This window comes from Anneissia japonica, unplaced genomic scaffold (assembly GCF_011630105.1).
Source record: "Anneissia japonica isolate Jap-2015-1 unplaced genomic scaffold, ASM1163010v1 scaffold287714_len2871179_cov188, whole genome shotgun sequence".
NCBI classification, from domain to species: domain Eukaryota; kingdom Metazoa; phylum Echinodermata; class Crinoidea; order Comatulida; family Comatulidae; genus Anneissia; species Anneissia japonica.
The window spans coordinates 2,453,950-2,520,331 of NW_022755542.1; the positions used below are offsets into that span (position 1 = coordinate 2,453,950).

The following is a 66,382-nucleotide window of genomic DNA, read 5'->3' on the forward strand; positions in this document are numbered from 1 at the left end:
AAATGTAAACAATTAAGTTTTTGCTGCGTTATAGACTTTCTACTGTATTCCAATATATTGTAATAAAATATTTATTCTTAAATTTGTTATCGTTGTTAAGAAAACATTTTTTAAGAATAAAGAATTGATTGATTGATTGATGTATTATTTTTCAACACAAAAAGGAAACTACACTGTAACTATTCATATTTGTTAATGAGTTCTTGTAATTTTTAATTTAAAAAAAAAATAAAAAAAAATTCAGATATTTGATTTTTTTGAAAATATTAGCTCATCTTGTCCATACATGATAGAAGATCAAAATAGTGTTATGTTAAAAAGCTAATCAAATTAAAATGACAAATGTCTACACATTTTTAAAATATCATGAGTTAACTATCTGAAGTAGACAAGATTCTTGCCATGGTTCATTAGGAGACCAATTAAAAAATACAGTAGTTACTGCTTCGAAGAAAGAAAACGCGGGATGCGAGATGCGAAATGCGAGAGTGAGCTAAATGAATCAGCCAGATGGTTTTCACATACAGGTAATACAATTTAAATTGTAATCTGTAAATATAAGGTTGCCCATTAAAATGAACACCCGATTATATTAATATTCAGAAATGTTGCATGTACAAGTGTAGACAATGTCATTCATGATTTTGGATGTCCCTATCTAATGATTGAATCCAACTTTTGTTTTTATAAATGTATGAGAGTTAAGAAAAATAAAATAAATAATGCACAATGGATATTAATGCCAGTATCTGGCAAGCCTCATGCTATGGGCACTTAAAACGAGGATGAGCATTTTCTTCAATAACTGACACTTCAAAGCCCAGTTTGGAACAGCATTGTCCATTTTGGTTCTGAACTTTTTTGAACCACACGTTGACCATTCTCAGCCAGCCGTGCTCTGACACCCCGGCCTACACTGTTGGCAGGAACACCGGTAGCTAAACACTAGGTGCGACATGGCTTAATTTTAATTTTAAAATTTTAAAATTCTATACATTAAAAAATGCTAACATCAGGTCAACTACTAAAAAGGATTTATTTAAGATTTAAGCCCCCTATTAAATTATGCCACAGGAAATACTTCTTTGAAAGTACCACTCCTACAGTAGAAACCAATTTTCTTTACAAGCAAAATACATCCTTTTCCTGCCCAGTAATTTTGAATATTCAAACTGAATCCTACAGTAAGCAGGGAGATTTTTTACATCTCCCTGTTCTAAGCAAATTATGTTTTTAAGGACTGCTCCTCTATCTGAGTCATACAATCACTTACTCTCCATAATACATGCAGATTTTGGTGTTTAGTTTGTTTTATGTTGTTTCCTTTACTTTTCTTCTTTCTTGTCTGCCTATTTCTCTACTTGTTCAAGCAACTGAAACTAGTGTGTGAGGTGCTTGCTAACCACAAGGAAAACACGCTATATAAATGACCATCGTTAATATTAAGTTTTGGTAGGAAGCAAATGCTAAATAATTGAACTACTGTAATTAATAATAAAAATAAATAATAATAGATAATAATATTAAATAAAAAGTTAAGGAAAAAATAAAATTAAAAATATTAAATTAAAATAAACAAATGAAAATATTTATTAAAAAATAAATTTCATTGCTTTAATGAACCCAAAACTTGTTGAACTGCCATTGGATAGGAATTGCAAACCATCAAGAAAGCTAAATGTTGTTCTAAAATGTTTATGCCGAAGGATATAGAATACTGTACTGAAATATTTCCCTCTGAGATCAAATGGAAACAGAATTTAGTGTAAACCAATTACTATACTAATATTGAATACAATTTTCAACTGATTCTCACTTGCCATTCATAATGGCTGTGTCTTAATTAGTCAAACTTTTTTATCATGATAATTACTATATTGTTTCAATTAGTGAGCATCTGTTCAATCAAAACACTTAAATTTGAATGATTTTATCAGTAACGATATATTATGTATATAACAGTATATTTTCTTACTAAATGTACAGTATTGAAAATTACAGTAAAAGGGAGAAAAGAAGGAAAGAAACAATTTGCCTATTGACATTTTCATTTAAGATCCCGCTAAAATTAAGGTAAAATCATAATTAATATCTTTGAACAAATTCATATGGAATTATGATAAAACTATGAAAATTTAATAGAATTTATTAAAATTATTAATATTAAGAGAATTCAAATCAAAAGTAAAATCATATTATTTAAAATGTATTCATGTGAATATATGGCAATAATATTCACTGAGTGCAGATTTATATAGATGGCTATTCACTATTTTTTACAGCTCGCTGAGAACCAATGTTTTCAGCTTCTCTGTGATTCACATGTACCATTTTGTAGTATTTTAAATTATTTTGTATATTTGATGAATCAAATTAAAACATTTTAATATAAAAAGAAGTTAAAAAAATAATTAATAAAATATTAATACACACGTCATCATCTCTATGTAAAGCACAAATACCAATGAATTACAATATTAAATGGGGAAAATTGGGTTTAAACTACAAAATCTTCTGGAAAACAAAACCAACATACTGAATGAGAATTCTCATGATAAAGTCATCATAAAGTCCAGCACTTTCCAGGGCAACCGGAAAAAACCCCCAAAGATTATTGTCTAGTAGAATATGGTTAAAGTCATCATTGGTTGCTAACACTCATTCCTACAAAAAAGGATATTGATAAAATCCATATAGCCACGAATGTTTCCCCTGTAAAAACCATTTCAATCAACTGTATTATTACAAATTACAATGATACATTCAAACAAGGTCATAATGTAGGCGATGTATTTGGCTAATACTGTATTCAAATCTAAGGATCTGACTCAGGAGAACAGAATGCCAGTAGGTGCTTAGCCTACTTTTACTATATTGGTAGCATGTCACCAAGTTCAACAGTGACAATAATGAAAGAAGGATAATTGCAGGGAAACATACAGTATGTAATGATTGAACAATAATTGTAGGTGAAACATTGAATGATGGAACAAAGAGGGTTTGTTAGGCCCTATAAAAAATAATCATAGCTTATCACAATATTCATTTTTCATCACCCTATCTGGAATGGAAATGTGATAAGGGAGGGAGGATTTTTATTTTAACTTTTACTGCTAAAGTCAAATATCATCCTTGGGTTGTTTGCTGGTGCATTGATATTAGAAGTAAAACATGACTAAGAAAGGACAAATAATATCAACTTCCTAGTAATACAAAAAAAAATCAAGGGAAAAATACATCTTTTTCTGTTTGAAATGACAAAAAATATGTTGCTAATATATAGGATGCAATAATACAAAGGATATGAAGTATTTTTCACATCATGTCTATGCCTAGGGCATATACTACTGTATATAACTATGCAGAAGTCTAATTTGTTTGACATATATCTACTACCATTTCCGGCAACAGAATTAGTTCCTAGACCTAACTATGAGCCTATTACTTACTAACTATGAGCTTATTACATCTGCCCAAAGCCACCATAACTATAGCCCTCTTAAATGATCGTTCCATTTGCGGCTATTATTTTAAGTCGGCTCAGGGTCACACTGCTAACGTTCACACTTCCTCCTTTAAGCCGGGTTTTTGTGTGAAATGTAATGATATAAGATGTCAAAATAGACCAAAGCGACCTTGGCAACTCAGGTTTGGTCTACATTCAGATGAAGATGAGTCGGCCCAGGGCCCAAATGGAGCGGACTAAATTTAGGTCAGCTGTGGGCTGGCTTAAAATTTATTGATTGTTCACACTTGAAAAAAGGTGGTCATGAGGCGGCTCTGAGCCAACGTAACTACTAAGTGTGAATGGGCTCTACAGTATGTTTCTACAACTGTGAAACCCCATATTGTTCCTCTAACATTAAAACTTACAGGTAGTCAAATATATTTGTGATGAAAAAACAGATTTTTATGAACACATTAATATAGGAACGGTTAACTGTTTCCCTCTCCAACCCCATGTTGCATCACTTCTCTGCTAGCCTGTGCAACTTCTGATGTAATCAGTGAAGTTGCACCGTGGGCGATTGTGGGTTTCCTAAAAAATTTGTCTACACCAGGTACAGAAGACTGAAATTGAATTTGCATACATTATAAATGGAATGAGCTCTTAAAGATTGTGGTATTAAGTCTGGAAATCCCCTCAAAAATACAAAGCATTGAAATGATAATGTAATAAAATTGTTTAAGTTGTTAAGAATTCTCAAACGAACAAAGCGAATGTCCCCCATAAGTACAAGCTTAACCATACAACTACTATAGCAATTAAAACTTAAATGAAATCAATGACATTAAAGTCATGAAATTGTAGAATTAGCTGGCATGTCGTGGATGAGAAGTATGGTTTAAGCATGCAAGGCCTTTGCCCTATAATGGGCCAACAACAGCTGATATGATGATCATGATGATGATTATTTATTTATTCTTTCTTTATACTGAATATACACTTTCAATACATAGTACTGATTTCCAAAGTGGTTCAGTTCTTATCTACAAAAACATTTTAAAAGCAGAAAATAACAAAGAGAGCAAAAACTTAACTACAAATTCATGTGTTTACATTGGTTATTTGCAAGGAAAATATTTTAATTTCAATTGAATTTTATTAACTTCCTTTAAATAACCTCTATACAAACAAGAGGCTAGCAGACCGATATTCTAGGGAAGCAATTATATATTGGGTAGTTAAGCAATCACTCTTGCTATATATTCATTCCCTACTGATGTTATTCAAAATGATGTCATATCCTTGTTCAATAACCGCAAGTATCATAATAATCACATCAACAAGTTCTACTTATCAAATCTTTTTTCCTAGCAGGTAACAAACCTGTCTAAAGAGAGAAATATATTGAGGAGAAATATATTGAGGAGAAATGTAATAATAAAAGCAAAAATTCTGACTGTTTGCAGTAAAAGAAGAAAGTAGCATGCTATATCGAGGGAATTGTGAGTTGATTTATTGCGGGATTCAATGTCACGTCACATGTTGTAACAAATTCTGAATTTGATTAGTTTCCTTTCGCGTATCCTTTCGATGATACAAGTCCTGTATTATGTAACAAAATTACCGTAACAAGGTATACTGTATTTACTAAATCTTTTCACACATACAGTAGTCATCCAGAGATTTAGATTGCAAAATATTCTACAAATCGAAAGTAAACGGTAGCGCATTACTACATAGAAAATCACAAACGCTGCTTTTTCCCATTAAAACATTTCTTTGGTGTTTTTAGAGGGGACACCATGAACAATGGCTATTGGAATAACCATGGTATAAAATAATTTTAATCAATAAAATAATTTATATTTTTACCACCATGGATTGACTCATACTAAACATAAACAGTTTATTGTTAATTTATTGATTAAATAACAGAAACAATAACAAAATACTAGGCCCATTATACGATAATCCCCTAATTGCGTTTGATGCCAAGTTAGAGCCAGATAAACAGCCAGCCAGTTTCAGGCCGTCGACGTCACACGGTGGAAAAGCTTGTTTAATAAAACATCTACTGTATTTTACGAACCTCTAGTAACAAGGGGTATTCGTTAAAAAAACTGCCAAATTCATAAACTACTGTATGTAGATCAGGTGTCAGTTTCCACTACCTAGCCTAGTCGACCAGAACCAACCAACTGACAGTGCAGCAACGTGTTCTATCGCAATCTAAGCCCTAGCTAATTTTGCCTTCGATAAAAAACGAATTATTTTAATCGCTAGCATTCTTCCATTTAACAAAATATTGTTTTAATTCTCCTTAAAACATCTGTATACTTTATGGACCTTTCTGTCCTGTTTTGTAGTTTTTAGATCGCTCAATTTTTTTTTTTACATGCACTTCGCGAAAATCTAGCTTCGCGTGTCAATAAGTTGCTGACTTCAACACACTTTTTTATTTCGTCATCGTAAACATGTGCGCTCACGACTGGTGTTGGTGGTAGTTCGTTGAAACTGAATTAATAGTGACTATTATAGTGGAAATGGAAATTATTGAATTGTCAATAAATAAATAAATACAACAAATCTGATTTTATTATTAAGAATAATATACATTATTACTTTGGAAAACGTATGCAATCGGACTTTTTCACGTTACTACATGATCGATGATGCAAAGGGCAAAGGTCATTTATAATACGACTATTTGTAAAAAGGACATTTGCTGGGTTTTTACCCATAATATTACAAATAATTTCTGAAAACCACACTAATGAGACTACTATGCTGCTGTTGTTAGCATTGTTGGAGTACGTTGTTGCCAGCCAGAAAATGATAATGGTGGTACAGCACAACAACGCTGGCTGATGCCTACGTTATGTAATCGTGTCCTTGTAATCTGAGCCGACTTTACCGTTAAGCAAGTTAATTTACCGTTATTCTAGTGAAGTTAAGTCACTTAACTTTAAGTGACTTAAGCCTTTATCTAGCTATAATTGAGTGGTTCGTCGAACTTTTAACTAGTTAAGTGGATCTATATCTAGATAAAAGTTTGACGTGAACCAGGCTAATAGCTACTGAAATTTTATCAAACTATATTTTATAAATCATTAAATACAAATATCTAAACAATTTATTGCATCAAATCCTGAAATTTAAACTCATCTGTTAGTTCTGTTAAGTATCAATACCACAATCATAATTTAGTATTAAATGTTGTCTTAACTCTTCTTTAGTCTCAAGTATCTCACTGGTGGTAATAGGAAACAATACAAATCACTCTATTCAGTGTACATTCTGCTCTTTATACCCAGTAGTTGCACTAGTAGAATGGTAGTTTATGTAACTTAAGGTACCATGCCACAAAAAAAAAAAAAACGTTTGTTGAAATGTGAAAATTCCAACTAAAACCTTTATGATCAAAAGCATCTTTCTTCATACCAGCTATACTGCACATAATCTAACAGACTGTGCATTATCGCATAGAGGAATCCACAGTCTACATTGGTGTACATAGTTCCTTATTAACCCAGTCACTGGATCAAACATCTACTCGGCTCCCAGTGGGGGCTGTCTCTTATACACATCTAGGAGGGGGATCCCGAACATATATTGCATCATTAGTAATCAGCACATACTGTACACTCTAGGTGTTAGAACCTACAAGATGTAAACATCAATATACAGTATAATACCTGGACGAAATAAGCCAAGCTTTAGTTCCTTGTCTAGTACACACTAGCGAAATGCCAGCTTAAACATTGGCCCCAAGATTGAGATCCTGAAACACAATCGCTGTACCAACCACTTTTCACAAAACGTCTTTGGGGCACTATTCGTAAAGCTTATCAGAAAATTACCATGCTAAATATAGTCTAATAAAAAATCAATCAAATACAAACTCAAATTAATGAAATTATGATGGTGCTAGAGGTTTAAGTAGGAGTGGTGGGGGGGAGCTATGCTGTCTGACAGGGGGACTTGAGCTAATAGGCTTGAGCTGGAGCAAGGGGTTGAGAGGGAGTTCCCCCTCCCAAATGAGATTCAAAAAAAAAATATCAACCTCTGGATGGCCAAAAATGGCACTCTCAGGCTGTGACAGACGTGATGGCTTGGTGTAGGCTTATTTTTTATATGTTTTATGGTCTGACTGCCCGGCGAGCTCTGTCCGGCCGGGGGCTTGACCTGTCCGGTGGGGAGCTTAAGTCCCCCTGCACCCCACTGGCACCGCCACTGGTCCCCACCACTACCAGGGGCTCTTCCTCTGACTCTTACTCAGTTTGCACATTCAAAACCCCACTCTTATTACCAGGCTGGATCTGCCCCTGCTATATAGCCGCCCTATAGCTAAAAAACATTGGGCCCAGATGGATTTGTACAATAAATAATTAGTTGTGTACTCTTTATAGTTAGTTTAAACACATGGAGTTAGAGAATTATGTTTACACTAAATGTCAAAGCAATAAAATGGTAATAATAATAGTACAGGTATAATTTACATGCATGTAGGTTAACAAATTTTCATAGCCAGGTTTAAAAACATTTATCTAAAAATGTACTTTCCTCATGGAATAATCATTATGGAAATAATCATTATGGAAATAAACATGGTTTTAAAATGTTTAATTTATTCAACTAGGCAATTCTTCTTGACATTTCACTTGTTTTCAAAAGTACATGTGGATGCAACTGTGAAATTACCATGGGAAGGAAACATTGTGAAATGAACTCGGTTTAGAAAAACAACATGTGAATATGGGACTGGAAAAAACAATTACAGAAAAACTTTCACTGCTGAAGAGCTCTTATCATCAAATTGGGTAAATTTTTAAGAATATGACGTATTAAATAGAGGCAAATGAAATTGTACTTCAAACATTGTCAGAGAAAATAAACTATTATGATAAACATCATTTAAGATAAAATGAAAGTTAATGTATGAAAAAATGGTATCTAAAATAAAAAGAAATATGAAAAGGCAGAATATACAGTATATCAACTTGATAACTAAAAATAAAAACCTGATCCTTAGTGGCAAAACAACATACACTACTGTGCAGTGCTGTATCGTCACAGTGCCTGAATATTAAACAATACACAGACCATGTATGGGCGATTTTTATTATTTTATTTTATGCTTAAGGGTAAAAAAAATAAATTTCTGTGACCTTTCCTTTGAAATTTTTTTATTCCTAAAATTTAATCATCCCTTTCCTATGTTATCATGTGCAATTTCACTGAATTTTATGATAATTCATAATTCCTTATTCTTGCATAATCTTGCTGAGACACAGACAGCAGTGAATACAATACTTCCTTGGCAGAAGAAAAGGATACAATTAGGAACAGACAATAGAATGGTAGAAAGAAATCTGTGGGAGAGAACCTACTGTACATTAACATTTAATAATTCAGTACACTAGAAATTGCAAATTGCAAGTGAAGTGCTGCAAAGTACAACTTCATATAAATGTTCTTTGAACAAAATTATTTATGCGAGTCAAGTGAAAATAATGAATAATAAAAATATAACAAATAATATGAGACACGACCCATTGTCTATATTAGAACACTTCTCATTGGGTATACAGAGTCGTAATTTTTCATTTTTGTCAAAAAGTGTCTATAGTGGTGAATTATGGTTTAGGTTTTTTTAAATAAAGTTTCAAAAATTTCTATGTATGTGGAAAATGTAGTTGATTACCAAAGGTTACAATTTTTATTTTGAAGATTGCATGGTCTAGGAAGTGTACATTTTTTCTAGGGGCGAGTTGACTGCCAAAGGGTGTTGCCAAAGTGCAAGCCAGCGTGTTATTTGAACACAAGTGCGAGACATCGCAAGTGTGAGCCAGCGAGCCATGACGTCACGACAATAGATACAAGACGTTACTCGAGTTGTGCGAGGTATCGGCTGAGATTTGTGGAGTACAATTCAAAGAACAACTATAGGTCTAATAATGAATTATTGTGATGTTAAATAAACAATGTTAGCTATCAAGGAGCGATGTTGTTTTTCATTGGGACCTTCGTCCTTTCAAGGCTTATACCATCCTAGCTAGTCTAGGCCTAGAGTAGGATAAGGCTAGCGCGACATGCGAACGTTGGTACGTGTTGGTAGTCTACAAACGTCGCCTAAAGCAATTGACTTTACCCGGCAGAACGAAAGAAGGAAACTCCGCTTTTCAGTCGTCTTAGGCCCTTATTTTTTGACAAACAATGACCTTTCAGAGGTCAAATTGCTGTCAAGAATATGAATTGGCTGCTTCGCAGCAAAAACTAAGAAACGCTAACAAACTAATTTAATTTTTCCAAAATGAATGTGTCTATTTTGGAATATTGCTATACCTTGCAATTGTTAATAAACATTGCCCTACAGTACTCTAGGTTTTGATGTATGAATCTCATTTGTGATTACTGATTACATAGAAACCAGTCTGATCATAATAGCATTCAGGATTATGGTACAGTACAGTATTTTTCAAGATAACATTTCAATAAAATAATTACAATGATGTTAACAATAATGATATGAAATTCAATTGATAATGATGATGCGGAAGATGACGACAAACACACATCAATCTGAAGACATGAACAATTGACATATTATTTGACTATAAAAATACTATTTTTTAAATATCTTATAGCAAAAGATTGTGTCAATGGTGAGAATTAGTATCGTATTGTATGTACTGTAACTTACATGCATAGCATTTTAATGATGATTATGATGATGACGATGATAATGATGACGATGATAATGATGATGGTCATGAAACAATGGGATGTTGATGATAACGACATGACATAAAATATTAAAATGGAAATGAATGTAAATAATTTTGAATGCCACATAAAATGGAAACCAGTCACACTTCTAAGCGATTAGGATCTCTTTGAAGCTAGATACACAGAGATAATCATGTGACCTCTTTAAGATTACAATAATAATACAAGACACACATCTGCCATTCTTTCTTAACAGATTATTCTTGGCTCCATATCAAGGCAAACACTCTGCTACGGATATTAAAAAGACATTGCAGATCCAAACAATGCAAGAATAGTCCTCCCACGAGTTTTGCACAGCCATGTACAGTATACAATCCATATAGACAACGAGTGCATAGGGAAAAAGTCTATATTAGCCACTAGTTCACAGCCAATCACAGCATTGGAAAATTAAGGATGTTTGCATTTTCAACAGGCATGAAAATGTTTCAATGTGAAAACACTGAACTTTCACTTTAACAGTACATCTTATACACCTGTAACACATTCAGAGATTTGTTTTCATCCAACTTTCTGAAAAAAACTCCCAGCCCAACATTCACTCTGCATTTTAAATAAAGAATGAAATTGAATAAAAAAAAATGAAATAGAAATTTTACGAGACTGAATCACTTAATAAGGCACAAAATTTCTGTTAACTATTCTGTCTTGCATTATAATGATACTATAGTTCAAATGTTAAACAAGAGTATGCACAAACATTGTAAAGTGATAGCAATTCATTTTAGTAGGGACTCTGCCACCACCCTCATGTTGTAGTAGTCATTTTCATAAATACTGCAACAGCGTAATTATTCATTATTATTATCATTTAAAAAAAAATTAATTACATTAGAACAGGTGGATAGAATGAATTTCAAGTACATGTATATTACATTAAAAAGTATGATTCACTTAATGTACTTTTATTTATTTTTTTTTATATTTAATTTTTCTTTAACATCAAATAACTCGCATTTAAATATAACTTCATTTGTTTCTAATTCTGTGTAGTTCAAATAGTTTATTAATTAAAAAGATTTAGATTTAAAAAAAACATAAAATTACTATTAATTATTAATTTGTTGGTCAAGTGACAATACCTATAAATTATTCAGAAATTTAACTTGCAGTACACTAGTTAAAATAATCTAGGTTGTATTTTACTGTATATTATTGAAAATATACACTTGAAATTCTCATTAATTCATTATTTATTAGTCAGAATGTGTATTTAATTATTGTGCAGTAAACAACAGTGTTGTACATGATGATACAATCTTTATTGTTCAATTGTACTGAATTTTAAAATATATAAAGTTAACATAGTATAATACACACTCCAAGTATCGAAATGCACGCCATCGTGTCCGGATTCAATATTTCGACATTAATTATGTCATCATCAGGAATCTAATTCAACTTTTATTAAGATTTTTATAAAGATTTAATATGCTGCAATTAGCCTATAATTTGCTAATAATTAATATCCACATAAAATTACAATATAAATATGCATATATACTGTAGGACAAATTATTACTGACACACAACAATGTTAAATGTATGTTGCAGAATAAGGAATATTTCGGTTATAGAACATAGAGGGCATATTTAATATTTTAATGAATACTAAATGGCAAGTGAAAAAGTAATATCTTTCTAAATTTTCAAAGGTATACTTCATCAACCTTTTTATTAGCTAATTTAATTTAACTTGAGGCTACCTTAACTTTACAAATTTAATTCTTATTATTATGGAACCAAGGGTGCTTATATCTCTTTTTCCTCCATTTTTTAAATATTCAAAAATCTGTATCTCAAAACCATTCCCAAGTTGTTTTTTTTTTTATCAAAAACCCTTTTTGAGTCTTATAAAAATCAGTTTTACAACACATCAATTTCTTTTCTTTCCGTAGCCTGGCATTAAAGTTCTAAACATAAAAATATTTTAGAAGAAAAAAATATTTTCTAGTTCAATACTTACCATAAATGTACAAAATAAGCAGTTTTTAAACTTTATTATTCAATTCAATTCATTAACTCAATGTGGTGATTAAAGAGCTTTAAATTTTCTCTCTGAAAATTTCATACTCAGCCACAAAGGACTCAAGAAATCAGCCTTCCTGTGAGTATTGTCCAGGCATTCAATAATCTTCAGCTTTAGGTATTCTTAGTATTACAGAGACACGAAAGGAGACTTCTGAGAGGGATAAATCTTACGTGATTCTGATCAGTCTCACATCCCTTAGGAGATGACGAAACTACTTAAGTTCTCCCGCAGATATTTTTTACGCATTTTCATCTGTTGGGAATTTTATCCTCATTCATTTCAAGTACACAGCATCCAAGGTAACTATTATGTTCGAATGTCAGTTGACAAGATGATTATGAATTTTTAAACAAAATACTGATAGCTAATAAGAAAGTATAGATGTTTTAACAAAACAACAGTAATCTGAGATAATATTTTTATTTACACTAAAGTAAATTCACTTAATGTTTACTCTGAATTTTTTTTTCATTTCCTTTTATTAATTTTCAAATGTTACAATATTGTACCCTTATTAATACGCAATATTAGTCTATAGATTTATCTTCAAATATTGTCTTGCATATATTAAAGGGACCCAACTGATCAGCTCTGTCTTGATCGGCAACTTTATATATGATGAAATTAATAAATAAATATAAACTGACTAGTATTGTAATGGAACATTAGTGGAAGAGAGAAGAAGAAAGAAGTATCCCCTAGTCCCCGTAACACTGCCACTGGCCTAAACCTCAAAAAATCTACAGTACTGTGATATATTAAATGAGCCCATGTGACTTGACCTTTATCAGAACACATCAGTGGCGGATTATCCTCAAAGAAGGAGATGGATGGGTTTTGAATTGATGAGAGAAATAAAATGACTACGGTGACAAAATGCTACTTAAGTATAAATAAGAAAAGGCTAATAGTGGGTGGTTTCCTTTCAATTCCATGTTCTTGGTTTCGTATCTTCTAAAAGACCAGGATATTTCCCTTAATTAACAATTTCAACGGCCATTCCACCGTTCTTCACAGATATTACAGCATAACCAACAACATCGACCTCCCTACTTTCAAACAGTATACTTTTTCCAGAGTTGAGTTCGTTGACCTCGATGGTGCGCCACCAGTGGCAAACGTACTTCTTGAATTGTGAATTAAAAACATGAATTTTGCGTTTCTTCGCTGGAGCCATAATTTTACTTATTATTTTCGACTATTAATTAATAATTGTGTGATTATTTTCATGACAGCTCGATAAAATTAACTTTATGCAAAAAGTTAGCTGTAGGCCTGTTCTATGGGTCAAAGGGCATGTTGTTTACAGGGTTGTTTTTAGATATCAAATCACACTGCAGGCATGGTTATTTTTTAATAAACAAAGTGTATTGTGATTTGTGTTTTCAGCAGCTACCATAATTAATTGCAAATGCATTATAAACAGTGATGGTTGGGAGTGGAATAAACTTATTTGTGATTGTTTACAATTGGTTTTTAACAAGTTATGTTTTTATCTAGGCCTAGGCTAAGCTGATATTCAAAATTAAATAGCCTACTCAAATTTTCAAAAATTTACGGGAGAATTTTTTTCATGCGGTAGAAAAATGTAAGCTTACGGTAGCGCGGTAGATCGTCGCTAAAAGCGGTAGACTACCGCAAGTAGCGGTAGACTTGGGCCGCTGCGTTCTATATAAGTTACTAATATGTTATTTATACGTCCAATACGCTATGAATGCGCACAAAGTTTAACAAAAAAGAAACGATAGTTCAGCGTATGCCAGCGTTTTAGAGAAATGTTTATACGTTTGGCATACACTGACTAAATCGTCAAGGTGTGACAGGGCCATCAGGGACACCAGGCTATCCCACTCTACCTTTGTGCCTCCACCATCAGCCTTCCCCCTCCCCACTTCAATACTCTTTGACATGCCATTGCTTACCTTCCACCACCAGTGATGTTTGGTCATCACAAACTTGACCTCACGATAATGGCCATATTTATCAGGATGGTCGGCATTATTGCACTTCAACTGTTTAGCTCTGGAATAAAAAAAGCAATTATTATATTTTATGATGAATAAATTTTATATAACTTATTGATAACACAGATAAGAAAATCTCATGAATATGCATGATTAAATTATTATTGATTTGGAAAACATTTAGCATTATTTTAGAATATTTTCTTGGTATAGCCTGAATTAATACAGCATGTGAACACATGATATATAGGAGTTGACTGGAAGATACAGTAGAAAAAAAAAAAAAAAAAAAAAAAATTTGAGTAGCAGGTGAATCTAAATTTGAAAAAATTTGAGTAGCAGGTGAATCTAAATTTGAATTTGCAGAGATTGGTTGTGGTGTGAGACAAAGGTGCTTATTACGTGAAGACGATGAAAACAATGAAGATGACAAGAGGAGGAGGATCGGTAGTAAATATTGCTATAGAAGGAAAGAATGTTGAACAAGTTGGTTATCAGATATTTAGGTTCACTGATAACAAAAGAAGGTACTGTAGATGTGATGTGGAGATAAGAAGTAGAATTGGAATAGCGAAAGATGCTTTTGTTTTAGGCGAGACTTTCGTTATACCTTGTTTCGCGAACTTAATATTTTGTTGAAGAAGAGAAGGGCGGTAAAAAAAAAAATATTGTTTTCTTATTCATCAAATGATTTTGCCAAAAACATCCAGACAGAGTAGAAAATGAAAATAAACTTTTTTTGGTAAATGTAAACAATGTAGTAATGGGATGGTTAAATGCTTTAAATATATATAATTAGGAAGAAATACATCTTGTTTTTGGAAATTTCAAGGCAGCTGTGGGCTTAATAAAATTAAAGAAAAACTTTTATTTTTTTCTAAAATTTCCATTTTTTGTGGCGGCTGATGACGATAATTGTCAAAAAATAAAATGTTACATTTATTTGAAATCATCATTACTGGCGGGCAGCGGGTTCGATAAACATGGCATAAAAAAGTCTTGCCTTCTTAACAAGAGAAGAGAATTACTGAATAGAATGGACAGGAAATTGAAAAAAAAAGATTATTATTAAAGCACAAGTATGGAGTACAGTATAGCTCTCTATATGGGTCTGAAACCTAGGCTGCTGTGAAAAAACCTAGGCAGAAAAAAGGTGATGATGATGATATTTGCACATTGTATTGACTGTCTCTCTTCTTGTTGTTTTATGTATATTTCATGGAAATATGCAACTTTATAGGTAGTGCGTCCTCATGAATATTAGTAATAATAATACAGGTAAAGCATGCCTATTTAATATGCGAACATAACATTTGTAATTTACTATTCCTGTGGATGTTTCCAATATCCAAATATTTCCTACATTTTCCTCCCTTCAATTTTTTGTTTGTTGTCCAGAACACTATAACGCTTAAATTAAGATTTATTCAGCATAGTTTACAAATTTACTTTTTTTTAAAAAGTCCAATTGCGAAGTTAAACTGCAGATTAATACTTCATGATTTCACTTAACTAATCTAACCATACACAAGTGCAATGTCCGCTTTATACTGTAGGGAGAATTCCCTGTTCTGCCCGACAATCAGCATAGAATTATTAACATAGAACATTTGCATCATTTCAGATAGCCACTTAAAAAATAGAGAAACAAACATTAAGTGCCATGCCCAAGGACACATAAGCAAATGGCCAGCATGTTGAGAACCTGAATGCTACCTCTGCATCAACCAATTCAAAAAGGCCTAATGAGACAATGGCACTCACTCTTTGAAGACATGGAAACACGTTTGAACTACACAAACAATGTATGATACAATGGTAGTAACACTTTGAAGACACGGAAACACGTTTCAACTACACTTCAATGTAATGTAATACTCCTTTATTAATTCAATGAGTCTTAAATGTAAATCGAATGAGTTTTAAAATTTAAATTTTTAATCAATAATCATTTACGGTATATTCTCGCTTATAAGACGTTCCCCATATAAGACAACCCCAGAGTTTGAAAAACCCCTCCCCACCCCATTTCATTGTCATAATTCTGAAGATTTGCTGCTAATTTATGGTCTTGAAACTGCAACTACCTGGCTCTAAAAGGAGGAAATGCAGTGCTATTCTTCCAAATAATACCATGAAAAAATGCATTCATTCATACTGTATACACACAGTTAGTAGCTTCATTTAAGTAGCAAATTTGTGTTTTGGAGGATCTGTACAAAGAAACATGATTTAAAAATCAAAATGTGTGTGTTGCACATTATATGATGACCAACCACCCCCCACCCCCCTTGTTTTTAATTGTAATTTGCTATTTTAAGCCTCGACTTGTACAATAAGTGGGAATATACACTACTGTAGGTAAATATTGATACATGTGTGACTATGCAAAGTAAATTTATTATAAAGCTTTGCCTACAGTATTCTCCCAGCTGTGGCAGATGCTGATTTTGTATTACTATATTGGTATTTGAAAAATCACTTAAATGTATTGTTATTGTGTCGTTGCCCAAACTATTACAAAAAATAACCAAACCCTGATGGGGACCATGGTTCCTATTAATGTTACCTTTAATATTTGTATTATTTTAATAGATTATAATTTTTATAATTCTTCAAGCTGGAGGAGATCCAGCTACAATGGCACCTATTACCACACCTCCTGAGGGTTCTGCACCCCAAACAGTGGTGGTGCCATGTCACCCACCACGTCGTACAATGCCAATCCCTGATTGCTCTCATTTGGGCCATAGTGTACAAAGCCATAAAAACACTCCTAGTAAAGTTTTATTCCGAGACGCAGACAGAGACTATAGTCGGCCCCTTGGCTCCGACCATTCTTTCAAATGTCTTACCATTATTGGCATTGAGTTCCTATTTATGCCTATTAAAACATCATAAAAAAATAATTTTACAAAACCACGCTCGAGTCTAGAAAATATTGGACGAGGACTTGTCACGCTACAAAAGCAATATATGTGCAAATTCATTATTCAAATTATGTTAGGACAGTAAAGTGAAAGAAGCACCAAAAGCATATATTAACGTACCACTTCAGTGATTGCAGCTGATCGTGTATAATGTTCACTAAATAATGGAATAAAAATATTATAAACTGACCATGTTAATTACTAAAATAATTCAATATGTGACGAATAAGGAATGTCTGTACTATACATCCATCACATTTTAGCATGTATTGTATTATCAATGTTTTACCATATTCTTTACCAGTATGCCTATCTTACCTGCTTTAATATTATAAAAAACAATTATTATTGGTTCATGTTCTTTATTTACAAGGTAATTTGACTTTCATTTGCAAAGGTCTTTCTAAAATTATAGTTAAATAAGTAGCAGTATTCAATATCATGCTTTAGAATATTCTGTTACATGGCAATACTTGCAGCATTGAGTCGACTGGGCTTCACAGAATGATTATTTAAATGATGCACCTGGGCACATCCATGGGAACCATTACGTTAGAGTGCTTTTAAATTTTAGCTGGCAAAAAAATGTACAGATGTTTAAGCAAATAGCCGCTTTTTTTCTTTAGGGATGGGGGTCATTTATGAAAATAATTTTCAGGCTAATATTATTGTTGGCTTTATTACAGTAAGTCTCTCGAAAGATGGAGGGTGACAAGACAGAAGACGGTTCCCAAGGTTAATTAAACTATGTTAATTACTATACAGGATTTCCCTTCTTATCTGCATCTCTTCCTGCAAATATCTGGACTAACCCTAATGGGTCCAGATTTTGCTAGTGTTGTTAATTATAGAAACAGCGGATGATGCATGAATAGTAAATTATGTTTCATGTGTCATTAGAAGTTTACTGTAAAACAGTAATACTGTGTTCTAAAATAAACAATTAAGAGAAACAATGTCACCTATACTATGTTTCACCATAAACAATAAAGAGAAACAATGTCACTATTGAATATACAGTAGATGATTCTTCTACCTAATTACTCCATAGCTTGGGAATTCTGAGAGGAAATTAGCAATTATGAAGCAAATTATGTGAAGGTCCAGTGTAATTCAACCACTGTACTGTAGTTCTCTCCAAACCCCCTTGGAACAACAAATTGGGCCGATTTTGGAGGGTGGACTTTAAGTACCTGGAGAATCCCCCTTACAATCATAATGCAAATTTTCATTAGTACATTAGTACATTCCTAATTTAAAGCCAATACAGTATTTGATATTATTTTAGAGTATTTGTAAAAGTAAGCTAAGACCCTCATTCAAATTATATTCTGGGCTTTTGAACAGCTGGTAAACTGGGCATAAAGTAAGGTGGTGAACTTTAACCCAAGGTAGGCTTATACCTGAGGAACTATGGTACTAAAAAACTAAAAAAAAAACAATACACATTTTGGTCACTATTGATACATCCTTGTCCAGACTATAAAATTTTGACAAAAAACAATGTAGCAAAGACAAGCCAAACCAGTCACTCGTCGCAAAAATCAATTTTGAGTTATTAATACATGGTTAAATATTTGAGAAGTTTTCAAAGTTTACGATTTTGGGAATTTCTCAGGCAGAAACCATCACAAAATTAATAAAATTGTTGTCTTTATTGAAAATTGGGAAAATAACAGCACAGCATATGATATATAAAATTTACTGTAGTATAATAAAATAGACGAAAAATTTTGACATTCTTAGCTAGTCTTTGCCACAAATATGGTCATGAACATCACATCATGAACATATATAGGCACATCATGACTATATATGGGCATACAACAATTTTATGTCAAAAAAATTATAATCTGAACAGAGCTTTATACACACACAAAAATTGCATTATGAAGCTTGTAAGCATAAATCGTAAATTACATTTCACATTTTCATTACAGTGTACAGTATTGTATATACATAAACAAATATAGGAGAAACAGTTTCTCCTTTATTCCACAGAAGATCATTCTTCTTCCTAATTACTCGATAGCTTCAAAATTCTTCTGGGATGAAATTAGCAATTAAGAAGCAATAAAATCCTGAGAATGTATTTACAATTAATAATGAATTGTGTAAATCATTTTAGCTGTCAGTTTTAAGATCATGATTCAGAATATGTCAAGTTTAAAGTATATAGCAGTAATTAAAGGGATGTTACTAGACAGCATTGCCAGGGGGAGGAAGCTGGGATAAGTGCACAATAGGGGTCCAGGACACGAAAGTGAAAAAAAGAAAGTCAAATACACTAGTATGAAAAAAATACACAAAATACAAATATTTCAAAGGAGAGAGACCGCAATGTTTTATATTCTCACCTATTTTATACATACAAAATACTTAATGTATTCATTTTAAATGTTGATTTTGTATTGAAGAGCCCTAGTACAGCAGTAGTAGTAGTATTATGATATAAAAACAACTTAATTTAACTAACAATAATTGATGAGTACTTTATTGTAGTGTGAATTAAACTGAATTTATTATCTGTAGGTGGTTTTAGATGTCTAGCCAGTTTAATTTTCTGGTAACTGCTGAGCTATATATAAGTGCCACGGTACATGAAAATTGTAGGCCTGCTGTTTAGTAGAGAGCCTAAATACGTAGCTCTTGAGCATAAAAGCATTGTGCAACACAAAAGCTCCTACAGAGCTGTAGGAAATGATGTGGTTATAGGTATTGATAGGAAGCCCTTTGTATGGCAAAAGCAATGATACACAATGGGAAACACTGGGACGAAATGGGAAGCAGTGGGATACTCCCAGGTATTCACTGGAATACACTGATGGAATGAAACAGGATCAACCAAGGAAGTTTTTGAATATGTACTGATAAGAAACCAGAGTGAGATTTCTGTTATTGATGGAACAGCTTATAATAAAGTACATTTCTTTAGATATCTTTACAGATATTATTCAAGATTTAATATTAAATAGAAGTAACTGTAATATTATCCAAGAACGTTAGAAAAAAAAAAAAATTATTTACAATATTTAGGAGCGCTATATAAAAAAAAAAAAATATCTGAAAACATTTGATAAAAAATAAATTTCACTAGACCAGTGCCAGGGCTGTACATTATATTGTTAATTAAATGTTTAAAATTAAACCTGCTTTTCTCGATGTGGACTGTGATGTACTATGTAGATTTTTTTTGTACATCTATTTTGTGAAGTTTTTTTTACAGTAAGTACACATAGGAATAGGACATCAGCTTTTAAATGGTACTCATTTTACACTTTCTCAACATATTAAAAATAATTAGGAGCTTAAAATGTAATTCAATAAATGATCACAAGTACAATATGGATCATTATGTAATGTCCCAATAAGCTTTTTTTTTTTTAAATTAATATTTTAAATGGTTTTATTTGTTATTTATATTATAATTTGTAAATAATAAGAACTTTGGGATTTGGTATTTGGATATAATAATGGTATGAGATCAAATGACAAACATGCTAAACACTAAAAAAAAAAAAAAAAACACCTACACACAAAAGCAGATGAATTATTTTAATTAAAGGCCAGAAAGGTATTCTAACATACTGTGTCATTTAATTTTGTCCTGAAATGCAAAAAATTGGGATTATCTTGTAGCCATTCACTGTACATGGCCACACTTTGATAAGCCAAGTTTGCCTTTAAGCAACTGCTGCAATAAATATACTTTAATGCACTTTGCTACTTAAAATGGATCAATTCAATTGAACTTATTACTAAAATTTGATTACTAAAGTAACTCACGCATGCATACAAATTAAATTCAGAAAACTACTGTCTGATTAGTATCATACTAACAATTAAATGACTGGCACTGCTAAATGCAATTTGGTTGCTGTTTTACGAAACAAAAAAATTATTAAATCAATCAATGAAGAATTTAGAATGTCGGCTTCAATATGCCGCATCCTACGTACAAGCATGCTTAGCACTCAAGTTGTATTGTTATGTAGAACACAGTATTTTGTTAGATGTCTATATGTTTGTATAACCTGTTCAACATACAGTAGGCTAAAATTCATCCACGTCATGAGTATAGCTTTCATTGTGGACATAAAACCCATCACTGTGTTACATTTAGTAAACTAGAAGAATTCTCTATCCCAGGATAAGAAAAAAAATTTGTTCCTTCCTTCCACTACCATATGCAACAGTACAACGACAGCTGGACTAGGTAAAGTGAAGCTGCAGCTCCCAAGAACACTTTTTTTTAAATTCCCTTTTCAACCAGTTAGGCTTTGTGCATTTTTTTTTACCATTATACTTACAATTTTAGAACACAGTTTAATATGAGTTCTACAATAAAGATACAAAAATCCAATTTTCGCTTTTAAAAAAAGTAGCCACCCATGCTATTTTAAATGACTTCTAATGATTAAAATAATGTAACCTGTGTCTATATGTATTAAAAGCTACTGTACAATATTAGTTTAATTTTTAAACAAGCTACAGCACTGAAACATACAACATTTTAATGCACTTCATTTGATTATTATCTTTGCTAAGGTGGTTGCATTACCCATGTCTGTCTGTCTGTCTGTCGGTCTGTCTGTCTGTTAGCAAGACTATGGAAAAACTAATCAATGGATCATCACAAAATTTAGTGGACTGGTACATATTATATTCGAAGAAAGAGATGAATAAACTTTGGGAAAAAAGGTGAAAGGACAAGGTCCGGATATTCAATTTTTTACCCTGATCATAAAAGAAAATAATGGAATCACCCATCATACTGTACACAGCCTGCGTATTGCACGGTATTCAGGCACAGAGCAGGAAATAACGGAATCGCCCATCAAACACGGCCTGCTTATTGTTTGGCCTGTATTCAGGCGCAGGGTGGAGGTATGCACTATATGGAGTGACTGCTTTATTTAATTTATAACTGTTAATAGTAAAAAAAGGTTCATACTGTAGTTTCCAATGCATCTGATTACCGTAGATGGCAAATTGCCAATATGGTGGTCTTTCATGTGATTTTTTTTAGGTACCCCTGAACACAAAGAGTGCATGCAGGAATATAAATAAACAGGTTCCTTAAAAGAACATACAGACAGCAGTCTAAATGTACCCTTTCATCAAAACCTGATTGACATTATTATTGGTACAATTAAAATTCATGGTAGACATTTCATAACATGGTAATAAATCATGTAAATGTCACATTAGAATTGCACCTAAGACATCGCAAGTTACTAGCCATGGTATCTTACGTTCAACTAAGTCACATACTTAAAAACAAATGCAGCGACCTGACCACCAAACTCAACACAATCGTTGGAAGCATCTTTCTCTACAACTCAGCGTTGTGGACACTGAAAGCAGAACCGACTCCTTAAAGACGTCTGCTACGAGGGGTACTAAATATTAGGTGGCCCCAGAGAATGCCCAACGAAAAGGTTTACCAAAAATCACATGCAACACCATGGAATCTTGCCATCAAACAAAGACGGGTGAGGTGGCTCTGTCATTTGTTGCAATTGCCAACCAAAGTTCCAATCCAGAAAGCCCTTTCAAAAGCCATAAAGAGGACAAAAATATACATGAATCCCAACAATCAATAAGCAAATTAGGCCCATAAACAAACAGGTGAACCCAGAAAGTATTGAAGATCTGCTATCCCTGGCAAATAATTGATCTACTTGAAATAGTATTTGCAGAAACGCTATGCTGTAAAGGCGAAAGCGGATTGATAAATAATTGATGAAGATTGATGAAGACTTAAAGAGTTCAAACAGTTCATTGTTACTTTCTTATATTCTGAACAAACCTCCCAAGTACATATATTGTTTGGCCAAACAAATTGATATGGACACAGAAATTCTTTCATAGTCAATACAATCTATGAATTCAGTGATAGGTTTTTTCACATAATAACTACTGTAAGTTGTACCGGTACATTAATAACATAATATTACTGTATCCATTTGATGGTTTTTGATGTTTTAAATGTTTAATACTAATAGGCCCCACTTTTGGCCCACCTCACGGGGCCCCCCCCCCCTTTTTGGACATCTCTGTGTCCAAAAGGGGGGGCCGAAAGGGGGGGGCCGAAATTTGGGCCGATCGAGACAACAATGTCGTAGGGGGTCCGGGTCCGCGAAATTTTTGTGTTCTAGACGCCCGAAAATAACATTTGAGGCGTTGTGGGCTATCATTTTTTTCTTTTTCTTTCTTTTTTCCCTTTTTCCCCTTTTTTTTTACCTTCCAAAAGGGGGGCCGGGGCCGGGCCGGCCCCCCCTAAATCCGCCCCTGGAGTATGTGTTCCATATGTGTTTGATCCAATGACCGGGGTTGTAATGTGAAGCGCATAGAGGCATTGTGCATGAAGCGCTATATAAGAGCGACATATTATTAATTAAATACCGTAAAAATAAAAAGTTACACTAAGTTCAGGAAGAAGCTCATGATGATGATGTAACCTAAAATCACAAGATTACGAAATACAGTATTATTAGTTATTATGAAATAACAGTACGAGTTAAATGGCCAATCGCAACCAGATCCATAATATTTGCACTGGTTTGAATGGCACAGTTCTAGAATTTCTATTTCTCGGATAATGACTAACCATAGGCCCAGAGTACATAATTGGCTCAAGTGCACTATAATATAAATAACCCAGTACATCTTTTGAGACAAGAAGGGAGTTACCCTGGTGTACTGGTCCATACAGCCCTTGTTGTGGACAGATGAAAGTAGCTGCACAGTCCTTAAGCTGGATTTCCACTAGGCGAATTTATTTACGCGAATCAAAGCCTCGGTCGCTTCCTGAGCTCTGATTGGTTGCACATTTTTTCGCTACGCAAAAAATCCGATAGAAATGTGAATGCACATGCGCATGTACTGACGCTTTTGATTGGAAAGCACCCTTTAAGGGGAGAAGAAAGTTACTGTATGAACTAGTCCACTCTTCAAGTGCTTTGAGATGTGAAAAATATTAAAAGAGACACGTAAAGAGAATCATTGGCCATTGATGGAGACATTCAAATCGAAAATGGCTGCTTGTTTATTGCATCATGAAGCGAGTAGGTGACAAATACATTGATAAAATCAATCAAACTTGTGCATAAATTGGAATATTTTTTTGCTGGGGGGGGGGGGAGCCTGTAAAATCAGTGAAATCTGGTAAAAATTACATTTGATCGGGACAACTAGAGATTTGTTTAAATATCGGGTGACACCCGACAGGATCGGGTGAGTTGGCAGGTCTTCTATGAAGTAAAAAGCAAATGGTACATATTGTGATCGCAAAGAACACTGGATGTGAATTTCGCATAATTTTAGTGCTGCCAAAATTAAAGTGTTATAGTACAAAAACTCAGCTCCTAAAAACCTGTTAGCACACTGTAAAATTGACAGCTGTTCAGTAACTGACAACAATACAACAATTTATATATATTATGAATTACAGTAGGACTATTAAAAATATTCAGGCAAAATGGTAGCAGACACAGTAGTAGCATACTGTAACATTGCATAAAATCAGTTTTCATATTTGCATGTCATGCTCACATTCTACAGTAACTTTGTCATGGTAAAATATTGGTCATCTCCATGGCAGAAGGGGTGCAAAACTGGGTGGTTTTGGATGACACGCCAGACAGTTTGAAAGACAGTTGGAAAAAAGCAAAAAAGCAAAAAAGAAATATAAAAAATATGTCATCAAATAGAAGATAGGAAAAATGTAAATTTTGGTATTGTTGAAAGGAATGGTTTTGAGGATAGCTGTGAAACGTTGCAAAAGATTAATGTAAGAAATGCTGGGATACTAAAGCATCAAGTTGGTGACAAGAAACTAACGGGAATGAGGAATGTGACGGAGACACAGGAAAAAGTGAGGATGAGACATAGGGAAATGTGGGGGTGAGAAATAAGGAAAAATGAGGGTGAAGAATAGATTAACATTTGGGTGGAGATAATGAAAGGAAAGATAAAAGGAGAAAGGGGATAGGTACGGTATGGCCCTATCTAATTATTTACCAAAATTACAATTCCAAAAGTAAAATTTTCAATATGCGAAACGTCAGAACGTGTTTGGAATCTATGAACCTCAACCATTTGCATTTTTCTTGATAGATGTTTAATGGAACATAGATTATCACAACAAACAAAATTTGAATTTTGGCAACAAGCAATATATCTTCTAGTAAAGGAATGACAAGTCTATACTACACAGCCATTAACTCATTTAAGGTTCATTACAGTACTTAAGACATTACATTGATATGCTCTACGCCACTTTGCTAGGACAATATGTTGCTTAAGGCTGACGTTCATTTAACTCAAAAAAGACCACAGATGGGAATATGTCAAGTAATTATTTGTTCAGTATAGAAAAATGAAAGATGGTGTTATTTCAGAAGAAACCACTTAAGCAATGAATGTGCTTGCAGACTTCTTCTTTTGTTACATTCCCTCCTTCAATTAAATGACAAATTTCCCACTCTAGGCACAGGCAGCAGACATCATGAGCACAAGCAGCTTTTATTTATTTATTTAATTTTTTTTATAGTAAATAAAACATTACTTTTTTTTGGTTTTCAAAGAAATGGTATTATTTAATTAATTTTAATTAAGGCTAGGCATCTTTAAGAGCTAAAAGACTAGTAAGGTCTACACACAACTCTGAATCTAGGGGCTAAATCTCTGGCCACGGAGAGAGACTGCATAACTTTTGAGCATTGTATGCGGTTCTGTGATGATTTAGAACATAATTAATTTCCCCAATGTTTTTTTTTTTGCTCTAAAGTTGTGGCTGCTGGTATATTTGCCTGTTCGATTGGTGATGGTCTTTAGCCTCCACTCCCTGCTGCTCGTGACATTACTGTAATATTTTACAGGCCATTGGTAATAGTAAAAAGCATACATAATGATCAGCCTACTCCATTCCTATTAATGCATGTACATTCAACATAAGACCAGTAATATTCAAAATCTGCCAACTACGCATTAACTACCCTTCTTAAGGACACAAGCGAATGGCCAGTAGAAATGTTAACACTGTACCATATGGATGCGAACTGCTTCACACCAACCACTCTCCAAAATGAGAAAGAAAGAAATTGGAAACACAAAATCGACATGGATTTGATGATCTGTATTCATATCTATTATCAATCCATGTGTAGTTAAAATTGCGCTTGTTTCAAAACTAATTAAATAGCTGTAACAATTTGTTACAGCCAATTTTTCATATTTTAGCATAATGTCAATAACTATTATAATACAGTAGATGAACTAAATATAAACCACTACTGCATTATAAAGAGATCTACGACACTCAGCTTCACATATGTACAGTTACCGTACTCGTGCGAATAGGCGCCCGGGCACTTAAAATATTTTTGGCACTTTCTGAGGGGCATTATTCAAACGGGGTGCTTATGAAAACAGAGTGGAAATTGAGGGGGCACTTATGGAAATAGATGAAAATCGAGGGTTCTTATGGGAAATTATTAAATTCAAGAGGTACTTTTTGAATGAAAAAATATTAGCCTATATAAGGACATTACGAATAGTTGTTAGAAAACGAGGTGTCTAAGGAAATTTTCACGTTTTTAAACGGGGCGATTATTCGTGTGAGAACGGTATAATATTGTTTGTATTGCATTTTTTAAATTGTAATGTACATAGGCCATATGAATGCAAGACCAGCAGCTTCAACGTTTCTGGTAATACTGTAGACAGTGCGCTATTTCAACTTGTAATGACCTATTTCGGTCCTCCATCTGAAACACAAGAATAGCATAACCAGGGAACAAAGATCTGAAAGAATTTCCACAGTCCCGTGCACTAACTGAGCAAACCATAATCATGTCATCCACTTTCATATCAAATAACAAAATCAAAAATTGCCTGGTCTATCAAATGTTAATGCTGTTGCTGACTCATCACGATCGATATACACTTCAGGAGTTATTCTTCTTCATTAACAGTTTAAAAAATGTCCAATGTTAATCAATCATTTTAATAAATAATTATGTAACTTTTAATAATAATATTACTGCACTCAAATGTTATGGCTAGACATTGGCTCGAGCAGGTCAACAGTACAGTAGGCCTATTCCCAGGGCCTAAATTGATTTTTTCCAGGCCTACATTGAAATTACTGGCAACACTGTACTTAAAACATACCAACATATTGTACATAAACCTGCATCAATTTTATAGCACCCACCATAGTGATTTGTTGCTGATGCATAATTTTTAAACTATTGAGGGCTGATATTATGGCTATTTTTGTGGAGAAAAAAAAAAGGGGGTGATTATTCTTTTCGTCAAGGAAATAAATCTAACAAAATCATTTTGTTTTTTTGTTATTTGGAATTGAATACAAAATTAACTATAAAAAATATGAATATGATTCAGTGTTGAAAGCTTGGTGACATGACAATTCCTGTCATGGTTAACAGGATTTTTTCAAATGAGCAAAGCAAATCCATTCCCTAAACCTGATAATAAGACGTACCCTATTCAGACTAGCATCGCATGGCGATCGGTTGTAGAAATTACGACACCCAACCACACCCAATCGCAATTCACAATCCTGTGTGAAAGCTTATCAATAGTAATCGATAATGCAAGTTACCCGTTGCAATTGAGTGCTACACTTTTTATTACTCCTGATTACCATGGAATCCGATCGCAACGAATCACATCAAATTGCACAGGCATTGACTGGCTGAGGTCAGTCAACACACAGACACAGGAGGCCTTCTTATAGTACCGTTTGAACTCCTGTTCCAATAGAGCACAACAGTCGTGTCATCACGACGCCAGGTGGTGCTCTCTGATGTCAACAGACGTTGGTTACTGTTCATTTTAAAATCTAATATTTTACCATCAAAATGTACTAAAAACACAAAATCTAGCATTATATTAGTTATCGAACACACATTTAATCAATTAAAATTTACAAAGAAAAAGTAAAATACAACATCTTATTAAATAATTACATTAGAAATTGGGATCAATGGTTTGTCAGTGGAGAAAATGGCGTCTGGTTGAATGCTTTTTGCAAAGATAGCAACAGAGTAGTATCACGTGGTATCCTGACATAACACTGTAGTACTTATAAAGTGATTCGGTTTGAATGTGATTGTTGATCGTGATCGGGAGTAATCAGATTTGATTACCACTGATTACATTGCAACCAATCCAAACGGAGTGTAGTCTGAATAGGGTATTATTATGACTTAGTTTATGTAGACCTTCTTGTGTTTATGTTTCTCTTGTGAAGGGGTATGCCACTTTGAATAGTGATTAAGTTCACTGCCTGGCATATCTTTGGTTTTCTGCCTAAACCAATTAATAAAATAAAAAAATAATTATGCAGCTGGAATGATTTTCCATGATAAATGTTACAAGTTATATAAATGTTTTTATAATTTCTTAAAATTACTTATCAGAGTTCCTGATCAATCTAGACTAAATAATATGTCAAAAACAGTTTTCTTATTTAAAACAGAACTTTGAAATATATAAAATTAATAATTTTAATTTCTCCAGAAATCAAAAACAGCTTTCTAATTCAAAACAATCTTGAAAAAAATTAATTTTAATATGGTGTAAAACATTCAACGTGAATTACCTACAGCACCAACATAATGAAGCTTCATTGATTAGTAACATACAATAGTTAAGTGGATTGATTTTTGAATTACTGTATACCTAATCACTTCCTTCAGGATATGGTGCCAACCAAAACAGATAAATACATCGCATGCTCAAATGCTTTGCCTGCTGGATAACTATCATTTTACAGGATGAACTTGGCCATTTCATTACAACAAATTTCAGTAGTATTATTTTTTGCAATAATTATTACTACAATAATAAAAATTAATAAAAAAGATTGCTTAAACTTACCAACATTTGTTATGACATTAACATATGTGGCAAAGACTAGCCAAACCAGCCACAAAAATTGATTTTTAGTCATAAATACAGGGTTAAACAGTAAAAAGAGATCATTTAAACCCGACATTTCTTTATGAAGTTACAAAAGTTTAAACATACAGCTTTTTAAAGAACAATAATTGAGAAATCAGCCTTCAAAGTTTATGATTTTGAGCATTTCTCAGGCAGAAACCATCACCAAATCGTTCAAAATTGTTTTTTTAACATGAAAAATGGGGAAAATAATAGCATACAGTACCATAATATATAAAGGTTAAAAAATTTTGACATTCGAGCACGTTTTAGCTATTACTGTATCTTAGGATTTGTGATGAGTAACAGGTCTGGCTTGTCTTTGCCACATAGGCCTATATACAATTTTTTAAAAGAATTTAGTGAATTTTGAAGGAAGGTTCAGTTGATGATGATGCAAAATAAAAATATTGTTTAGTGTCATCAGCCCTACCTGAATTTTTGACCCAAAATAAAACATTTAGGCAAGACTTTTTAATTTAAAAAAAGGGAATATTGTTCAAGAAATGCTAATTAAAATCAATATGTGTATATGAATTAAAACAATGATCTCACCAACCAGGTGTAATATTTATTGTAGGCATATTAAAATGATTAATTTTAACAATTTTTTGTTTTCAGAATGAAACTGATATTAACTTAATTTTAGGAACAATTTCTTTGCTTTTTTATTCATTTTGTTCATGATGTTGGAAAGTACAAATAGAGGATCATGTTCAGTGGGTATTATGATAGTTTGTAGCTTATGCAATCCTAGTTGTGCCTATGCATGGCACTGCTCTTGTTGCATCTCATTGTGGATTACTGACACTGTAGATTGATTGAAAAAAAAAAACTGCCCCTCTCACCTAAAATTTTGTTGAGATGTGACGCAAACAAGTAATATTGTTTATTTGTGCAAGACATTAATACAGAAATACTGTACTACCAGCACACTGTACTTTAAGATTGAGTACCTGCCATACGCAATCGTTTATATCAGGTTGCTATTTACACATTAAACATGGCTAAGGCTAAACCGGGCTTAGAAAAAGATTATCTTGTTTACATGCTGGTTTTTCTGGCAAAGGCTTAAGTTTTAATTCCAACGTTTCCCTGGCTTAAAAAGACCCAAGGACAACATTAACTTTCTGTATCTTGATTAATTTTTGGGACTTTTTCATTAAATTTTAAGTTTATCTTTCTGTTAACTGTAAAGCTGAAGCTATTTTGCATGAACTATATCAAGTTATTATTATTCATTCTTTAAACGATATAATTTTATTGAATACAATAATTCAAATTATATTTAGTGGCTTGCTTGCTTGTCGAGTCCATGTATTTCAAATTTTGCCCAGCCATAGCTAGACATACTCCTTTGACTTTTGTTGTATTTTGCGAGGTCTGGTGCAGGATTCATCTAGCATACTGTACAGCACTGAAGAATGTGTTGCATGGTCTGAGGCTCAGTTCCACATTCACAAATGACAGGGTTGTCCCCACTTCTGTAAACATGTTTCTTTATACTGTAGTAGAAGGCATCTTAACCATCAAATTAATGTTACCACTTTATGATGTAATACAATAATATAGTATAATAGTTTCCATGGTAATCATAAGGGTTGTTACAACATAAAGGAAAATTAATATTGGCAATTTTTTTTTTCTTCACTACACCTTGTTTTAATTTTTAGTGCACATTTTTGTAATACACTAAACCACTATCAGTATCAAATCCCACCACATGACAGTAAATTATATGCCATTCAAATATAGCTCTCACTAGCACAAGCCAAGGTCTGCAATTTAGAGCACAGAAATATCAATCTGCATTTTTTTGCTAGGACGATGGACACAATATTGAATGAGTAAAGAATATGAAGGAAACCCAAAATACGCCCTTAAAATATCAAGATCATAGTGAATGAGGATGGTTGGGGCTGAATAACATGAAAGGTAGCATGCATAAAATTGTACCACTTTTCTGTAATCAATTGAGTCAATACAAAGAACATCATGATTGAAAGCAAGGGAAAAAGACAGTAAATCTCTAAAACAGTACAAAATAGTAAATTAAACACAATTAACATAATACATTATTTTATTCTTCATCAGGTACTACAAAAATTGTGAATAAGCCATCTGAAAGGTACAAATTTGAAAATCAATACAGACAGTACTGTATTATCACATAACAATATAACAAATTCATGTACCATGGTCTTCAAGAGGTAATAAAATTTAGAAAGCTTAAGTGAGCCAAAACATTCGTTGAAACAAATTTGCATATTAAAGGCAGACGGTATTAAACTTTTATTGATGCATGTTTTCTTCTTCGAGTACAGTACTGCACATAACAAGTGAGAATGTTCCAAAGCAAACAAAGAGGTATGGTAAAAAGCACAGGCGTAGAGTAGCACTTTAATACGTCATTTCGATGATACATGTTTACGTTCATCAGGTACTGTACGATGCACATGAGGATAGTCAACCATTAAATTCTTAACAATAGAGGGAGGAGACTTAAAATACCTTTATGCTAGCTATCATAAAACCAAGTCAATGCAAGATGATGGTACATTACTATGGAGTAGACTAAATGCATAAAGGAATTACTTTTTTAGAGGGGTTTTCTTTTATTGCTCAATCACTGTTGTAGTTTTCACATACCACAAAAGGAAATAAATTCTATGATGAAGAGCTGTTTACAGTATGCATTGTGCCTAAATTTCAGTAAATGAATTATCTCTAATAATAGAGTAAATATTATGGCACTCCCTTAATAGCGAAAATACAAACAGAGTATCAAATCAAATTTCTCTTTATTACAATCATTCATATCAAAATGCACAGAATGAATTTACAAAAGTACGCAAAGATTAAAGTCATATCAAAAATACACAAAATTAATTAATAATATTCAATTAAAGAAGCGAACAAAGAAATGCGATGTTGGAGGTTGTAGTTGTGGTGAGGAGGAAGGGGTAGAAGGTAATTTAATTGGAGATCTCTATTCTTGAGCTTGAGCTGTTTACATAACTGTAATAAAGGTCATGCAGACAGTGTGATTTGAGGATGACCAAGGCAGAATCATACAAGATATTTGGGAAGATGCTCTTAACTGCACGTATTTGCATGTTGTTTTCTATTTGATTTTGTTGTTTTTGTGTCAGACCAGTGTACGAAAGCACAGCATATTCTGTAACAGGCTTAATGACAGAGCAGAGATACAGTAGCTGAGATCATTAGTTTGTAGACTTGATCTATGCAAGGAAATCTTTCTAATTGCATTTTTTACAAACATTGTCAATGTGGACTACTAGCAAAGACAGGCACTAAATTTCATCATTTTAACAATATCAGTAAACTGTCTACCTTTCCTTTAACTGATTTCAAATCAAACATATGAGACACCATTTTGTCCACGTAATCAATGCATGAGACTATTTGAGTGTATCATTTTACTATACCTTTTAGATTAGCCTGGGTTCCAGGCCCTAAATTTGGGTTACTCGCTCTTTATTGCACTTACACGCCATACCTAATTTAATTGGCGTCCTATACTCGATTTCTTTTTTTTCGGATTAGGGCCTGGGCGTACTACGATTTCCCACATTAAATTCGATGTGGGATATTGTATGCATGACTGTTTTTTTAAATCACGTGATTGGCTTACTACATGCATATTAATTAATCTTGGTAAATTTTCAAAATTGAAGATGCGGATGTCTCGACTAAGACAAGCTAAGAGCTCCCTTCTGCCTACCTACTTGAATTAAAACAGTTAGTATATAGTCCTGGCTTGCTGAGAATGACTATGGACTGATAACCGTAGTAGGCTATACTTACAGAACCTTGCTTACCGCTAGTTGTTACACAGATCCAGGCCTTTAGGGTAGAATATTGATAAAAAGGTAGGCCTCTGTATGTAAGAACTTAAAAAAAGGCCAAGCCTCCACTAGTCTATGCCTACTACTTCTGACTCCAGAGGCCTGAGTTATCCTCCTGGAAAGATAAAGTGTTGTTGTATTTGTAATGGTATGCCATCTAGTCTAAGCTTAATTGTTTTTGCCAAAATTAATCTTACTAGGGTCTATTCTAAATATTTTAGGCCCATTTTATAACTTAGGGAGAACTATTTTTAGTTATGCCTAACTAGTCGACGCGAGTTGGTGGCGCTGTCCAGAATGAGAAAAATAATAAGAAATAAGAGAATTATGGCAAGTCTACTTTTAGATCAGTGTTTATTTGTTCTACAGTATGTAATAAATAATATCCAAGAAAACCAATCATGAAATTGTTCAAATGATGTTATAATAGATTTTCCTGCTGTGAATACAGAATTCACTTTTTGTATTTTCATGCCATGAATTTTTACATTAATCCACTTACGGGACAGTAGTCATAGAAACTAATTATGCTCTGTATCACTCAGAGTATCAATACTACAGTATTGGCATGACAACAAGTATACTGTAGCATCAACATCACCGATTCCATATTAACTATACTTCATGTTATCAAAATACAATTATAATAATCTTTGCCAAATATCAGGTATTATCCTCATTATCTTAATATATTCTATTTTATCAATATCAATATAATTTATACTTCACTATCAAACAATTATCACTATACTGTAATTTACTATTATTTATTTTATCATTTAATTACTTTTGTAATCCTAATTGAAGATTTTTAAGGTAAATTTCTGTTTCACATTTATTAAGCTACTGTTATTGACTGTATGTTTTACTTTTATTTTGTATCTAAATGAACAATAACATTAAGTTTCAACTTTGAAATTTATGTACAATGTATACTTAAATTTGAAAATGAAAATGTCTTGTTTTTAATAATTAGTTATTTACTTTTATTAATATTATATATTGTGCCTTTTATCTACAGTACTACGGGAACCAATACATTGTACTGAATGTGTATTTCAGATTAAAGAAAGAATAAATAAAATTCCGACTACTTTCTTTCATCACTAGCATATCATCATCAAAATCACACATTCATTAAAATCATATTCATCAGTTACAATCATAGAATAGAAATCTTATGCTAGATATCAATTCATTTTAAGGACTTAAGGACACATATATAAAAAGTTATAAGAATGGAATCAAATTTATATTCAAAAAATATGATTTGTTGTACCAGTAAACATATTTGCAAGAAATCCTGAGCTTTTCAAGCGAAAACAGATGGAAAAATGACCGTTTAAAATAAAAATATATGTTGATTGAAAAAAAAAAAAAATCAGAATTTCCCCGAAAGTGATGAGGGAGGTGGGTGATAAACTAATAATTTTTTTCATGGGGCCTAAATGTTCTTCCTTTTGATCCAGGTTGCTATTCTATCATCATATATAACCAAAGCAATCAGCATGCAGTTAGTTATTATCATCATGCAATAAAAATAATTAGTTTAATATTTAAACAAAACTACCATCAAGATTCACCAAATCCTACCAATAATGCTAATCATAATGATTCTTTTTAATCATTAAAACTGATCTCCAACACATTATAATTAACTTCAATATTTGTACAACTGCAGTACAGTATACAATTACAATATAGTATTAGTATGTTAAAAACGCGATTTAAGGAATAATAATATTATCAAAATATAAGTAAAGAGTATGTGAGTCATACAGCACATTTGACAAATTAAATTTAATATCACAACTGATTGAAAAGATACACAGCCTACAGAAACAGTGAGACACTTGATCGTATTTAAAGATGCATTAAGCGTTCTATCAGTTACGGCCTAGCCAGCTACGCTTTATCTGATACCTACTGAACCATTGTATGCATATTATTATTATTTAAATGGTACAGATGATATTATTAAGTGTTAAATAGCTATTAAGGGCTGGGTAATTAATTCTCACGCCTTATCTCTGGGGAAATCACAATCAAATGTTTATTAGGATTAAATTTTCAACATCTGATAAACTGTACATAACTTTAAATGTATTAAGTTATCACACAATTATTTACAACACGGTAATGTACAGTGTACTACTGTATATTGGGCTTCTGTGGATTAAGCAAAAATCTGACCAAAAAATAACGTAGATTCAGGCCAAATTGCGTCCTAGAATCCAGGCAACACAAGAACCCAATGTTCTTGCATGTGCACAAAACTTTAATAGTGATGTCATTACATTCTAGGTCCTACCTACCATTGTTGTGTAATTAAAAGCTTTCTATTAGCTGTATTATGGAATAATCCCAAGAGAGCTGAGTATGTGTTCAATTGGAATTTAATTCAATGAATAGGCAATACTCTGTTCACATAAAGCATTTAGGATCCATTGATCTATTTATTTTTGCAATTTATATTTAACTTCTGTCATTTCGTAAGCCTGTTTTGTATTTTTTAGCACAGTCTCAGGGAAGAACAATCCTGTATTGATCTGGGCCTCTGAGGTTAATTCAGGGCTCCCAAGTCTCCCGGAACACCCGGGAGTCTCCCGGATTTTTGATCGATCTCCCGGGCTCCCGGAAACCCAACATTTTCTCCCGGATTTAATTCCGTTATCGGCCAATTTGTGTGTTTCGATATACCAGCAAAATGTATTACACAGTCTGCGCACCTATTTTCGACCGATTTTCCACACAAGTTTGGTCAATTTTTGAAAGTTTTTTATGCATCTCCTGTGCAAAATATAGGCCTAGGAGTATGCTAGGCCCTAGGCCTAGTCCTAGCCTAGGACGTTCTCCAGCGTGAACGTGTTTCTTTTTAAAATTCTGAATCGCACTTTTAAGGATTTTTTAACAACATTTTGGATTGATTCAGTCACCTAAAGTTGTTTTACTTAATTAACAATGTTATGTTGCATTTTTTTAAGGGAGCCAAGCACCAAGCTTCGGCAACTACTGTTAGCCAGTGTCAGAGGATATTGTTTGGCAGCAGGGATGTGATAAGTGATGCAGCATAATAAATGTGTACTGTTTATTTATTGTAGTATTTTCAATAAGTTTCTGTTTATAAAGTGTGTTGACGGTGATGATGTAACTGCAGTACATGCGCCGCAGCGCGTCGCGGCGCGCGACAATCCTTGGAATGACCATCACGACAAAATCTCCAGGAATTTCACTTCCACAACTTGGGACCCCTGTTAATTTAAGACAGCATATCAACATAAATTTTCTATTACCCACTTTTTCTACTTGGGGAATTGTTCCCAGCAGCAGTGACAAACATTGTTATTGAATACTATACAATAATTTTTTTTCCTTGAATATTAGAAGTTCCCGTTTTGAGTTGTGTACACATGTTAATTGCCCTCTGTACGGTTCGCGTCTGTAGAAAGTTTCCTTGAAACTTACACCCTTTGAGCACAATGAAAACAATGGAATTTCCAGCCTTGTGTGAATTCTGTACAGTAAAACGTCCATTTTACGAACGTCCATTTTACATATTTTTGAATGGTTTTTGCCCTGATGACGTCATCATCGACCAATTAATACCGTAAAAAAGTCCGATTGCGCACGCTTTACAAAGTGATAATGTATATTTTTCTTAATAAAATCAAATTTATTGTATTTATTTATTTAATACTAATTCTGAAAAACAGCTTAATAAAACGTGCCTCTAAAACACTTTTAATTTTTAATGTAAATCAATTCAGAAGCTTCGCTATCATGAAATATACTTAATATTTAACCTATCAGAAACAATGAAATAACTTTTTGTCAAAATATGAATTCATTACATTTTTATTAATAATATAAAATTGAGCTGCTGTTCAATACAACTCATTTTGTCAAAACACCTCACATACTGTAGAATGTCATTCAATCAAATTACAAATATTATGCCATATGTGTAATGTTAAAGCTGAACGATATTATACATGGCAGAAACATATGCAATATATGTTATTTACATAAAGGGCCAATACTCTTACAGGAAGTTTACTGATTATGAGAAATTATGGACAAGTAGACTTAATAATGGACCTGTTTGGATATTATACACTACTTGGAATATTTTAATGGAAAAAAAATACTAATAAAATACACAACAGCAGGAACAACAAAATAATAATAATAATACAGCATATAAAAATAACAATATGGTATGGTAATAATAATTATACAAATACAGCATGGTTTTAGGTGAAGTAGTGAATTCTACCACTTGAGGTGCTCGATAATTGGAACTACAGTACCTCTTGATTTGAAGCAAAGAAAGGTTTTCCCAATCATCCACCACCGAGGAAAGTAGAATTCAATGTGCACTTTACCGAAAGAAAACCATGTACAGTAGAAGGCATTTTTAAACTTTATTATCAGTTAGTTTTTGCATATTTTATGTTTTAATACAATGTACCTTTCATCATTTACTTTAGAAACTGATGCATTAAAAATAAATTCTGGACTGTATTGGATAATTGCTTGCTTTGTTTGATGAGAAAAAAATAAAAGTGAAACAAATGAAAATACAGTAATTCTCAGCTTTTTTGTTTGTTAGTCTATTAAAAGTTAACATTTCTGTATCAAATGTAATGAAAATATTATTTCGTTAAACAGATGCAGTGTCATTTTATGTACCAGTAGTTAGTCCATATTACGTGCAAGTATCTAGCTGAGAAGGTAAAACGTGCTGAGAATACGTGAGGTGCACACATAAGTGGTTATTTTTAATGTATAAAATCCTTTGCAGTGTCTTTTACTATCATATCATGTTTCCACCTCAATTACTGTACTTGCTATCAAATAACTGAATATTCTAAAGACGAATACTGTCTTCTTTTGTATTGATCTCGTTTCTTAAAACTGATCAATATTTCCATGATGACACTCATTCTATAACTGTCTATTCAGTACAGTAGTTAAGAATGGTTGTCCATAAAAATCAAAGAATTGGTGGCAGATGTCAAAAAATGGATTTCTCCATTTTTTTACCATGAATAGATACTTGGGTAAAAAGCATATCTATGACATTTGTTCAATTTTTTAAACTTCGTTTTCATGGCAACGACCTATTATCAAAATTTTACCGTTTTTGTCAATTTTGGACATTTGCAGAAGTGAAAAAACACCGACTTTCAGACCTTATTAAAAAAAAAAAAACATGCACTATGTATATTTTTGTGATCATCCATGTAAATAACCAGGTATTAACTTCCATTTATCTCAAAAAAATATTGTGTAAAAAATTCTGTTTGGAAGATACCATTATTTACAAAAGGGATTTTTTCCAAAAATATATATATTTTTTTAAAGTATGCCTCAGAAACCTATCTGTAACTTCCAAAGTGGGGCATACATATCCACCATCTTCCATATTTTGATAGTCAAAAGTTGTCCAAACAATAATCAAGAATAAAAGTTGTGGGTAATTTACACACATGGATGCGGTATTGCCAGAAAAAACATTTTTTTAATAAAAATATATCATTTCTTACTGAATGGATAACACTATAAATCAACGTAAATTTATTTCAAAATAATGTTACTATAGTTACATAAATAATCTAACAATATGTTAAGAAATGTGTTGCCAGGCTCATTTCAAGTAATTAAAAACATAATTTTGTACTGTATTGCCAGAAAACAACATTGTTTTTATTGAAAATTAAAAATAATATACATCTTTTTACTGAACAGTTAACGCTATAAAATATAACATAATTCATTAACCATAACAAATATAGTTACCCGAGTAGTTTAACAAGATGCTAAGGAATGTGTTGTAAGGTTTATTAATATGCGTTACTGTATTACAAGAAAAAAAGCAGCATTTTTTCATTAAAAAATAGTGTAAAAATATATATTTTTTACTGACCGAAAAATGCTATAATATAAATATAGGCCCTAATTCATGTAACCATAATATTACTATATACATGACTACTATAACAACATGTGTTGCCAACATGTGTTTAAGTATGTTAAACTCAATATTATACTGCATTGCATGTAAAGCAGACAACTTAATTTAACTTTCTGAAAAAAAATATTCAAACACCACTCTGACAAAAGCAATCCATAATAAATTCTCTTTCAACGACGAGTTATGATTTTCAACTTAGATTACTCTTCATATTCTTCATATCCACACCTATTTTCTCAATATGGTAATACATGATACAACACAAGATTTAAATATTTCACTCCATGCACTTTTTGTCCAATTGTTCAGTCATAATTATGATCACATTCTTAAATATATCGATTAGAAATACAACAATCAGCCTTCTTACTGCCTCCTTGTAGAACTCAACGTTTCAAATCTTCTTCCATATTCTCTAAATGCCTATCCGTCTTCTGCCAAGAATTCCTCCATTTGTACTACTTTGCTACATTGATCTATTATTTAATTTTTTTCATGATTTTTTTCGCCATTGCAAATATATATTGATGAATATAAATGTAATGTTTCTTGTATGGTAGAAATAGTCGACTGATGGCTTTTGGAGCAAATGAAAATTTAATTGAAAGCTAGACATTAGAAAATAAAAATGCTACCATGGGAATATGCAACTGTCAGTTGAAAGCCTTTTAGCATATTCCTAATTCTGCTTTGTCCAACAGTGTTTGATCCTCAGGTCTGAATTCAAGTGTTCCTGTAACTATTTGATTTTCTAGTGTACAGAAGCTTATGTAGGACTTGTGCACAGACTGGTAGATGTTAGCGAACAGGTTGATCAGACACCTTCGCAATGATCATTTCATTAAAAATTCCATTGTATTTTGGTGATTCATGCACACCAAAAGACACTATGGTATCTTTGAAATTTGAAAAAAATGATAGCCCAGATACCTCAAATGGTATTTTTGGGCGTCATGAACACAAAAATGTTGCGGGGGCATGTCGCGGGGGGCTTGCCCCGTCCCCCCTAGGTCAGTGTTGTCTCGATCAACTCAACTGTCACCCGCACCCCCTCCCCCCTTTTGAACATCTTTCGATCCGCCTCTGCCTGTACAGTAGTTGTAAATTCAAAATTATTAGGAAGGCTTATACCATCCCACTTGCAGTTCTTTATATGTTGCAACATTTGAGAAGGTAGGAACAACATTTTACTGTCTATCTGATTCTAAAGCATGTTTCATTTTAAAACCATCTTCATAAATTTGCACATTTACCCTCGTCTTTTCAGCAATTTCTTTTGTTGCAAGTAGTATAGTTGTACAGTGGTAGCAGTCAGCATTGTTGTGTCTTAAATATACAGATGCAAGCTTAGGAAGCACACTCTTTAGCCATGAAACTACATCTTTCATTATCGCTGTTCTGGGCTTATGTTTGGAACACTGCAATGCAACAAAAATGTGCCAAGATATTCATTTTCCAAAAAAATCTGCTCGAGATTCTCTGAATGCTATAATCGGACCACCATCTGGGAAATACTGTAGGACCACATATTAGGTATATATTTTTTCACGATAATTCCCGACTTGTCCCGACAAGAAGGGGTAGGGGTGTTGCATGATGTGGTAGGGAGGAGAGGGTGTTATTCAGAGACTGGCATTCAGGGACTGGCATTCCAAGGCAGGTTTAAGGTGCTGTGTCCAACTGGTGACACCACTGACAGAAATTGGTATGTATACAGTGAAATTATTATATAAACTCACCTTAAAAGGGTTTAAAATATCACTAAAACAGAAAAATAACAACACTGATACCACAAACATCGTTTTTTTTTGTTTTTTTTATCACAATATTACTTTAAGTATAGAAAAACATTTATTATTGTTGTAATCAAAGGAATCTATGGATAAATTAGCGGAAAAAACTGGTAAATTTTACTATTATAATTTTTTTAAAATGAAAATGCCAGTTTTTCTGGCAACACTGCTTGTACGTTTTTTACTTACCCACATTTTTTAAACTGGAATTCTCTAAAACATTAGAACTACCTATTTGTAGAAAATCAGTTCTAAAAAGCACCACTTTGAGGTTTATGAGCATAATTTGAAAAAAAAGAAAAACACTCCTTTTTAAAACATGGTATCTCCCAACTACGAAATCCAAAAAACATATAAAAATATGCAACAGATACCCAATGTATTGATCCAAAAAACATAAAAATATGCAACAGATACCCAATGTATTGACCTTATACACAAACTCATTATTTTTGATGAATAAACCATAAGGATATTAGAAATATTGTATCAAATTATTACTAATATTAACATTTAAATACAGCCAAAAATGACAAAAATTGCCAAAAATACAAATTTACCTGTTGCCATGGAAATATACGCACAAAGCGAATAAAACTTCATATTAATTGATTTCTCTTAACAACGGTATAGCCATGTGCAAAATTTGAAAGAAATCCATTTTTTTGAGTCGGCCACTATTTTTGAAATTTCTTTGATTTTTACTGACAACTGCTCTTAAGTATTGAATATGTTTACCAAAGTCTTTAAAATACACCTGGTAGAGAAGCAGGTTGGAGTTGCCGCATGTTTTCTTTATGCATTTGGGTAAAAAAAAACCATGCAATGCTGTGAGAACACTGCAACTCCTCCAAACAGTGAGCAGGGGCGGATTTAGGGGAGGGGTCTTAGACGTAGGGGTAGACCAGGCCCAATTAGGCTAGGCCGAGCTGATTAGGCCAAGCCGTCTAAGCCGTCACGGTAAAAGTTGCCGCAAGGAAGAGGCCTAGACGGGACGATGATGAAATGGAACTGCTAGGGAGAAGCCTAGCCGGCTAGCGTTCAGACGGATTGTAAACAAGCCTAGGCCTACAGTATATAAATTGCCTTCGGGTTTTTTTGGTTTTTTTTATTTAAAAAAAAAAATTTTTTTAAATCAGGTCGGGCTTTTCCGACGGTCGGGCGGGGATGCTATCCAATTATTTTATTTTACGTGGCCTAATTACTGTATTATTATTACTGTAAGAGAGGATTACTTTTGCACTCTGTGAAAATAACACATGCATAAAATGACCTAAGATTCTAACAGATAGCTTGCGCATCTATGTTATTCTTACTACTCCATCTGCTGGGCCACTACTTAAAGCATACTGGGTTTACCAGCAACAACTGTCACCCCCATACAGACAGTAGTAGTATCATCTATTCCCTATCTACTGTATATCAAGATAACATACTGACAAATGTGATGTTCAAATCTACTGTACTGGCACAGCTGTTATTTTGCTATCACATACTGGTCCATATCTTACAATTTGAGTGGGCCCAGCATGTTTAAACAATTGTCAAATATAAAGGCCAAAATCTACAACATGCAGAACTTCAATATTAACGTAACATTATTTGGCTTATTTTAATTTTGAGAAATTAAATGAAAATGCTTTTTGTACTCTGTATTCCAACAGTGATAAGAAATTAATAGTTACGGCAAAGGTATGCAGTACTGTTCCGAAGAGATTTTACCTACGCCAATAACAGAACTGAGGGTCATAGAACGTCGCAGTGCTAAGCTTCAATGCTTTAAATAACTATCAAATGTGCATTTCTGATATCATCGAAGCACAGATCAGAAAATTGTTTACAGAAATTACGAAAACCAATTGTCAAGTTTTGGTCAGTCGACTGAACTTGTTGTGGTAGCCACGGGGGTAGCCACTAACTGCGGGCGCTGAACCGTGGAAACCTGGTTCACTTCCATTCGCGCTTCACTCTTCGCATTTTACCTGAGCGTTTGAAATGCAAGTTTCAATAGCACATCATTTTCGGATGAGACTAAGCTGTTGGTTATGTGAGGCATGTCCTGGCGAAATTGTCGCACAGTCCAATAAATGAGCTATAAAATATGGGAGCTCAAAAAATTGCCTAAAAATTCAAATTTGTTTTTCACTATACAGCAGATCAACAGTTTAATGTCTTATTAATCATGTCCCAAATGTATTAGTTCTGGAAGTGGTCAACAAATTGTTTATTTAATGTTATTTTGATAGTTCATTCTATTAAACAATGTATGCACAAATAACTTTGAAAGGCAAACTCAAAATCTTATTTATCTTGACTCTAAGAATACTATACTTTCACTTTCCAATAACTTAGGCTTGAAATGTCCAATTTGAATGAATGACCCCTCATTTTAAATATCACATACTCAGGTATCTGAAAATATCAATAACTTGAATATCAATTTTTGCTACAACTAGCCATTTTGCCACAACATACCCCACGTGTGCCACCAGACTCTACACTCTTTGGAAAGCCTTGTGTCCTTGTGTACTGCCCGTGCCTACAGTAATTCCCCACCGAACGAAAGACCTTGGACCCCCCACCCCGTCAGGGAAATCCTGGCACCGCCACTGTCTACAGTAGCACCAATAAAAATCCAATTCAAATTATAATGGGATCTAAATTTATAATATATAATCAGCCAGGTCAATATTTTTTTATCTTTTCAAAAATTCAACTGTTTAAAGGACAAGCAATATTTTAAGTCAATTTGAATAATAGCATTTTATTATCAGCCTTAAATCAATATGTTGGTTTTATATTTTTGTGGGGTTGCAGGGTTTGTAATAATATGGTAGTGTCTTTTGTCAAAGGCTTACACTAGGATATAAGGTAACAATTCTATAATTAGCCTAAAGCTATAACTTCCAACTTTCAAAAGCAGTTTCACCTAAATATGTTGAACCAGTTATAAAATGGTGGAATGCTTTATTATTTTCATTTATTGATCACAGGGGTGTTGTTTAATTACTGTAAAATAAATAAAGAATTACTGTATAAACAAAACACAAAGAAAAACACTATATATATATACTGTACTCTATACTTTTCTCTACAGTAATGCGAAAATAGCAGAACTTGAGGTCAATTTAAGGTCAAACAAACAAATGCAGGTTCATGATTCATAACACAAAAAGTTAGCCAGTCGATCTATAAGCTATCATTGATTTCCCATTTATGTTTTGTGCGGTTGTTGGTTGCCATCACTCGCATGGTTCTTTGTGAACTAAAAAATATGTTGCTTTCAATGTAAAGTAAGCTTGATGCAGCTTCACAACAAAATAAACAGAGTGAAGCAAGAAAAGACTGTGTTAATTATTTTACTAATTTGTAATACAATAATTAGTTTATTTCAGGTAATTTCTGTGGCCTACATTATTAAATCATAGGAAATCCAAACGTCAATTGACACATGTATGCTTAAAGGTATCTTTTAATATGATCAGATTTGAGTCACTGATTATATTTTTATAATTTCATAATACCTGTACATAAAAAAATATTGATGTTTAATTCAGAGAACAATAATTATTTTTCATAAATTAAATACCTTTTTATCTTAATATTATTTAGTGTGCATAAAGTATATTTTAATATGTCTTATATAGTATAGTAATCAATCAATCAATCAATTCACAAAAAAACATATAATTTTAATAAGCCTCCTTTAGTGTTCATTAATGATAATTATTACAGGATGCATTTTTAATGTTAATGTATGCGTTGAATGTATTTTCAATGTACAATTGTATATTAACTCTGAACTTTTGCAGTACTTTGAATAATTTGATTTTATAACAATAATCTATAAGAATAAATGTCTGCCATATTAGTCACACAACTTGTCAGACAAAAAATTATCAAGATCCTAAGGGGTCCATGTCAGATATTTTTTTCTATTTTCAATGGAGTGCAAAAACATACGTCTTTCAATTTTCTTGACTCTCTTTTGGGAAGAGTAAATAATAGAACAGGCTAATTTATTGAAAGTTTTATATTAATATCAATTGTGACTTTTCTTTTACCGTAATTATGTAAACACACTGTAACCGTCAATCGCTCTCCACCCCACCTCCTGGAAATGTTTTGAAGTCAATAAAAATATGCTGAAGTAGTTAGAAATCACCTCATACAACACTATTTGTGAAAAAGCTCCCCCACACTATTTGCGAAATAGCTCCCCCACACTTAACCATGGAGCCCTACCTCTCCTTCACGCCCACCCATCAGACTTCTTCCACCTCCACCACCACCCCTCCCCCCAACCATTTCAAGACCCAGACATGCCACTGGTATACAGTACCTTGTGCTCTGAATGATGGATGCTCCCTAAAGTCAATTATTAGTGTGAATACAATAATACAAATATTGGAAATTAATAATCAGATATTACCAATAAATGAATATGACTTGTTATTGTATTCACCTTAATATCAAATGACTAGATAATATTGACAGACAATACTGATAGCAATCATCAAATATGGGTCCAATTCTAAAAGTAAAGCTTCAATAATAATAATAATAATCTTTATTCCTGAGCGTTTGAAATGCAAGTTTCAATAGCACATCATTTTCGGATGAGACTAAGCTGTTGGTTATGTAAGGCATGTCGTGGCGAAATTGTCGCACAGTCCAGTAAATGAGCTATAAAATATGGGAGCTCAAAAAATTGCCTAAAAATTCAAATTTGTTTTTCACTATACAGTAAATCAACAGTTTAATGTCTTATTAATCATGTCCCAAATGTATTAGTTCTGGAAGTGGTCAACAAATTGTTTATTTAATGTTATTTTGATAGTTCATTCTATTAAACAATGTATGCACAATTAACTTTAAAAGGCAAACTCAAAATCATATTTATCTTGACTCTAAGAATACTATACTTTCACTTTCCAATAACTTAGGCTTGAAATATCCAATTTGAATGAATGACCCTCTCATTTTAAATATCACATACTCAGGTATCTGAAAATATCAATAACTTGAATATCAATTTTTGCTACAACTAGCCATTTTGCCACAACATACCCCATGTGTGCCACCAGACTCTACACTCTTTGGAAAGCCTTGTGTCCTTGTGTACTGCCCGTGCCTACAGTAATTCCCCACCGAACGGAAGACTTTTGTCAAAGGCTTACACTAGGATATAAGGTAACAATTCTATAATTAGCCTAAAGCTATAACTTCCAACTTTCAAAAGCAGTTTCACCTAAATATGTTGAACCAGTTATAAAATGGTGGAATGCTTTATTATTTTCATTTATTGATCACAGGGGTGTTGTTTAATTACTGTAAAATAAATAAAGAATTACTGTATAAACAAAACACAAAGAAAAACACACTATATATATATATATATATATATATATATATATATATACTGTACTCTATACTTTTCTCTACAGTAATGCGAAAATAGCAGAACTTGAGGTCAATTTAAGGTCAAACAAACAAATGCAGGTTCATGATTCATAACACAAAAAATTAGAAAGTCGATCTATAAGCTATCATTGATTTCCCATTTATGTTTTGTGCGGTTGTATAGGTTGCCATCACTCGCATGGTTCTTTGTGAACTAAAAAATATGTTGCTTTCAATGTAAAGTAAGTTTGATGCAGCTTCACAACAAAATACACAAAGTGAACCATTCAAGCCTAAAATATAAAATTTTGATCAAGAAAAGACTGTGTTAATTATTTTACTAATTTGTAATACGATAATTAGTTTATTTCAGGTAATTTCTGTGGCCTACATTATTAAATCATGAATACCGGTAATCATAGGAAATCCAAACATCAATTGACACATGTATGCTTAAAGGTATTATATTTTTATAATTTCATAATACCTGTACATAAAAAAATATTGATGTTTAATTTAGAGAACAAAAATTATTTTTCATAAATTAAATGCCTTTTTATCTTAATATTATTTAGAGTGCATAAATTATATTTTAATATGTCTTATATAGTATTAGTATAGTAATCAATCAATCAATCAATTCACAAAAAAACATAATTTTAATAAGCCTCCTTTAGTGTTCATTAATGATAATTATTACAGGATGCATTTTTAATGTTAATGTATAATTGAATGTATTTTCAATGTACAATTGTATGTATTAACTCTGAACTTTTGCAGTACTTTGAATAATTTGATTTTATAACAATAATCTATAAGAATAATGTCTGCCATATTAGTCACACAACTTGTCAGACAAAAAATTATCAAGATCGTAAGGGGTCCATGTCAGATATTTTTTTCTATTTTCAATGGAGTGCAAAAACATAATCTTTCAATTTTCTTGACTGTCTTTTGGGAAGAGTAAATAATACAGCAGGCTACTTTATTGAAAGTTTTATATTAATATCAATTGTGACTTGTCTTTACCGTAATTATGTAAACACACTGTAACCGTCAATCGCTCTCCACCCCACCTCCTGGAAATGTTTTGAAGTCAATAAAAATATGCTGAAGTAGTTAGAAATCACCTCATACAACACTATTTGTGAAAAAGCTCCCCCACACTATTTGCGAAATAGCTCCCCCACACTTAACCATGGAGCCCTACCTCTCCTTCACGCCCACCCATCAGACTTCTTCCACCTCCACCACCACCCCTCCCCCCAACCATTTCAAGACCCAGACATGCCACTGGTATACAGTACCTTGTGCTCTGAATGATGGATGCTCCCTAAAGTCAATTATTAGTGTGAATACAATAATACAAATATTGGAAATTAATAATCAGATATTACCAATAAATGAATATGACTTGTTATTGTATTCACCTTAATATCAAATGACTAGATAATATTGACAGACAATACTGATAGCAATCATCAAATATGGGTCCAATTCTAAAAGTAAAGCTTTAATAATAATAATAATAATAATCTTTATTTATTCACGAGACTCTTTCACCAATGGGAGTTCTTACAAAAGGCTGTGAGGTCCATAAATACAATTGTATAAAACTTCCATTCAGTTACTTCTTATGTTCAAATTTAGACACTGAAATTCCTAAATTCTTTACTTTTTTTTATATTTGCTCTTGTCTTTTTGTTGGACAGTCGAAACATCTTATCAGAATGTTTCGGTTTTTCTATTTTCTTACAGTAAGTTTACTTTTCATGTTTAGGGTAACCTGGACTTTACATGGGTGGATCCAGTCTCCCTGGTAACATTTTTTATATTACTGTGCCCTATATTTTCGCACACTATTAATTTTCACTATAAAGCGGCGATCACGAAAATTAAGGATGCATGAAAATCGTGAAATTCTGAATGATAGTTTTGTTTTAGTTGATAAAGAGGCTTGTAGCTGCAGTAGGACTGCCTATGGTAGCTACAGCTGTAGTCTAAAATCGGGAAAGTAAGAGATTGCTCGCAAAATCGGAAGGAACCCACCAAAATCGGGAGCTCTATATACAGGCTAAAAACACATACGCAGTAGGTTTCCGCATCATGTTAAAAAAAGACTGGAAATTGTAAAATCACATAAAAAAACTAAACCCTTTTTTAGGCTTAATTTGGTCATCTCTATTCCCTCCTGCAGTTTCTTGTATTGTGCTAATTAATACGATGGATTTGAAATGAAAACAAACAAATAAACAAGCCTGTGTAACAATTTCCTAATTTTTTCGACAAAAAATTGTTAGATGCCTATGGTCATGATGTGATCATGATCATATTTAGCATGACACATTGTGATTGGAATTATTGGATGTAAACACCAAGGATAGCCCACGAAAGTCTAGAAGGCAATATTTCCATTGGGATCCTTCTGGTGGTGATTGGGCAGTACACTGGGAGACAATCCCCTACTCTTTTCCGAAGAGTGTACTGCGTTCTTTAAACGTGCACACGGTCCCTAAATATGCACACAGGACTAATGGCTTAAACGTGTTATCTGAAAGACGGTGCGCTATTTTAACTTGTATTTCAGCCTTCTAGCTGAAACACAAGGAGGCAGCGATGGGAATTGAACCGGGGACCTAGAGATCACCACGGTTCAGCGCACACACAGTGGCTACTACCAGATTAGCCGACTAAGCTAAGCTGCTCTCACATGTTTTTGTCAAATAACATTTAATAGTATGGATAGGACTTTGTAATGCTTTAACACTACCATTCCTGAGTTTACCTTTCTCTCTCATTTCGCAGTACACAGCTTGCAGGTAGCCTGTTGAATAAGTACAGTATTGCGCTGTACAGTATATTCGCTAAACAAATACGCATTTGACTAAGGAATCAGTGTTGGGTGTGTCAGTGCTCACTCCAACCAACCAAGTAATATTATTACCTATTTTGTTCTATTGTAAATTAGTCTTGCAGAAAGAACACATTTTCTTAAATGTAAAATAAACTATAAAAGTTGAATCCAACAGCAATGGTTACGCCAATGCAATATTGCGATAAACCTGTTCACAGGCTCATACAACAGTAGAATTCTAATAACAACCATTTTCAGTAAAATTAGAACTTGATAACTAATAAAATAATAACAAAAAAATAAAAAATGTAACAATAGCAACAACTAAAGTACAGTACAACAATAAAAATAACAGCAAATACTGTACAGTGTATCACTTGTTTTTAAATTTATACACTTTTTAAATAATAATCAAGAACTTACTTTTTTCTATCCACATTTCGTGGACAGTCGTTTGGGTCTACTCCAGGGAACTCATTTTCATAAATTTGAAGTAAATAGGGGTAAAATATCTGCATTGTCTGAAAAAAAAAAATAATAAAAATGTTTGAGAGAATAATGAAATAAATTATATATTTATTAATATAAAATTACTATACCATCTTTTGGAACATATTTGTGACAATTATGAATTTCAGTGAGCAGGTCCCATTCCAACTTTGAGTGCGATTATAGAGCATTATAAAAACATCATGATTTCAAAATTTTCCAATTTTAGGTTAAAAGTTGTTTTTTATTAAATGAAACACCATCCAAACCCGTCAGTATTGATTTCAAACTTGCGAACTACAACTGCTTTTTATAAACAAATACTGTTCTGTGATGAATAGAAGAATGCAATTCTACTGTACATCAAAGAGCTCTCATTACCTTTCCATTCACAAACTGCTATTCACTGAACATTACTTCAATCGAATTCTAATTTTCGTTTCATTCATGATAGCCACGCATACTTTGCAGGAAACAATAATTTGGAAAAAGATATTCAAGACTTAAAATATAATGGGCCAATTTAAGTGTCGGTAATTATGTATCATGTTTGTGTTCCTTCATACAGTATAGTTTATAGTGCATAATTTAACAGCTGTAATCTGAAAGAATTACTCAGAGCAGAGACCTGCTGACTCTTCACATGGTTATAAAAAAAATTTTAAATAATTTAATATTAATTTATATAACTGCACAAATTAAATTAAAAGCATGTTCAACTGCATGTTATAACAAAATAGACAAAAATACAATTTATGAACAAGATACAGAGAAATAAAATTATGGAAAGTTAAAATTCATCATACAGTACTGTACTGAAAGCTAATCATTTTGCATTACAATAAAATTTAAACAATAAAATCCAAATTCAAATTATTCATTGATAACAGTTTGAAGTAGCAATTGTCAATATACCAATATGAAACAGTATGTCTGACACCCGTATTCTTAAAACAAACTTTAGTTGAACTTCGAACTAGAACTTCATTTAGTGCTAGTTGCAACTTCAACTTGTACAGTATTCACAAACAACGTACAGTAGTCAAAGTTTTAACGACGAATAAATCAAGTCCCACCGAAGATATATCATCAAACCTGCGTATACAATCGTTTTTATTCGTTTTACTTTATCATGACGTTTTTAGTGCCACCGGGTAAATGGTTCGGCCTGCGGAGGTACAGTTATCATTTTAGTGGAGGTTCGCGTCATTTAGTCTAGTGCTAGTCGAAGCTTGTTTTAAGAACACGAAATGACATAATTTTTAAGTTTTAGCTTGAACTACGACTAAAGTTTGTTTTAAGAATACCAGGGTTATTTTATTCAGATTCCGCTATAGAACTACTGTACAACTGTATGCAGAAACGGCTTGGCACAGCGGGAACAGTTTTGATTTAAAACCTGAAGGCCATGGTTTATCCTTCAAGGTCATTTCGCTTTCTTCTCTCCACTCAAAAGTACAACATAAATGGGTACCTGGTGGGGTTGCCTGCTCCTGTTTCGATTACGGTAACTAACAAATAAACATGTGGACATTACACCCTAGGAGAAAGCAGTTGTATTTGAAACGGCACTAAAATAAACTGTAATGAATAAATATCTTGTTTATTAATTGAAATCCGGACCTTGAGGTGGGGAGACCAAATTGATCTTAATACAATTGTACAAGTATCTAATAAATTTGAATAAAAATATTTCCAACATAAGCTCAGAATATTTGTCAGATGAGCAACTCACACATCATACTGTAGCATAGTATTTTTCTAGGAAAATGCTGTGCCATATATTTGGGCATAAAGTGGGCTTACAAACATAAAATATCGTGGAACTACAGTAACTGTACCACTGTACCTTGGAATTATAATTAAATAAATGGCACATGATCAATGCTCTATACAGTAAGTCTGTAATTATCCCAATTATCAAACATTAACTATTAAAACAAACACAACAATCATTTGTGTGCTAGAAACTCCACCTGTTAAAAACACCAACTGGATATTAATTACTATAAGGAACTTTCACCTTTGAAAGTATGTGCCACTACTGCTACTTGAAGGTGAATGGTTACCAAGATGTACAGTTAGTGTATTTTTAAACTCTTTTACAAAGAATATACATCAACTGAAAATGAAATGTGAATTGTTATTTACATTTTAACCTTTAACCTTTAAAGATGGTGGCTGTGTGATGCTATACCTATACTGTACACATTTCAATTTGAATTCTTTAGTTTACATAATTAAAGTAGGCTAAATAATTAGCTTTCAATCTAAAATTAAGATGATCAATAGAATATTATTTTTGTTAATTCACAGATGTCTGCCAATGCCATTAAATAATAAAACTTCATTACATGAAAGAGGTAACTGTAAAGCCACATGCTCACCCGGAGGAATCCAAAGGCGAAAAAAATATCACTTTCATGGGAAATCCTAACGAACACGTGTCAACTAGAGCATACTCTACAATTACATTACTATAATCATATACTAATGTTTGTGCCGATTTACTGTCCAGATATGTGCACAGCTCTGGAAGAAATATATCGTAGCACCATTCTTTTAAATGTCTTTTGGATATTTTGAGTTCATATTTATGCCCATTAAAATATTGTAAAAAAAAAAAAATTTTACAATTTAACACAAGTCCACAAAATATTGGACGAGGACTTGTCACGCTACAAAAGCAACACATGTGAGAATTCATTATTCAAATTTCGTTAGTACAGTACAGTGAAAGAAGTAGCACAGTATAGGTACAGTAAGTGGAACATACCACTTACAGTAGTGATTGCTGCTGATACAGTACGTACAGTACAGTACGCGTCCTACTGTAAATAATGGAATAAAAATCAATACATGACCAATAAGGAATGTTTACATCCATCACATTTCAGCATGTATTTTATCCACTTTTTACTATTCTTTACCAGTATGCCTACAGTATCTTACCTGCTTTAACATTATAAACAAAATTAGTATTGGCTCATGTTGTCTTTATTTAAAGGTAATTTGACTTTTATTTAAAGGTCTTTCTAAAATTATAGCTAAAAATGTAGTATTCAATATTATGCGTTGATACTACTTGCAGCATTTAGTCAACTGGGCTTCACAAAATTATTATTTAAATGATTGGCCTACACCTGTGTCCTCCACCATTAACATGTTAAAGTGCTTTTTAATTTTAGCTGGTGAACAAATGTACAGATGTTAAGTAAATAGTAAGCAGCTTTTTTTCTTTAGAAGTGGGGTCATTTCTGAGAACAATTAAGGTTAATATTATTGTTGGCTTTACAGTAGTCTCTTGAAAGATGGGAGAATAACTAGACAGAAGACAGTTCCCCTAATTCATTTAAACTTATGTTATTTATACAGGAGTTCTCTTTCTGCACCCCCTCCTGCAAATATCTGGACCCACACCAGTACCTCACAGCCTCGCTAAAGGCCACCGAAGGCAGCCTTTTTGTGAGTAATAATAACAATAATATAATAATAATATTGAAAGCAATAACAATTAAATAAATATCAGACACAAGATGATCAAATTAGTTCAGGCTATAAATAATAATAGGATTTGCGTGACGATGCTACAATGGATTAACCCATACGTGACTGTACCTGCACAACGTACATTCAACCAAAGTGCATCCTAGTATCCACACGACGAGGATAACTTTAAGTACTTGCATGCGCAGATGGCTTCTTGCAAACAAAAAGATCTGTGTGTGACTGAAAATAACACTACAGTTGGCGAAAGTACGACCTTGGTTGAAACTGCCGACTCATTTATGTATCGAGATGCAGACTTCTTATTTACACCATTATTGTACGTCTTATATCCCTACCGCATCGCACAATCGAACTACTGTAGCTCCATAATAAATGCTTGCGGTATACCAGGTAGACTACTGTATCTCAAGGTGTACAGTACAGCAATCCTTCATTAATTTATTATCAACTGTTCTGCTGTGGCACAACACCACATACTGTACACTATCTGCATGGTGTACAGCAGTATTTTAAAGCAACTTGTGGTTTCATTTGAACTGCGCATGCCCATATCCAAGGTCAACTGACATAAAAATATGTTGAGTGTTTGTTTGATTGACCCTGATACAGACTTATTGCTACTGTACAGTACTTCACTATGCAAAACATTACACAAGATTTCTCCTGCGCTTTTGCATAGATTAAAAAATTGGCATTTAATCAATTTAAGGATTTTCAAAAATAAAATGAGGCTTGCCATCCCAAAACCAGGAAAAGTGACTAAAAAAATTAAAATTGACTTTTTATATATTCTTTAACAGTATTCTCTACTAAGCTTTAAAATGATGGGTCATTTTACTGGAATCGACAAGTAGAGTACTATTGCCAAAGTTATGCTGTACGAAAGTACTGTATGGGCGTACAATACTGCCACATTTGCTATACTCAGTTCAACAATTGACATGTCGACAAGGACGCGAAGCCCCGCCCACAAAGTCACGAAAACCTATAGACAATGGCGGCTAGACTTACCGAGTTGGCAAAGATTTTCTTTGCTATCAACCTTCTTTAAGAAAGAAAATTCAGGGTAGGCGGTATGCAAATGAATCATATATTCATAGTGTTAATCTATTTCATGGAACATGGCGGGGAAATTGTTGTAAAAGCCTCTGTATTTCACTCCCAAAGAAAGAGGGAAAAGCCGCATTCAGTCAACCTTGTTGTCGGCAAAGACCAAGTCACTGATGCGCACTGCTCATGTAAATCTGGGTATCTACAGGTACAGTATAACCAAGCATAGACATCTAGGCCTAGGCTCACGTATGTTTTGCGTTTAAACCAGCTGTCTAAGAAAATTAAAATGTCCGAGAAAAAGTTTTTGATCACGTGACTAAATGACACTCGCTGATTAGTCGGTTTATCTGTCAATCAAATCTCGTTGAGATGTTAATTAACGACAGTACACTCGTTTTGGGATGGCAAGCCTCAGACAGTCTGTAGATCAGTGAAAACATTATCATGTTCATTGAAAGATTTAACATTTTTCGATCCTTATAATGAGATATTCAAGGTTTTATTAATTCAATTATTAAGGTTTATCTTCATTTTATGACACATGGTATTAATCTTGATTTACAGAGCATGATGACAGACTAAATAAAATTATACAATCACATACACTGTGTAGTGATCCATACTGAGGGTGACAAGACTACAGTACGCGACAGAGCAACGTGTCGCTTAGCATAAAAATAAAATCAATTTCTATTTCCCAAAAACTGTCAAGCAACAAAAAAAATATCCTGCCCAACCAGAAATTCTGGTTATTCTTCACTAATCATGCAATAAAACAAACCAGCAATGTTGGCGCGTCACAATCGTTGCTTATTGCAATTTAACATTTGTCCTAAGTACCTGTAGTTGAATATGCTGCGTAATGGAGAGTACTGTGTGAAAAATTATTCTGTAACAGCCATGTGCCACTGTGTGTGTAAATTAACCTTATTAGACAAATTTGACAATACTAGTAAACTTTGAAATACAAACAATGTTATTGGAAATTTGATTGCAATAATACAAAAGGGACTTATTACTGTATTAACATATTATTTCACAAAGCACTTTATAAACACAATTCAGAAGACCACTGTTTACAGTCTGTATTTCTCAGGATAATACTGTAAAAAGAATTTACGATTTTGATACTTCCTTGTGTACTTTTAAAGACCTTTGTGGTAAAACCAGATATCTGCATATTACAAATTTAATTAAAACACTGAATTGCCATAAAATCAATTGTTATTAACTTCGAAATAGATGGTATTTCAGTAATTGTCAAACTATTAATTGAAAGCCTACATATAAAATTTTAGGCAGTGGCTATATGTGAGGTCTCACTACAAAATGAGTCTCATCATTAGAAAATCAAAAAATGAGTTAATACATTTTGGTAGATCACATTATAAGCTTTAATTTGAATGGCCTCCTTAGGATAAATAGATCCAGAGATGTTAGTATTTAAAGTTTACTGTAGGTGTATGAGAACCAGGTTTTGAGAAAATCGGCCTCAAAGATAAACTAACCTGTACAAATAATAGGACTAGAATTACAGAATATGCGAAGAGAACACTGTTTTAGTAAGAAAATTCACTAATAAAAAGTACACAATCATAAAATATAAGTGTCAAGTTATTCAAAAACATAAAATCAAAATTTTGTAAAAATGTTGCCTTTGACCTATTTTGGTGAATATCTCAATATGATTTCACCAACGATGTGTCTCATTTCGTGGTGAGACATCACATATGTTACACCAGCCTTAAACCAATTTTTTCTGATTTTATTGTTCTAACCTAGAAAAACATCCAATCAGAATTAAGATTTTGGTTCAACCTTAAATTTTATTGTTAAGGTTTATTGTCCATCAAGTCGAATGGCCAAGAGGGTTAAGGCAGTACAGGGAGCGCCACAACGTATAGTACAACCATAATATCGGCACTGGTATGAATGGCACGCTTGCCTACAGCATGGTTCTGGTGGTAGAACAAGTTTTCTCGGATAAAAACTATAAACTGTACTGTAGGCCCAGTTTACAAATTTGGCTCATGTGCATTTCAAAGAACATACAGTAAACTGTAGTACATTTTTGAGATGAGTATTCTATACTGTAGGGGTCACCTTGGTGTAATGAGGTCCATACTGTACCCACTGTTGTGGAAAGTCAAAAGTAGCTGGTACTGTATTGGTAAATACTGGTTAGGCCAGACAGGAAGTAGTGACCCTCAAGGTAGAAGATGTTACTGTTTGAATTAGTTCATACCTCCAGCACTTTGAGACTTCACTATAAATAAAGTGCCATACACAGAGATCCATTTAACAATACATTTTACATCACATCACTACAGGCCCTGTATTATCATTCTCACATAAATTATTGATGAGATTAAAAGAAAATAAACTACTTACCTGACAAAAATCAATTTGTTTAATCAATGCATTGATATCTTCGGAATAAAAATCATGGCTGAAGATTAGTAGTGTTTCACTTATATCCTTCGCTTCTCGAAAAGAATCAATCAGAAAGCGTAAATATTCTAAACGTTTATGAACCATTACAACTAAAACAGGGGCATTTGCAGGCCTCGTTGGAAATCTTCCTAGATTGCGTATTTCCTGCTTACGATTGACTTCTAAAATAGTCTGTTTCAATGTATGTTTGGAATTGTTTTTAAGAGCATCTTGTTCTGAATTAATTAAAGAGTTATTTGTTTTTTGAACAACATTTAAAATCTCTTGATTTTTATCTAAGGAAAGTTTATTTGGAATTGAATTGTTTACATGCTCTGGTAGTAGAATGTTTCTTGCTACAGTTCGAATGTTTTGTTCATTTGGTATAGGTTGTCCATTATGTTTAACATTGTCTGAGCGTCTTTCTTTGTAAAATTTGCTATTGTCTTCCCCAATTCCCGCTGGCCGAGAAGTAGAAGAAATATACAGAAAACATAACACAATTCCTAGAAATATCAAGACTGTTTTCATGATATACCGTCTCCGTCGCATTACAGCCATCTCAACTGAATTCCCAAGGATAGTACGTACCTGTGAACATTTAATCAAAAAATGTATTTAAATCCTAAAGTAAAGTATCTTATCGGAAACAACAATCAGAACAGCATTTATTTTTTCCTTTACTTTCATAATAAATAGAACAAAATATAAACAAGGAACTACTGTAGGGACAAAAGTATAAAGTACAGTAGAAGTTTTGATGAATTGATAAATAAAAAGATATTGTATTGTAAAAATCCATAAACTAGTAGTGATGTTGATAACCAATGAGAGAGATACCTACTGTACCTGATTAAACTGACTAAATGTCTGTCTCTCACAAAATAGTGCACCCCACGAATAAATAGAACAGTCGGTTTTCGAAACTAAGTTCAAACAGTTGAAGCACTCATAGAGTGCAGAGTACTATGTTACACAATAAAACTAAGACTGTAAACCAGGAATACCTTTCAGTATGCCAATCAAATAATTAATTAACATTTTGAACATTTATTAGAATCTCCATGGCCTACTAAATTATTCTATTGAATACATTATTCAAGATGATAGATGGCCTGATACTACAGTAAGTTACAATTGGTTTCAACCTAATTTGAACAAGGATTATCTTGTAAATTTATCACTTGGTATCTCATGGTATTATGCAAGTGTACTGTACAAATAAGAAGCCTGATAATGCTAGCCACTAAGCTCGGCTTACGCTACCTTATGCCCTACTGTAGTTCAGTAACCCTATCCAGGTACCAGTAACAAACTACAGTATAGTTGGACCGTTGTGTACATACAGTGATATTCTCCGTCTGAGGAGGTGTAACTAATCCAGAACAATGATGCTGCGAGTTATGGATTAATCCCCTACCTTTACCTTTACAATCATTAATCTTAAAATTACAGAATTTCCAAACAATTTTAGGGTATAATCATCCATACATTTTATAAAGATTTGCAAGATAATACAACGTGGGCCGACAATAGGTTTAAGGTGTAAAAAGTGGATGCTTCTGCAAGAAACTTTCAAACAGTACTGTACAGTAATATGAGCGAGAGGTGGCAGGTGTACCAACTGTAAAGTTTTTAATTGCGCAGAGGATATCTAAAAAATATGCCCAAATTTCGCTAGGAAAATAGGTGTGTGGAATCGTAATTGTTGCATAGTTATATATTAAGATTTGTTAAAAGCCTAATTTTCGGCAAAATCTGCCCTTATTTTCCTAAATGCGTGAAGGAATTTTTAGGCCAAATTTTTGCGCGGACGAAATATATTCCCAGGCTTTATTACATGTACTAATTCAGTCTGGCAGATGTATATTATTAGTATCCGTCAACGACAATAGGCCTACTGTAAGCGTACAGTAGGCCAGGAAGGGAGGCCCTACTACTGTACTCAAGGCCTAGAGTACAGTACAGTAGTAGAGTAGGCTAGGGTCAGACTAGGCCTACCTTCCCAGCTCAGGGCTGGCCAAGCTAAACTAGTAGGCTAGACCTATCTAGGCTGTAAAACTAAGCTTCCTTATTATATTAATGGTAGACGATTGGAATAGTCTACCACTGTCCTTAATCAATTTAAGAGGATCCTGGAGAATACATGGTGTGTGCATCAAAACCGTTTCTATCTAGGCCTAGGCTAGGCCCTATCCGTAATTCGTCCAGGAACCAGAATCTTGGGTTGAAGGAAACATGATATTTTTTAAGCTCCAAATCCAAAGTAGGCCTAAACCAAGTAAGTAAGTATACCTACCCTAAAAAAGGTAGGCCTTGTTGCTCGGCTGGTCTCTAGAAATTAGGCTAAGGGTCTAGGCTCTAAGCTAATAAGACATTACCTAGGCCCACCCGACCCTAGTGAGGCCTGACGGCCTAGGCCCAGCCTAGCTAGCCTAACTAGGCCTAGGCCTAGGCCTAGAGTAGAAAACAGGGCGAGAAGAGCGGCCTTTCATTTCGAAAAAAAAATAGATGACATTATCACAATTAAATGAAAATTATAAAAACACTCACAATCCAAATATTCCATAAGTCAGAATTCCAGTAATATAAACCTGTTAACATGAAGAAGAAGAACGTATAGGTATTTCCGTCCCACTCCTTATCCTGAACCACTCTCACCCACACCAAGTCCACGAATGCTTTCGTGTTGCTTAAATTTGCTGAAATTTACCACCACCCGCTTTCTGTGGACGATCGACGACAACGACGAGAACGGCGCATCGTCCATGAATTGTTGCCAGTAGTTCAAGAATATTTTCCCTAATTTGAGAACGATCAGAATCGAAATTTCTCATTAGCAAGAAAGTGAAAACTATGTGACATGCACATTTTTACTGTCTATATATATTTTTAAGAGGCTATTTCTCGCTCTTGGTTCTTGCTCTAGCCTAGAAGCGTCTGAAGACTTGCAACCTTTCGCTGATAGGGGTACATCAACAGAGCGCAGAGCATAGTGACCAGACCTAGCATAATTAATTATGCTTTTTGGCATAATTTAGACTCGTTTGGCATCTAGCATATGTGCTGGCATAATTTTGGAAAATTTTAGCATAATTTAGCATAATTTTGTCCTAAGAAGAAAAATATCCCAAACTGGTCTCACAAGAAAAACAAATTGGTCTTAAATTGAAATCCAACAAATTTGATTACCAGATTAATAAAATTTGTTTCATCCAAAAATCCTTTTCAAACAAAAAATAAATAAATAAAAGCTAAAATGCCGACCCTTAATTTCGTCAAATTTGGGTCGGCTGAAACAACAGCTAGATAACCTGGCGGTCATGGGTTCAATTCCCACACGAAACATTTTTTTTAATCATTTTATTATTGGCTAGTATTTGGGGACGTACTGAGTATTTGGTACGATAACACGACAGGTAGGGGAAATAATCACTCCTATGATATTTCCTGAGGCAAACTCACATCTTAATAGCAATTGTAGTGGTTTTCATCTCGCTTGATAACCTGGAGGTCGTGAGTTCGATTCCCACCCTATTTTTTTTATTTAAATTGTATTAATGGCTAGTATTTGGGGACGTACTGGGTATTCGGTACGATAACATGACAGGGGGGAAAATAATCACTCCTATGATATTTCCTGAGGCAAACTCACTAATAGCATTTGTAGTGGTTTTTATTTGGCTAGATAACCTGGAGTCATGGGTTTGATTACCACCCGAACCATTTTTTTAAAATTTAAATTTTATTAATGGCTACAGGAAGCCCACTCTTCATATTATAAAAACTTGGTCATAATACAACTTATTCTTGAAGGAAGCAGAATAATGCAATTATTTCAACAACTGACCAAAACCAAACATGATAGGTGTGATTTTACTTTTCACTAGGAAATTATTTAAATATGCATAATGTTTTTTTTTTGTGATTTTAAAATAACAAAATATAATAAAATTTCTCACCCTAAACTTCTCATGGCGAACGGTGCGAAGGTCTGAATCCACGTCTGTATGTATTGATTGAAAGCGACCATAGAAACATTATTTTTCGTTCATAGGTCTAATCTTGGATTTTTGTCAATGTCAAAAGGCAAAATAGTAAAATAACAACAATGCTATGAATAACAAGCTTTCTCTTAAATAAACCTGCCTGTTTTGAATTCAAAGTTTTTTATTGTTTTGCTACATCATAGCTCTGATGTTAGATTTAAAAAAAAACATAATTATTTTTATTTAAAAAATGTTTTTTTTTAAACTGTGTATTAGTTTACTACGGTACTACAGAACATCTTTAAAATTGGTGTATACAATGGAAAAATAGCAAGTTTTTTCACGGGAGCCCTCGGCAGCACGCTGGCCCCAACTTCATTGCTCGCTTTGCTCGCGAGCACGGAGGTTGGGGGCCGGTTGGCCGCCGAGAAAACAAAAGTTAATAGAAATATACTTTCATTCGTTTAGTGTTCATGTGAATGTCTGATAGGCCTAGGTTGTTTTGCTTTGAAGCAATGCTAAAAAAAAATTTAAAAAAAAGCACAGTGTCAATGGCAAGATATACACACGTACGACTGAGCTGAGCGACTCCGAGTTAGTAGTGGTTACGTAACGTTTGTCACGTACTGTATAATGCGCTATAGAAATGGAAGAACATATTGTAATGGAAATGTATCTCTCTTTAAAAGGGCCTACATTACAATCAGTGTAAAAGTGTAAGATATAGGCTGCAGTGGATTTAAACAATGTGCTAATGGTAATGTTCAAAATAAGAGTCAATGAAAGTAAGTATAAATGTTGTAAAAATGGAGTCAAATTTTTTTTTTTTTCACTTAGGCTGACCTTCGCCTGGGCGAACTGGATGAAGGTCTGGATCCGCGCCTGAAAAAGTAATAGAAATAGTAATATTTATATTAATCTATATTATAATTAATATCGCTTATTTCAAAGCCTAAAATCACAGTGATGTGCGTCAGATAACCGGGGATTCGAAACTTACCCGGCGGTCTGAAAAACTGTCACAACATGGATCATTAAAGTTTTTAGCTCACGAAGTGAATTTAATTCTTTTGTGTTAAAATTGCTTTTGATATGTGTACCAATGATGAGGATGATGATTCTACTAAAATATAATAATAATAATAAATAATAATAATAATAATAATAATATTAATAATAATAATAGTAATATTAATAGTAATCTATATTATAATTATGCTTATTTCAAAGCCTAAAATCAAAGTGATGTAAACCATTGCGTCAGATAACGTCGGGGATACGAAGCATACCTGTCTCAAAAACTATAACAACATAGATCATCAAAGCCTCCAGCTCACGAAGTGAATTTAATTCCATATTTCAGTTTTAATTGAAAAATAAAGACATAACTGTCGTTATTTCCCGAAGCTTTAGCTGATTTTCAGCACATTACATTTCAGTGTCACGAATTGATTCCTTTGGTTTGACCAAGGAGGGTTTGACCCACTGTAAGGCCATGTAAAAAATAATTTTTTCCCTTCCTATTATAAAAACAATTGCCCAACCAATTATTTTTTTTGGTCAAAACTCACGAAATTATCGTCTTTCCGCCTATAATCCAACTTCAGTTAGGCCTATGTTTTTTGTCTTTCATTTGTTTGTTCGTACAGAGTGTTGTTAATGTGTATAAATTCCACCTGATCAAACACTACACTGGAAGATCCGTCAAGTATAAATGCAGCCTTCCTCTTTAATGGGGGATTTGAATACTTGGCAAGTATCAAGGAGATGGTTTCATTACAGATTTTAAATAAAATAGAAAAAAAACTCCCCGACGAGAGTAAAATGGCGTGGTCAAGCGTCGAGTAAAATGTTTCGAAAGTGATCCAGGGAAAAATATGACAATGGGGTTTCAGAGGCGCGCTTATTTAATCGATTTTATAGATAGATAGTCTACTTATATGAGAAAATACATTTTTTTTCTCCCCGACGAATTGTGGTTTTTCTTCTCTTTTGGGGTGGGGGAAGCTGGCGGTAAGAACATTTTCTGGGGGAAATTCCCATTGCCCTTTCCCATACCCGTAGCGCCGCGACTGTGTAATAAAAATGGTATTATATAGTATTACATGACGCCTACTGCACATAAGGTACAGATGAAATTTGTTGTTTTTCTATTTGAGAAAAAAAATCTCAGTTCGACACATGCCTGCACCTAAATTTTTTCTTATTTTGTTCATAACTTTTAAGCAATTTCATCCTCAGTGTTCTTATGAAATGTGTTCTTATAAAAAAAGTGTACCCTTTCATATTTCAACACAAATATGACTATTAAAGTGAGAGTGCGGCTCCTCCCCCTCCCCCTACCGCCCCAGAAAAAGTTCCACTGGTGTAGGCCAGCCTAGGCCTGCCTAGTACTGCAATGGAAAATTTGCATAGGCAGTTAAATAGTTAACTACGAATTTCTTTACTGCGCAGGCTTATGGCTATGGCGAGACAGTGATTCAGTTCACTTTTTGGCAATTCTGTCCGGCCAACTGAGTATTCTCTTTGCTCTCTGTAATCTTGTGCTTATGTTTTTCAATAATAATAATAATAATAATAATAATAATAATAATAATAATAATAATAATTATTATTATTATTATTATTATTATTATTATTATTATTATTATATTAATAATAATAATAATAATAATAATAATAATAATAATAATAATAATAATAATAAGAGCAATCAGTAGAGAGCATATCTCCGCCCACCGCAAAAAACTTCCTATAAAATAAACCTCCCAAAAAATGTTCCTAATTTATTTCAACCACTACCACTCTTCAAAAACGCACAATAACTTGCCAATCTTTACTTTAATAAAGATACACTAACACGAAAGTTTTACTAGATGAGTTGATTAGTTTTTGAGATATCTGATCTGCGACGTTTTGCTTTGTAGGGTCCATATCTATCCACACCAAAGTATAATCACTTCATTTTTCGAACGCCTTCAATTATATCAATTGTACACCTGCCAATTCCTTACATGTTCTGATTTAACATACTAGCAGATTTTACTTTTACAAACAAAATGCAAGAAATGTATTGGTGTTGAAATGGAAATAGAAATGGAGATTTGATTTTTAGCGTCCCCTGTTAAAATGTAAAGATTCATTACATATTCCTAATAAGTTTCGAAAAAAGTGAATTTGGTACATAAAAAACGCTGTACACCTTTACTGTAATTGCAATAAATTAAATATCCATCATTATTAGGCCTATACTTGTTTCAGCCGATGGATAATACGGTAAACGTATTTTTAAAAGGACCTCATATTCACACTACGTCGGATCGTGACCACTTCTTTATTAAAACACCAACTATTCTGAAAAGCGTCATTGGCAACCGACCATTGATCCAATCAAGAGATATTTAGGTCTGGGTCATAATGGCCCTCACATGCACCACCGTATTTGAATCGTACTAACACTTCACAATTTCTTCCTTGTAACTTGGTTAAACCTTTCACGAAAGTTTCTATCATATCATTTGATTATTTTTTTAAATACCTGGTCTGGGACGTTTTCCTTTGAGTGGTTGTCATACGCAAACCATACGCCGGTTGGTCACCAACATTTAATCACTTCATCCTTGGGTTATACCTAACAAAGCCTGTAACTGGCATTTAAACCAGTGCAGCTGCTTTTGAGATATTTTGTACACACGAAACACGACAGGACCTCAAAAATGTTAATGATCCTCAAGTTCATTTGGATCGTTGACCAGTGCTTGATAACTTGTTTAAACTTTCACGAAAGTTTCATTCATGTCAGTTGATTACTAGGTTTGGAGATATCTTGTCTAGGACAAATTCCTTTAAATGGTCCTCACATCCACACCCTACTCCGGACATTCACCAAAATTGAATCACCTCATCCTTGGGTCATACTTAACAATCCGTGTAACTCTAATTTACATTGGTGCAGCCGTTTTTGAACTATTTTGTACACAAGGAAAAAAAACTGAAACAACAAAGCGTTACACACACACACACACACACACACAAACATCACTAAACGAAAACGAAGATAAATAATAATAATAATAATATTAATAATAATAATAATATTAATAATGTTTATTTAATTTTGAATTAAGTAGAACAACGTGTCGGGATTCAATATTTCGACATTAATTAAAAGGTTAAAGGTTATTCATTTATATAATTATGTCATCATCAGGAATGAAAAATTATCATTTTCCGAAAGCATATATGCACAAGTACCAAAAGTGTTTGACCAATCAAAACATTACCTCTAGTAGGTGACATAGCTATGAATAAACTTAAGATCAAAGCATTCTTACCCTACTGATGATACCAAAGCTACCTACAAAAACAAAGAAAGCTCCTTTGAAGCTTTTAGCCCATTGTTAAGCAATGGGTGTAGCCTACGTATAGCAAACGTATATTGAAATATTTGAATAATTGAAATAGAAATTAATTGAAAATGAAAATTGAATTTTGAAATTTGAGCAATAAACCAGAATTTTCTCCCCAGATCATTGGAGTGGATATCGGTAAGACCTACTAAATGTGTTACTTCGTATAAACCAATCTTGTCCAATTTTTACCCTTAACCATAGGGATTTCTTTTTCTTCGGTTTTCGTGCACTTTCATAGGATTCTAATTCATTCATTAGCATTGTATCATGAAACAATATTGGGAACATATAACACTATTGTTGTTTTAATGACATTTCTGCTGATTTCATATTATAAATGAATTGTATTTGCATTGCAAATTATTGATATAAATTAGTTCTAATTCTGCTGTAACTAATTATGCCAATAAAAATAAAATTATAAAGAATTGGATGTCATCATTATATGAAAACATACCAAAAACACTTATTAAGGGGACAATTTCAAGTTTTCGTTTAATGTCCCCTGAATAGGGGTACACCTCTTCAGGGGACACCCCTGAATAGGGGTACCCCTCTTCAGGGGACACCCTTATTAAGGAGACACTTTTTTTGGTCCCGAAAGTGCCCACTTAATAGTGGTTCTACTGTATGTGTTCAGTTATCCGCTAAAGCATTGTATTACAATCGTTTTCATCTGATTCTGAATAAATATTTTCTGACGATCCATTTCTATCTGTATTCAAAAGGAACAACTTAGACGAGGGCGCTCTTATTCGTTTTTCTCTGCTATAAATAATAAAAGCAGCTAAAAGTAATAATAGAACCACGACTCCAACGCTGACACCAATAGACAGGCTACTATTGCTTGAGATGTCTGAGTTGCTATTACTAGAAATGCTTGCAGCCGTTGGTTCACTTGCCGTGCTTTGCAGTTCCTGTTAAGAAAGTATACGATGTTTCAGATTTTTCAATTTTAATAACATGGATAATATGGAGGTTTATGATTTTCATTGTTTATTTATTTATTTTATTTTTTTATTTTGTTTTTCTTTATTCAACAATACAAAGATTACAAAAGATATTTGACAGAAACAAAAAAACACATTGCAAAAAACAATGAAAAAAAAGCGTTTCTCTCAATAAAATTTCAGTACACAGGAGCCATTTTTATACATTATACAACTACTGTAGTTCTTAAACATTCTACAGGAAATTAATAAAAGCAAAAAGAAAATTAGTTTGAGTTTCAATTTTATATGTTTCTTTTATATTTTGTTATTTACATTAATTTTATCAATTTTTATATAGCCTAATTTCCCTTTCCTTTTCCTCTCCCTTATACCTTGACTTTTTAGTTCTTTTTTTTATTTGGTATTTTATTTGTTACATTTCATTTCGTATCCTTTATAAATCCCGAAAACTAAAAATAGACATATGAAACGTACTCCTCATACAATCATACAATATATATATATA

The 66,382-nt window shown here is 33.1% G+C and overlaps 2 protein-coding genes across 2 annotated transcripts in view; both read right to left on the reverse strand.

Annotated features, from left to right (window-relative positions):
* The window catches only part of LOC117123660 (alpha-1,6-mannosyl-glycoprotein 2-beta-N-acetylglucosaminyltransferase-like), a 32,047-nt gene extending 14,333 nt beyond the window's left edge, over window positions 1–17,714 (reverse strand). The window contains exons 1-2 of the mRNA XM_033269660.1: window positions 17,692–17,714; window positions 14,195–14,294 (exon numbers count right to left, since the gene is read on the reverse strand). Of these exons, the coding sequence (XP_033125551.1) occupies window positions 14,195–14,294; window positions 17,692–17,714 (123 nt within the window). The remainder of the gene's footprint in view (window positions 1–14,194; window positions 14,295–17,691) is intronic.
* A 9,173-nt stretch (window positions 17,715–26,887) lies between these two features.
* On the reverse strand, window positions 26,888–59,218 carry LOC117123673 (alpha-1,6-mannosyl-glycoprotein 2-beta-N-acetylglucosaminyltransferase-like). Its single transcript, XM_033269674.1, has 4 exons — window positions 59,077–59,218; window positions 56,482–57,114; window positions 49,462–49,559; window positions 26,888–26,939 (listed from the first exon to the last, which is right to left on the reverse strand). Exons 1-4 carry the CDS (start codon window positions 59,125–59,127, stop codon window positions 26,903–26,905), a joined length of 819 nt encoding a protein of 272 aa, XP_033125565.1. The 5' UTR covers window positions 59,128–59,218; the 3' UTR covers window positions 26,888–26,902.
* Window positions 59,219–66,382: the final 7,164 nt, after the last annotated feature.

What these genes read in the sequence shown, in the direction of transcription:
- LOC117123673 (XM_033269674.1), bottom strand. Translation starts at nt 59,127, where the DNA reads ATGTTAACAGGTTTATATTACTGGAATTCTGACTTATGGAATATTTGG. An exon ending in ACTTATGGAATATTTGGATT is followed by an intron (nt 57,115 to 59,076) that starts GTGAGTGTTTTT and finishes AAATGTTCACAG; the next exon opens with GTACGTACTATCCTTGGGAA. An exon ending in CGAAATGTGGATAGAAAAAA is followed by an intron (nt 26,940 to 49,461) that starts GTAAGTTCTTGA and finishes CTTGTGTTTCAG; the next exon opens with ATGGAGGACCGAAATAGGTC.